General features: G+C 49.3%; 1 long non-coding RNA gene and 1 pseudogene across 2 annotated transcripts; one reads left to right on the forward strand and one right to left on the reverse strand.

The window, feature by feature from the left end:
* The first annotated feature begins 28885 nt into the window (after window positions 1-28885).
* LOC142485349 (uncharacterized) lies at window positions 28886-45703 on the forward strand. Of its 2 annotated transcripts, XR_012798394.1 has the most exons (5): window positions 28886-30345; window positions 30809-30862; window positions 32188-32299; window positions 41054-41336; window positions 43166-45703. It is a non-coding gene; the product is annotated as an uncharacterized LOC142485349 (long non-coding RNA). The 2 variants fall into 2 exon arrangements; XR_012798393.1 differs by lacking the exons at window positions 28886-30345; window positions 30809-30862; window positions 32188-32299 and adding an exon at window positions 39876-39949.
* A 5371-nt stretch (window positions 45704-51074) lies between these two features.
* Window positions 51075-51791, reverse strand: LOC142485350 (COMM domain-containing protein 3 pseudogene; annotated as a pseudogene).
* Window positions 51792-57656: the final 5865 nt, after the last annotated feature.

A 57656-nucleotide genomic window follows, 5' to 3' on the forward strand; every position in this document is an offset into this window, starting at 1 on the left:
GACACAGAGAGGGTGAGACACAGAGAGGGTGAGACACAGAGAGGGTGAGACACAGAGAGGGTGAGACACAGAGAGGGTGAGACACAGAGAGGGTGAGACACAGAGAGGGTGAGACACAGAGAGGGTGAGACAGAGAGTGGGTGAGACAGAGAGTGGGTGAGACAGAGAGAGGGTGAGACACAGAGAGGGTGAGACACAGAGAGGGTGAGACACAGAGAGGGTGAGACACAGAGAGGGTGAGACACAGAGAGGGTGAGACACAGAGAGGGTGAGACACAGAGAGGGTGAGACAGAGAGAGGGTGAGACAGGGAGAGGGTGAGACAGGGAGAGGGTGAGACAGGGAGAGGTTGAGACAGGGAGAGGGTGAGACAGGGAGAGGGTGAGACAGGGAGTGGGTGAGAGAGACGGAGAGAGAGACGGAGAGAGCGTGTGAGAGACGGAGAGAGAGGGTGAGAAAGACGGAGAGAGAGGGTGAGAGACGGAGAGAGACGGAGAGAGAGACGGAGAGAGAGATGGAGGGAGAGACGGAAAGAGGGTGAGAGAGACGGGAGAGAGGTGAGAGACGGAGAGAGGTGAGAGACGGAGAGAGGGTGAGAGACGGAGAGAGGGTGAGAAAGACGGAGAGAGAGGGTGAGAGACGGAGAGAGACGGAGAGAGAGACGGAGAGAGAGATGGAGGGAGAGACGGAAAGAGGGTGAGAGAGACGGGAGAGAGGGTGAGAGACAGAGAGAGGTGAGAGACGGAGAGAGGGTGAGAGACGGAGAGAGGGTGAGAGACGGAGAGAGGGTGAGACGGAGAGAGGATGAGAGACGGAGAGAGGATGAGAGACGGAGAGAGGGTTAGAGACAGAGAGAGGGTGACTTTGGGGGGATGGGTTGACTGGGTGGGGTGATTGGGGGTGTGGGGTGACTGACTGGGTGATTGGGTGGGGTGACGGGTGTCTGACTGGGTGGGGATTACTGACTGTCTGACTGGGTGGGGTGACTTGGCGATGGGGCAATGGGTGGGATGACTGACTTTTGACTGACTGGGTGGGGGAGGAGGGTATGACTGACTTTATGACTGACTGGGTGGGGAGGTGACTGACTGACAGGGTGGGTGGGTGACTTGGGTAGGTGACTGACTGGGTGGGTGGGTAGGTGACTGACTGGGTGGGTGGGTAGGTGACTGACAGGGTGGGTGGGTAGGTAGGTGACTGACTGACTGGGTGGGTGGGTGACTGACTGACTGGGTGGGTGGGTTGGGTGACTTTGGCTGACTGACTGACTGACTGACTGACTGGGTGGGTGGGTGACTGGCTGACTGGGTGGGTGGGTGACTAACTGACTGGGTGGGTGGATGGGTGACTGACTCACTGACTGGGTGGGTGGGTGACTGACTGACTGACTTGGGTGGGTGACTGACTGACTGACTGGGTGGGTGACTGACTGTGTGGGTGACTGACCTTGGGTGGGTGACTGACCTACTGACTGGGTGACTGACTGGGTGGGTGACTGACTGACTGGGTGACTGACTGACTGACTGGGTGACTGACTGACTGGGTGGGTGGATGGGTGACTGACTCACTGACTGGGTGGGTGGGTGACTGACTGACTGACTTGGGTGGGTGACTGACTGACTGACTGGGTGGGTGACTGACTGTGTGGGTGACTGACCTTGGGTGGGTGACTGACCTACTGACTGGGTGACTGACTGGGTGGGTGACTGGGTGACTGACTGACTGGGTGGGTGACTGGGTGGGTGACTGGGTGGGTGGGTGACTGGGTGACTGGGTGGGTGACTGGGTGGGTGACCTTGGGTGACTGGGTGGGTGGGTGACTTGGTGACTGGGTGGGTGACTTGGTGACTGGGTGGGTGACTGGGTGACTGGGTGGGTGACTGGGTGGGTGGGTGACTGACTGACTGACTTGGGTGGGTGACTGACTGACTGACTGGGTGGGTGACTGACTGTGTGGGTGACTGACCTTGGGTGGGTGACTGACCTACTGACTGGGTGACTGACTGGGTGGGTGACTGACTGACTGGGTGACTGACTGACTGACTGACTGGGTGACTGATTGACTGACTGGGTGGGTGACTGGGTGGGTGACACTTGACTGGGTGGGTGGGTGACTGGGTGACTGGGTGGGTGGGTGACTGGGTGACTGGGTGGGTGACCTTGGGTGACTGGGTGGGTGGGTGACTTGGTGACTGGGTGGGTGACTTGGTGACTGGGTGGGTGACTGGGTGACTGGGTGGGTGACTGGATGGGTGGGTGGGTGACTGACTGCCTGTGAGCATTCAGCCCCCCCAGCCTGTCTCTCTCCTCTCCCCCCCAGTCTCTCTCTCTCTGCTCTCTCCCCAGTCCAGCCTGTCTCCCCCTTGCATCTGTTCCCCCCCTACGTCCGTTCACCCCCCGCCTCCACCTCTGTTCACACCCCCCCTCCACCTCTGTTCACCCCCCCCACCTCTGTACACCCCCCCTCCATCTCTGTTCACCACCCCCCCTTACCTCCGTTCACTCTCCCTGCACGTCGACCGCCCCGCGGGGCCTAAACGGGAGGCCGCAGCAAGAGCGGAGCGAGGCGCCTGCTGCAGGGGGGAATAGATCTGGGACCCGGCAGCCCGACATGACGCTGGCGGCGCCGATCCACCGCAGCCTCCCGCTCCAGCTCTGCAGTGGGTAGTGTGAGTCCCCCACCCCCGGTACCTGTTCGGGCCCGGCCCACTGCAGCCTCCCGGAATAGCGGCCCCAGCTCTGCAGGGGATGGTGTGAGTGTGCGTGAGCGTCCCCCCTTCCCCCGGTACCTGATCAGCCTCCCGTGGAATTGCAGCCCCAGCTCACTAACACACACACATACACACACACATACACACACACACACACACACACACACACACACACACTACAAGGAACGAACACATACACACACACACACACACACACACACACACACACACACACTACAAGGAACGGAACGAACACACACACACACACACACACACACACACACACACACTACAAGGAACGGAACGAACACACACACACACACACACACACACACACACACACACACACACACACACACACACACACACTACAAGGAACGGAACGAACACACACACACACACACACACACACACAGACACTACAAGGAACGGAACGAACACACACACACACACACACACACACAGACACTACAAGAAGCGGAGCCGGGAGTCCCACTCACCAGAGGAAGGTGGGTATCTGGGGCCTGCGGGCGACATCGAGGTCTGCGGGTGACATTGGGGGGCCTGCGGGAACATCGAGGTCTGTGGGTGACATTGGGGGGCCTGCGGGGAACATCGAGGGGCCTGCGGGGGCATTGGGGGGGAAATTGAGTATGTGGGGGCATGCGGGGGACATCCTCCCCGATGGGAAACGTGGCCGGAAGGGGACGGGCTGGATCTAGCAGCTAAATTTGCTAGCGCGCGTGCCCCCACCGGCTGCATCCATGGGGACAGAAGTCAGAGCCCCTGGCAGCGATCGGGGGCAGGGGAGGGGGGAGAGAGAGGCTGACCCAGAGCTGCCAGCCGGCCCTCTTCCCCGCGTCAGACAAATCAGGGAGAGGCATTATTTATTTATTAAAAAAAAAAAATTGAAAATTTTGGCGCGAGCAGGGTAATTGATAGAGCTGCAGCACGGCTCGCCAGCGGCCTAAATCCACTCGCCATGGGCGAGTGGTTATTATTATTTGTCGAGCACTGTGTATATGTATATGTATATATATATATATATATATATATATATATATATATATATATATATATATTGGGGGTTTTATATATTTTGTTTGTTTTTTAATATGTATTGTTTTTTATATGGATTTTGTTTTTTTTATATGTATTTGGGGTGGGGTGGGTGTTTGTATATATTTGGGAGGGGTGAGGCTTTTTTTGTATGTATTTGTGGGGGTTTGGTATGTATTTTGTGGGGGGGGGATTGTGTGAGGGGAGAGAATGAGTGTGTGGAGGGGGGTTGAAAGAGTGGGGTAATTGACAGGGGGAGAGTGAGCAGAGTGAGGGAGGGAGTAAGGCCTCGGGCATGGTTAGCTCTTAGGTGCTGACCCATGCTAAGGCGCGCTTACGCTCGGCAGTGAGCCCCTGCAGGCGTAATGAGAGCGGGTTTAGCAGGGGCTCGCGCACGCTTCCGTAGGCGTGCAGAAGCGGTAGGTCTTATCAAATTTTTAGTTTGAGCGCTCACGGAAGCGCAGGGCCGGTCACGTGAGCGGTTCGCCCAATGAGGGCGAACCAACTCCGTGACGTCACTGGCCTGCGCCCCCGACACGCCCCCGGACAGCGCGAGAACTAAGGCCAGGGAAAGCACCCGCTTTCCCTCAGCCTCAGCGCGCCTCCGTACGGCTGCAGTCACCATGGACTCAGCCTAAGACTCAGGGGAGAGAAATATATGTGAAGAGGGAGGGAAATAGAGGGGAATCGCAAGGTGTGAAATGGGGGGCTCACAAGATGGCCGACACAGGGGAGGTGTTAGGGGGGGGGGGCAGTCATAACTCTAGTCCTGGGCCCCGGGAAATCTGCCCCTGGCCCTGGGTTGGGGTTCCACAGAATATCACAATATAATTGTAGGGTTCCTTAACCAAAAAAAAAGTTCAAGAACACTGAGCTAAACTGTGAATTTAATGGACATTACCATATTATTCCATTTTCTATCGTTGAAAATAATAATACCAAAGTTCTCATTTATTTTCTTGCTAAACAAAAGTCTAATGTAATGCTGATCTATACCACGAGAGGGCACTGCAACCACACCTTTTATGAAAAAGAATAACTGCTGTTTGTCCGAGTCTTGAGATTTTAAGAGCACTGTGATATAGTGAGATATATTTCAAGAAGGCTGCCTTAACCCCTTCATTGCCAGTGAGGCCTGCAAAGCATTTTTGAGACATTGTAGGCCCTCCTGGTAGCAAATTAACCACCCATAGTGACTGTGTATCAGTCTCACCCGCTGGGAATGGTGCAAAAAAAAAAAAAAGTTCTTAGAAGATTCACAATGGGGCTATTTTTAAAAGGACTAAAAAAAAGAGTATTTGACATCAGCACAGAAAGAATTATATTATATATATTTTTTTAAATATTAAATCTGCGTTGTTTTTTTAACGTAGTTAACAGAACACAGTTGGATTAATTTAGGGTCATGGATCTAACCCGGGCTTCCCCATTGCTCCGCCTTCCCCCATGGTGTAGAAAATATGTCCCTTTATGGACCATTCAAGGGAACGGGATGTTAATAATGTTTTGGCCTGCAGGGTGTCTCATGGAGTAACAGCGCTTTGTTAATATGGCCATTCACTTTAATAGAGCCATAAGGGGTCTTTCAGCTCAGAAATGTCTTATGGAGTAACACTCCCTAGTAAAGATTCCCCTTAATATGCCTCATGAGTAGGATCAGCTCAGCACAGTCCTGGCACAATACAACTCTTAGATACACACATGGGGGCTACAGTAAGAGGACATTCCTTGCCATGTATTTCTGTATTGCGTGCCCATCACACCCTTATTATAATGTCTGGCTCTGCAGTGCAGTATTGCCTCACAGTGCAAAAAAATGTTTTCCTTTCATGTATGCCAGGCCTAACATCGCAGGAACGGGTTAATGTTCCATGGACAGTGAAAGCTACAATATCTCTTTCCACAGCTTGAGTGCAGGGACTGCAGTTCCTCGGGAACTACAGTCCTCCAATTTCAGCACTCTCTTTTCTCATATATCAGTTGTTCTCTATCCCAGGAGGTTCTCAACTCCACTCCTCAAGATCCCCTAACAGGTCAGGCTTTGAGGATATCCCATCTTCAGCACAGCTGGCTCAGTCTTTGAGTTGAGAACTCCTACTCCAACTCATACACACTTCAATATACACAGTGTCCCACACAGGGGCGTAGCTATAGCCCGGGGACCCGCAATCTTGGGGGGCCCGTTCTCCCTCTATCGGTGGCAAATTGCGGCCTGAGATGCAGGAAGGAAGCATGGAGGGAATTCCCTTCCTCTGCAGGTGGGTGGGGCCCGAGTCGGGGGCAGGGCCCTGAGATGCAGGAAGGACAGAGGGGAAATCCCTTCCTCTGCAGGTGGGTGGGGCCTAGGTCAGGGGGCGGAACCTCCAGTAGTGCAATGTGGGACTGGAGCTGCAGCCTGAGAGACAGGCTGGGAAAGGTGAGAGGGAGGGGAAGGGATAAATCACCGGGGTAAAGACAGACATGAAAAGGAAAGGATACAGGAAGGAAGAGACACAAAGAGAAATGACGTACAAGAGAGAAATATATAAGAGGGAAAATAAAGACGAGAGAGAGAGAGAGCAGAGAGAGAGCAGAGAGAGATAGAGCAGAGAGCAGAGAGAGCATTAAATAGTTACATACAGTAGGGGATGAGGTTGAAATAAGACATACGTCCATCAAGTTCAACCTATGCTAAATTTAGACGACAGATACTTTATCTAACATATCTATACTTACTTATTAATCCAGAGGAAGGCAAACAAAAAAAACCTTAGTCATATCATCCAATGATATCTCATAAGGTGAAAAATAAATTCCTTCCTGACTCCAAGAATTGGCAATCAGATTTCTTCCTGGATCAACATTCTTCCCATGTTTTATTTTTTTGGTATATCCCTGTATACCTTTCTAAAAAGATGTCCAACTTTTTTTTTAACAAATTTATTGTATCTGTCATCACAGTCTCCATGGGTAATGCATTCCACATTTTAACTGCCCTTACTGTAAAGAACCCTTTCCTTTGTTGCTGGTGAAATCTCCTTTCCTCCAACCTTAAGGGATGCCTCCGAGTCCTTTGTACTGCCCGTGGGATGAATAGTTCTTTTGAAAGCTCTTTGTATTGTCCCCGAATATATTTGTATATAGTTATCATATCCCCTGAAAATAGAGAGAGCAAAGAGAGAGGGAGAGAGACATGAGGGGGAGAAAAGAGATAGAGAGAGACATGAGGGGCACTGAAACTTTTTTTCCCCAGGGGGCCCGCACATGTCTAGCTGCGCCACTGATCCCACATACGGTAGTTACAGTAGTATCACCCACTCATGTCAGGATTATTTGTTCATTATAGCCCTAAAAGGGGCCCCTAAAATCCATTTCCCCTGTGGACCTTCATTCCAACACTAGCTACAATTGGTTTTACCGCATCCAGTGTCACTACTATGGCTTGGTGTGTAAGCCCAATTAGTGTGTCTTTAGTATTGTAAGGTCTGGGGGAACACCTCTCTCTAAGGGGGTTCCTCCTGCGACTTTGCTTACCTTCGCTCCGGCTCTGCTTCCTCGCCGCCACGGGCAAGATCCTCCTTCCCCTCCGCTTCCCGCGGTGGCCACTGAACGCGCGCACGCCCGAGGACTTTTACGTCCTCCCTCAGGAGGAGTTCCCGCCCCCAGCTCAGGCTGCGCGTATCTCTCCCACGCGGTGCACACGCCTGATGCGCGTGCACCGCCCACAAGCCTCGCATCAAGTACAGCTGGGACTATCTTCTCCCCACCAATCCCTATCTTCCCTGGGGTCACTCCCCCTCTTCCTATTGGTCCTTCCTCCTATTTATACCTTGCTCAGCCATTCCTTTTTTGGCTGAGCATAGCTTTGTGTGACCTGTGTTTCCCACGGTCGTGCCTGTCTCAGTTCTTGTCTTTTTGTCTTCCCTAGTGATCCCTTGTGTACCGAACTGGCTTGGCTGTGGACCCGCTCTGGACTTCGACCCTTGGCTTGTACCCTGACCTCCTGAACTCTCCGACCCTTTACCTCGGCCTGCGGATTCCGACCTACCCCCCCGGCTCTGGGCCTCAGGCTCTCGGTACCAGCTATCTTCTGGAATCTCCCTTCTCGTCTGGCGAGTATCTTACTTTATCTTATACTCCCAGAAGGTTCCAGACGCCTATTTTCCACTTTCCAGGCGTGTCCCCGTAGCTGTGGGTGCAGTTGCTACCCATCTCACCTCAGTTTCGGGGTCCCTCCTTGTCCGTGGTGAGCACAGCGTAACTTTATGCTCAGCCCAATGGACATGGACCCCGAAGAGGTTGAGCGACCAAGCCCCATGCAGCGACTTCTCCAGCTAGAGGCGCAGCTTGCCTCCATGACGCAGGAGCTCTCTAGACTCTCCTCGTTGCAGCATTCCCCAGGCCCCTCTGCCATGGCAGCTGCGGCGTTTCCCTCTCCCAGTCTTCCCATGGCTGTGGATCCTCATCTCCCTGCTCCCAACCGCTATGCAGGGGACCCCCACGAGTGCAGAGGGTTTGTCAATCAGTGCGAGATTCAATTTGAATTATCTCCTTCGCGTTTTCCTACTGCACGTTCAGGGGTGGCCTATATTATGTCTCTCTTGAACGGAAAAGCCCTAGCCTGGGCATCCCCCATCTGGGAGCGGGAGCCTGCCATGACGCGTGACTATCCTCGCTTTCTTCGAGAATTTAGGCAAATATTCGATACGCCTGGTCGCCAAATTACGGCAGATTCTTCTCTTTTCCATATTTCCCAGGGTACTCGTTCTGTCGCCGAGTATGCTCTGGACTTCCGGACCATCGCGGCGGAGACCTCATGGAACGATGACTCACTCTCCGCAGCTTTTGGCAGGGTCTGTCTGACGCCATCAAGGACCAGCTGGCCACTATGGAGAGACCCACCAGATTGGAGGATCTCATTGCGGTCTGCATTCGCGTGGACCAGCGGCTACGAGAGAGAAGACTTGAACGCGCTCTTCCTCGTACCCCCTCCTCTTGGTCTACCAGCTGCAGTCTCGTCTCTTACGTTCCCCAACCCATGGATGAGCCCGAACCTATGCAGCTCGGAAGTCATCGGCTCTCTGCGTCTGAGAGACAGCGCCGACGAGATGGTGGACTTTGCCATTATTACGGTCATTCCGGTCACCTCCTGGTAAGCTGTCCTCTGCATCCGGGAAACGCCAAAATCCAATAAGGTATGAGAGGGTCTAGTTGGGTGTAATCTCTTCCTCTCTTTCTTCTTCAAAAAAATTCCCACTCGTATAATGCTGCCTATCTCCCTGATCCCCGCCTCCGCATTCATAGATTCCGGGTCTCAGGGAAACTTTATTGATCAGAGCTTTGCCTATAGGAATAAGATTCCCATCCGATCTAAAGCTGATCCAGTTGGTCTGGAGGCCATAGACGGGCGTCCTCTCCAACCAGCTTTTATTTCCCTGGAGACTTGTTCTCTATCCCTCTCCACGGAGGACGGTTACCAACAGAAGATTATCTTGGACGTGATCCACACTCCATCGGTAGATGTGATTCTGGGACTCCCCTGGTTGCAACTACACAACCCACATCTGGATTGGGTTAATAAAAATCCCATACGATGGAGCCCCCAGTGCCTCAAGACCTGTCTTCCCCCCAAACAGATGTTAGCTGGAGTGGATTTACCCGCGGAGTACAAAACTTCCCTCCCAACGGTCTACTGGGATCTGGCGGACGTTTTCGATAAGGTGCGTTCCGAAGTGTTACCTCCCCATAGAGACTTTGACTGTCCTATTGACCTTCTTCCCGGTGCTACTTTACCCAAGAGCCGTTCTTACCCCCTATCCATACCTGAGACCAAGGCCATGGCCGAGTATATCCAGGATAACTTGAGGAAGGGGTTCATCCGCAATTCTTCATCTCCAGCTGGAGCTGGATTTTTTTTTGTTAAGAAAAAGGATGGCTCCTTGCGCCCCTGTATTGACTACAGAGGTCTTAATAAGATTACGATCAAGAACCGTTATCCCCTGCCACTCATTTCCGAACTCTTCGATCGCCTACAGGGGGCAACAATTTTTTCCAAACTTGATCTCCGCGGAGCCTATAACCTTGTCCGCATCCGTCAGGGCGACGAGTGGAAGACCGCCTTTAACACCCGGGATGGGCATTATGAATACCTAGTCATGCCTTACGGTCTGTGCAATGCCCCGGCGGTCTTCCAGGAGTTTGTCAACGAGATCTTCAGCAATCTCCTCGACAGCTTCGTTATCGTATACCTTGACGATATCCTTATTTTTTCTAAGTCCCTCTCTGACCACATTCAGCACACCAAATTAGTCCTGTCTCACCTTCGGGAGAACCATCTCTACGCTAAGCTAGAGAAATGTTCTTTTCATCTTTCTTCCATTCCCTTTCTTGGATACATCATTTCTAGCACTGGCTTCTCTATGGACCCAGTCAAACTCAAAGCTGTCTTAGAATGGCCACAACCCACTTATCTGAAAGCCATACAGCGATTCTTGGGATTTGCGAATTACTATCGTAAATTCATCAAGAATTTTTCATCTACCGTGGCCCCCATTACTGCCCTTACAAAAAAGGGAGCTAACACAGCAGTTTGGTCTCCTGCAGCTCTCCAAGCTTTCGACTCCCTTAAAAAATCTTTCGCTTCTGCTCCTATTTTGCGTCATCCTGACCCCGGGCTTTCCTTTACCTTAGAGGTAGACGCATCCGACGTCGGTGCTGGCGCCATTCTCTCTCAGAGACAGTCCCCACAGGCCAAACTTCATCCCTGTGGGTTCTTTTCAAAAAAAAATTCTTCGGCAGAACGGAACTATGACGTCGGAAACAGAGAGCTCCTGGCTATTAAACTCGCCCTTCAGGAATGGAGACATCTTTTGGAGGGAACGGAGACCCCCATTTCAATCCTTACTGATCATAAAAATCTACTTTACATTGAGAGTGCACGTCGCCTTGTGGCACGTCAGGCTCGATGATCTCTTTTTTTTCGAGATTTAATTATCTCATATCTTACATTCCTGGCTCTAAGAATCAAAAGGCAGATGCACTTTCACGTCAATTCCTGTTCGAGGACAATTCCGAAGTTATCTCCGAAACAATCTTACCCTCCAAATATATAATTTCGGCCAACTCTTTTGATATCCTGGATCAGGTCATGGCAGCACAATCTAATCTCCCGAGGGGTCTTAAGGTGCCGGTCGGCCATCTGTATGCAGCTCCACGCTTCCTTAAGAAGATTCTTGGTGGGGTCATTCTTCTAGGTCAGCCGGTCATCCAGGCATTAGCAGAACTTCTGACCTCATTGGTCGTACCTTTTGGTGGCCAACCATGTTGCAGGACATTTCGGAGTATGTAAAAACCTGTCCAATCTGCGCCCAGGTTAAGACCATTCGTAAAAGGCCGTACGGCCTTCTACAACCCCTTCCTATACCAGAACGCCCATGGAGTCATCTGTCCATGGACTTTGTGGTGGAACTTCCAACCTCTAAAGGGATGAACACCATTTTGGTTGTCGTGGATCATTTTTCCAAGCAGGCCCATTTCATCCCTCTCAAAGGCCTACCTAATTCCGCCACCCTTGCAGACGTTTTTGTTAAAGAAATATTCCACATTCACGGAGTTCCTCTTTCCATCGTATCCGATCGAGGTACACAATTTGTCTCAAAATTTTGGCGGGCCTTCGCTCGCAGGATGGATATCACCCTCCACTTTTCTTCCGGGTATCATCCCCAAACTAATGGACAAACCGAGAGAACGAACCAGCCAGGACAATTGGGTAGATTTACTTCCGTGGGCAGAGTTCTCCCATAATTCTTTAAAGAACAGCTCCACGCTGAAATCCCCTTTTTTCATTAATTACGGTTATCACCCGGGTCAGCTGCCCATCACCTCAGTTCCTTCCGGGGTTCCAGCAGCCGATGACCGAATCAAGGATCTTCAGGAATCCTGGAAAAAGATCCAAGAGGCTTTAAGAAAGGCAACCCACAGACAAAAGGTACGGGCAGATCGTCACCGCCGTCAGGCACCAGTCTTCAAACCAGGGGATAAGGTCTGGCTCCAAGCTGGCTCCCAGGTACTTGGGCCCATTCTCAGTAGTGGAGCGGATCAATCCTGTGGCATATCGTCTGGAACTTCCTCCATCCATGAAGATACCCTCCGTGTTCCACGTGTCACTGCTGAAACCTGTGTCCCAGAGTCCGTGGTTCCATAGGACACCAATTGACCCTAAGCCAGTCATAGTTCAGGGGCAGGAGGAGTTTGAGATCCAGTCTATTCTGGATTCCAGGAGGACGAGGGGTTCGGTGCAGTACCTGGTTCACTGGAAGGGCTTTGGTCCAGAGGAAAGATCTTGGGTACCCAACCATCAAATACATGCTCCCAGACTGCTGAGACTCTTTCACTCGAAATTTCCCCAAAAGCCATATTGGAGTCGTCCTGAGGCCGCTCCTCAAGGGGGGGGGGGGGTACTGTAAGGTCCGGGGGAACACCTCTCTCAAAGGGGGTTCCTCCCGCGACTTTGCTTACCTCCGCTCCGGCTCTGCTTCCTCGCCGCCGCGGGCAGGGTCCTCCTTCCCCTCCGCTTCCCACGGTGGCCACTTAACGCGCGCACGCCCGAGGACTTTTACGTCCTCCCTCAGGAGGAGTTCCCACCCCCAGCTCAGGCCGCGCGTATCTCTCCCGTGCGGCGCACACGCCTGATGCGCGTGCACCGCCCACAAGCCTCGCATCAAGCACAGCTGTGGCTATCTTCTCCACACCAATCCCTATCTTCCCTGGGGCCGCTCCCTCATCACTCCCCCTCTTCCTATTGGTCCTTCCTCCTATTAATACCTTGCTCAGCCATTCCTTCTTTGGCTGAGCATAGCTTTGTGTGACCTGTGTTTCCCACGGTCGTGCCTGTCTCAGTTCTTGTCTTTTTGTCTTCCCTAGTGATCCCTTGTGTACCGAACCGGCTTGGCTATGGACCCGCTCTGGACTTCGACCCTTGGCTTGTACCCTGACCTCCTGAACTCTCCGACCCTTTACCTCGGCCTGCGGATTCCGACCTACCCCTCGGCTCTGGACCCCAGGCTCTCGGTACCAGCTATCTTCTGGAATCTCCCTTCTCGTCTGGCGAGTATCTTACTTTATCTTATACTCCCAGACAGTTCCAGACGCCTATTTTCCACTTTCCAGGCGTGTCTCCGTAGCTGTGGGTGCAGTTGTTACCCATCTCACCTCAGTTTCGGGGTCTCTCCGTGTCCGTGGTGAGCACAGCGTAACAAGTATCAGTTTAAACACTGACTGTTGCTGCTGAAACTAGAAAATGCTCAGGCACCCTGTGTGTAACAAAAAAGGAAAAAGCAGACTCCAAAAGACGGAGACCGCAGAAACTCCAAAAACGGGGCACTCAGGGAAGGTATTAAAAGGTACAAAGTTTAACTATTTATTAATGTATCAATGATCGGAAAAAAAGGAAAGACAATAATAAAAGCATTTAAAAAACATATACAAACTACTCCAGTTAAAAAATGTATATAAACCTGTGAGGTTGCAGCAAGCTAAAGCAGATAAAGAAACACACAAAGTATACAGTATAACAGTCGTCTGCAGTGTTAATGCTGAATTTATAAATGTGCACGTTGTGAGCAGCTATCACAGAAAGACAGGAGGGGTAAGGGTAAAACCTCTCCCGAATTAAAGGGATAGCTATCCAGCTGGAAAAATGGCTTTACAGATGTAACAAAGGCAAATGATGATGGAGCATACAGCAGCTAAGGACTGGATGTAATACTAACAAATGAATCAAACACATGTAGTAAGAGAATCATAATGAAAGCAGGGTTTGCATATGGTGTGAATTGCAAACTGGAAAAGGGGGCCAAGTAGTTGGGGCTAAAGATAATCACTCAGATACTACACAAAATAGTCCATGAGTCCTGCATGATAGAGGCAAGGTCAGGTGACCCACAAGGTTGAATAATGATCTTGATAAACCTTAATATTAGTAACTCTGGGGCAATAGTGAATGCATACTGAATGCTATATCCAGATTAATGACAAAAGGTAATACAATTGTAGCCAAACTTCATAGGCATGCAAAGGTGCTTGTTAAGCAAAAAATACCCTGTGCGCCAAATAAGGAGTACCCCTGTTTCCCATGATAATTAAACGTGGCAATAGGAGAGGCAAAACATAGTATGCTCAAGTTACAGACGAGAGATGTTCTGGATTTCCAGTATGGATTCTTTGCAACCGTCTGGCATCAATCAAGATTGGGAATTAATTTTTTTGTAAAATATATATTTCATATTCTTCTCCTTGGGAGATAGTTTAATCATGGGGTTTCATATTATTTATTTATGTAATCAATATATTTAGATATTTTAGATATTTTCAATTTTGGTTGATGTTGGTTCTTTAATAAGTTTATATATATTTTTCTATTTATTATTATTATTTGAGATCCTTGATTATTATGTACATTTCTTTCTCATTTTATATTTCTTTATTTTCCTTCATTATGTATTACTTTAATATTTGTGTTTAATATTATTATCTTATTACTAGAAAAATAGGGTGAAGGCGATCACAGCAATTGGAGTCCAGCCCAAGAAGGGATAAAGTTAAAATCAGCTTTAATAATACATGCTGCACATCACAGAAGGGGCACTCTGACGCGTTTCGTCCCTCTCCGGGACTTTATCAAAGAATAAAAAACCCTTTTTACACAGACTCTTTAAATAGTTGGGGTCTCATTATAATTGGTTGTTCTTAATCAAAGACCTGTTGAACATAATCAAACTAATGATCTAACAGTGTTTGAGTAGAACCCATTCAGTGAGTCTGCGTGAGACAAATTAATAAAAACAATTATATATAATGACATATAGCACAAACATAATTAAAAACAAATGGTACAATGTGATGTAAAGCATGAACTAATATGTAACATTTTGACAAAACACATATGGATATGAAGTCGAAAAGGTATATATAATATAATTTCATGTTTAAAAATATTAATGACAATAGATAAACAAACCAATCATTTTATGGTAATAAAGAAGATAATGAATTATAAACATTATATATGCTATCTGTAGACAACACGTATAAAAGATCATACAAAATATTAATATATAAAAATATAATTCTATAATATAATATTAATTTTTGTGCAAACCATATATAATGGAAAAAGAATAACGATGTGCGGGATAGATACAGTATGGATATACACTCTCTCTGCTCTTCCACTCCCTGGTTCAAAGGAAATGTTTTAACTCCCAATCTGTGTTTATTCCATGTGGGTGGAGAGTATTGAGAGTGTATATCCAATACATCTCTTGTTTATTTAGTGTGTTCTCTCTATTGCCACCCCTAGGGTGACACTGAATGTGTTCAATAGCAGAAAAGGTGAAATTTGCAATGCCTCCCTTAAGGCATTGTGTAAAGTGTCTTGATACTGGATGGAGTAAATCACCTTTCCTAATAAGGCGTACGTGTTCCGCTACTCTGACCTTAAGAGGTCTTGTTGTGCGACCCACATATCTTGATCCACACTTGCAATAAAGAACATATATAACATAACTAATATTGCAGTTTAGAAAGGTCTTGATTTTGTATTTACTTAGGTTGTTATTAAACATAATACTATTTGTTGGAAACGCATATTGACACATTGTACAGTTGCCACATTTGAAAAATCCTTTTGGAATGCCGCTGACATTTGGGAAACCGGACCTACTATCGTACATACTTGGTGACAGATGAAATGCCAATGTTTTGGCCTTACAGTAGGTGAACCTCAGCCCACCTTCAACAATTGGGCGAATGTCATTGTCCAGTAACAGGGTATGCCAATGCTTGTGGATAATATTACAAATCTGTTTAGATTGTTGACTATATGTCGTAATAAGATAAGGACTTTTCCCTTCGTCAAAATGCAAAGCATTGGCCCTCCCTCCGCTGGGCAGTGATCTTTTTCGTTTGCAAATAAGAGTTTTTCTATCTGTGACATTTGCCTTATCAAAGGCTGCTGAAATGTCTTTGGCAGAATACCCCCTGGCAAGAAATGTTTTAGACATCTCTCCTGATCGAGACAAGAAGACCTCATTGTCAGAGCACAGTCTTTTTAATCTCATAAATTGAGCCCCAGGAATGTTCCTAATTAATGACCGCGGATGACAGTTTTGTGCGCTTAGGAGTGTATTCCTGGAGTTCTCTTTCCGATAAATGTCTGATTGTATATGCATATTGTTGTCAATGTACAGGACCAAATCCAAATATTGTTTTTTGTTTGAGTAATATTTATGCCTTTATATTCATTTATTGAACATTGGGTCATTTAATGCATAATCTATTCACATCGATCTTTGAGATCATTTAAATACATTATGATTAGTTCATAATCTTTTGTTTTTTTATGTTCATGCTTACACATTCATTTATTGACTATTGGGTCATTTGATATATAATATATTCATTTTGATGTTTATAGAGGTGATGTTTTATGTCTTCATATATATATATATGTATATATTTATACACTTCCTTAGTTTTTCTTTTCTTAATAATATTTATTTCTTTTGGAGTTCACTCTATTATAGTATGCTTCATTTTTAGATATATTTTTTACATTTCTTCTTATTTTAGTTGTGTGTTTATGGATACATACACACACATATATATATATATATATATATATATATATACACAATTGGGGACTGCGCTTGGGTGTGGTATGATTGCAAAAAATAGAGAAAAATAAAATATGAAAATGAAACCCAATAAAAAACATATATCTCAATGCATAAACTCTTACTGATAAAAAAATCAATGAAAAAAATATATAAATAGTGCATGAATAATTACACACAGGTGTGCTGTGGACCCTCTTAAATACAAACTATATTGACAGTCCTTCAAAGTCCATGAATGTATCAAGTCCAATACAAGGGAAAAAACCCGGCACTACCAGGATAAAGGCAGCCTCTTTACAAGGGCACAACGACCTCCCTCTCCACCTGCATAGAAAAATGAAGGAAAAAACCCAGCCAATCCTAGTGCATTACTGTGCAAAAAATGATTTTATTTCCCAAAAAAGCTCATAAATTGAACTCACAAACATAAAAGATAAAAATGCATGTTATGAGGTAATACTCATGCTCCAAAGATCAGCAAACGCCCGCTCCTCTGCTACACTGCTCCGTAACTCCACCGGATCTGATATAGCCCTCGTGAGTAACCGCCAGCAGGAACGCACAACATCAGGCTCAGACTCAGACTCAGAAAGGAGTTCGTGGAGAACCAGCGGGGGGACGGCCGGCCGAAGGGGGGGGGCATGCACATACATAAATTATGACAATACATATGCCCACTGCTCTCCACCCCCTCCCCCACTCCCCTTTCCCCACCACTCCCCTTTCCCCCCCACTCCCCTTTCCCCCCCTCCCCTTTCCCCCCCACTCCCCTTTCCCCCACCACTCCCCTTTCCCCCCCACTCCCCTTTCCCCCCCTCCCCTTTCCCCCCCCTCCCCTTTCCCCCCCCACTCCCCTTTTCCCCCCCACTCCCCTTTCCCCCCCACTCCCCTTTCCCCCCCTCACTCCCCTTTCCCCCCCTCACTCCCCTTTCCCCCCCCCACTCCCCTTTCCCCCCCACTTTACCTGATCCGCAGTCCCTCAATGTCCAGGTACCTCATTCCCGCAATGTTTTACATTGAGGGGATGTGTTCCCTACCTGTCTTCTGGGTTAGGGAGGGTTCCGATGTCTTCCGTGTGAAGCTTGAGTCAGATCTGGAAGACAGCAGTATAGGTTATTTCGGTGTAGTATAGGGCAAGTAAGATATATAGGGTAAATAAGAGATCCAGAGTGTGGGGGGGTTAGAGAGAGAGAGGGAGAGAGAGTGGGGGGGAGAGAGAGAGTGTGTGGGGGGGGTGAGAGAGAAGAGAGAGAGAGAGTGGGGGGAGAGAGAGAGAGAGTGGGGGCAGAGAGAGAGATAGTGGGGGCAGAGAGAGAGAGAGTGGGGGGAGAGAGAGAGTGGGGGGAGAGAGAGTGGGGGGAGAGAGAGAGAGTGGGGGGAGAGAGAGAGAGTGGGGGGAGAGAGAGAGAGTGGGGGGAGAGATAGAGAGAGTGGGGGGGAGAGATAGAGAGAGTGGGGGGAGAGATAGAGAGAGTGGGGGAGAGAGAGAGTGGGGGGGAGAGAGAGGGTGTGGGGGAGAGAGAGGGTGTGGGGGAGAGAGAGGGTGTGGGGGAGAGAGAGGGTGTGGGGGAAAGAGAGAGTGTGGGGGGAGAGACACAGAGGGGAGAAACGGTGGGTGACACACACAGAGGGTGGGTGATACACAGAGAGAGGGTGACTGACTGACGGGGGGGTGACTGACGGGGGGGGTGACTGACGGGGGGTGACTGACGGGGGGGTGACTGATTGGGGGGGTGACTGATGGGGGGTGACTGATTGGGGGGGTGGTGACTGATTGGGGGGGGGTGGTGACTGATTGGGGGGGGTACCTCTGGTGTCACACACATACACATGCTCCCATACACACATACACTTGCTCCCATACACATGCTCCCATACACATACACACATACACTTGCTCCCATACACATACACACATACACTTGCTCCCATACACATACACACATACACTTGCTCCCATACACATACACACATACACTTGCTCCCATACACATACACACATACACTTGATCCCATACACATGCTCACACACACATGCTCACACACCACACACACGGGGGGGGGGGAGGGAAAGGCCGCGACCAGCACCACCACCACGCTCCTCCCTCACCCACCCGCGCCAATCACCCGCTCGTGGGGGGGGGGGCAGTCCGACACCCTCCCCCCATACCTCACGCGGGCATATTGGAAGCTTTGGGGAGGCAGGGTGGGGGGGGAGGCACGTGGCGAGGTATCCCCAGGGGACAGTCAGCCCCGCAGTGGCCGTCACTATCCTGCTCTCCTCGCCGGCATGTCTTCACAATGCGCGGCCAAGCAGCTTTGCAGACTGCTTCTTCCCCCCAGCCCGCGGCGGCATGAAGCTAGCTGGCGAGGAGGCGGCAGGGTAGGTGGGAGTCACGTGGTGAGGGCCGAGGGCCGAGGGCTAAGCCCCCCCCCGCACGCCAACCGGGCTGCCAGCAGTGGGGACCTCCCGCCCCGGGCAGCGATCGGTGGATCGAGGGGGAAGGGGACAGGAGCAGGGCACAGGAGGAGGGGATGGGGACAGGAGCAAGGGACAGGAGGAGGGGAAGGAAACAGGAGCAGGGGAATGGAGGAGGGGAAGGGGACAGGAGCAGGGGACAGGAGCAGGGGACAGGAGGAGGGGACAGGAGGAGGGGAAGGGGACAGGAGCAGGGGACGGGGACAGGAGGAGGGGACAGGAGAGCTGCCGCGGTGGGGAGTAGGGAGCCATGTAGGGACCAGGGGGATCGCAGGGAAGGAGCAGAGGGGCAGCAGCATGGCGAGTACTTACTCTTGATGTCCGGGCAGAAAGAATGGCCGCTCGTTGGGGGCGGCTCATATAGAGCCTGGCCGCGCGCCCACAAAGCCTGGAAGCGCGCGCCAATCAGCAGTCAGGTAGGGAGTTTTTTTTTTTTTTTTTTTTTTTACAGCGCGAGCAGGGAAAATTTGAGCGCGAAAGGGGGAAATTTAAAAAAAAAAACACGTGTGCTGCTTGGGCCATGAGTTACTCGCCCGGGGGTTAAATCTACCCGCCCCGGGCGAGTAAATGTATAGGATTGTTGAACACTGTATATTTCGCGCTCATATATATATGTATGTATGTATGTATGTATGTATGTATGTTATATATATATATATATATATATATATGTATATATATATGTATATATATATATATATATATATATATATATATATATATATATATATATATATATATATATATATATATATATATATATATGTATATATATATATGTATATATATATATATATATATATATATATACAGTGTTCGACAAACCTATACATTTGCTCGCCCCGGGCGAGTGGATTTAACATCGTGGCGAGCTCCTATTGGCCCAAGCAGCACACGTTTGGTTCTAGGTGGCGAGTAGATTTTTTTGTGTGGCGAGTAGATTTTTTGGTGATTTGTCGACCACTGTATATATATATATATATATATATATATATATGTATATGTATATATATATATATATATATATATATATATATATATATGTATATATATATATATATATATATATACATATATATATATATGTAATACAACACCAACCCCCAACAACCCCTATACCCCCTAACATACAGTACATATATTTATTTTTTGGGATGCACAGCAATGATACTATAGGCCGGCAGTGGCCCTCGGGAGGTCCCGCAGGTGTCCGAGGGTCCCCGCTTGCCTACAGTACCAATTCGGTGCCCCAAAAAAATAATTAAAAAACTTATCAATACTTAAAAATAAATACAGCCCCCCGCCCCCTAACACATACAGTATAGTAATGGGCAAAATTATTATTATCCACATATGGATAATAGTGCATTTGCCCATTTAAAATACATAAAGCAGAATAAATAAAATAAATACATACTGCACTCACCCTTGCCCGGCTGCCACGATGAAGGCCGTTCTCATCCTCATCCCATCCATGTCCCCCTCCGATGCTGCAAAACATACACAAGAATAAAAAGAGCCTATGTAATGTCCCCTAACCCCTTAATCACCTTAGCGGTTATTAACTGCTATAGTAATTAACGGGTTAACCACACTCACCCACTACTCACCCGGGAGGCCTAAACACCCTCCCCCACTACCCACCCGGGAGGCTTAACCACCCTCACCCACTACCCACCTGGGAGGTCTACCCACCCACCCTTGGGGACAATACCCCCTTCCCAACCCCCACTACCCACAAGAAAAACAATACACAGAATAGTCCCACAATAAACATTTCTATATTTAATAAGCAATACATAACGTACCCACTCCCTGAACCCCCCCATAAAACATGATTTATTATTTGACATACAGGCTTAATACCCCAGGCCGACGGGAGTCCCCGCTGGTCCCGACGGGTGTCTGCAGGCCCCACAGTGCACCAGTACCCTAGGGTCTGGAGGCTTCCGGGTGGTCCACGCCAGGTGCTGTGGGCCTCCAGGTGGTCCCCGCGTGTCACTGTGGTCCCCAAATGGTGTCCACGGGTGGACCCGCGGGTGTCTGGGGGTGTCAAGGAATCCTCCTTGATAAAGCACCGTGTTGTGTGAAACGCGTAGGAGGTTTATACCTCTTTTTGTTATGTCTTATAGTCAATAAATATTTCTTATTTTTATATCACCTGTCTCCTGGGGCAGTGTGCTGCTCTGTACATTTTTTTTTACATATCAGGACATAATAACAATCATCTGTTCCTTAGCAGGTCTTAAAATTAGGTAAATACAACCTCAGATGAACAACAACAGATGACATATTACACCGTGTCATGATTTATTTAACAAAAATAATGTTTTTTCAATAAAGTAGTCATTTTTGTCAGACCTGTCTCTCTGTTTTGCTGTGCGCTGCACACACATTGTTTTTGGCAGCTCAGGAGACCCCCTGATCCCACACAATATTCCAGATATACAGGTCCCGTTATTGCGTGCCGGTATCTCTCTGCTTTGTTTACATCCCGCGGTCACGTGATCGGGACTTCTCAAAGCAGAGGAATACCGGCACCCCATAACGGGGCCTGTATCTCAGGAAACAGGGGGTCTCCGGACCTGAAACCAACGCGGTTCAGCTACGGAGACCCCCTGCACATCTACACTACTAATAAAAAAATTTTTAACAGATATTTATTTTTTGCCGAGGTTGCCGCAGACAGAGACGAATCTCTCTCTGCCGCAGACAGATCTCAGCAGGGGAGGCCTTTTCGGCAGGCAGACCGCCTCGCCACCGGCAAACCGCAATGTTTTCAAATGTTGCTCTCGCAGGGTTTCGGGAGGGATTCGGGAGGGATTCGGCCATTACTGCATACTGCGAGGGCAACACACAGTTCAAACCCCTGTCGAGAGTGCCTTTTCGGCGCTTACTGCATTGAGCCCTATGGGTGGGTGGTTAGTGTTAGGAACAGGGTTTAGGGATGCGGTGAAAGCTGACCCCAGCTTGGAAGGTATGAGACTTCGGGCGTCTGAGTCTAGGGCAAGTGAAGGGTTAGACCACTTTCTGTGGCACTGCGGGCTTCTGTATAGGAAGCAAGGTTCTACCGGGTTAGATAGAGTCTGGACAGGCTAGTGGTACCCAGGGAATGTAGGCAGCAGTTAATGCAGGTAGTCCACTCCATTCCACTAGCGGGGCATCAGGGGGCCACTCAGACGAGAGCCCGGCTGTTGCAGCCTTACTCCTGTCCGGAGGCATCAGGGGCAGTGTAAGATTTCTGCCGCCCCGGTGATGCCTGCCAGCCAGTGGGTAAGGCGGGCGATTGTGTGAGGATACTTCTGGACTCGTTACCAGTAAGGGGGAACCTGTTTAAGAGAGTAGCTAAGGTAGTGTTAGGTATCTTTGCTAAGATAGGTTTTCCTAGAGGGGTGCTAGTTGAGTTAGGGTGCCGGGTAAGTAGGCAGCCAGGAGCAGTACAATCCAAACTTCCAGTGACAAAAGGCGCTTCCGCGCTGAATCCCTTCAGTGTGTAGATATAATAAACAGATAAGCAGGACTGGATAGGGGGGTAGATAGACTGATAAATGTGGTAAAGTCCCCAGATGGACCAATGATCCCTGAAGGGTAAGGTATGTGGCTTGAATAACCCAACCAAACCCTCATTGGAATGGTTCCTGAACTCACAATAGGTACTGTCAATAATAAGAAAAGTACTCACAGAAACCCCTTGATCCGAAGTCCTGACAGGCGTGCAGCCCAATGTAGAGATGCTGGTCTAGAAAAAACAAAAGGATATACTGGCGCACAGCCAAGAGTGGGTCCCAAACAAATTGAGTTAAAAAAATATCCTTTATTATTCCATCTAAAAGGTAGAGGTAAACACGAAATGCGTAGGAGGGTGTTTACCTCTACCTTTTTAGATGGATTAATAAAGGATATTTTTTAAACTCAATTTGTTTGGGACCCACTCTTGGCTGTGCGCCAGTATCTCCTTTTGTTTTTCTAGCCAGGAGCAGTAGCCAGGGCTAGGTTAGAACAGCATAGGGTTCTGTTCTCGGACCAGCTGGGCAGGACACATACAGTAGTACAGATCATCCTGTCCTCACAGGAGATCTGCGTCCTCTGTATAAGCATGCCTACCGGGTATCTGCAGAGGTGCAGGGCAGTATAGAGAGGGAGGTAGGAGAGATGCTGGCCCTAAGGGTAAGTGAACCGTCTCAGAGCCCTTGGGCTTGTCGGGTAGTCACCGTACCTAAGAAGGATGGGACCAACCGCTTCTGTGGGGACTACCGGCAGCTCAATTTAGGGGCGGTGTCAGATGCTTATCCCATTCTCCGCATGAATGAGCTAGATGAGCTCGCAGGGGCAAAGCATCTGACAACTAGGGATCAAAGTAAAGGGTACTGGCAGATCCCCCTGACCCAGGAGGCTAGGGAGAAGTCAGCCTTCATCACTCCGAGTGGCCTCTATGAGTTTTTAGTGATGCCATTCGGGATGAAGAATGCCGCGGCTACCTTCCAATGCTTGGTCAATAGGTTACTGGAGGGAGTGCAAAGTTATGCAAGGGCATACCTGGAAGAGTTAGCTGTATTTAGTCATTCATGGGATTCACATCTAGTGCATGTAGCAGCGGTGCCAGAATTAGGGAAGTGGGGCTCACATTGAAACCCACTAAGTGCTTAGTCGGAATGGCAGAGTTATTGTACCTAGGGCACCGGGTGGGCGGAGGGCATCTTACACCTGAGCCAGCTAAGGTTGAGGCAGTAGTGCAGTGGCCCGTCCCTAAGACTAAGAAGCAGGTTATAGCTTTTCTAGGCACCGCTGGCTACATCCGAAAGTTTGTCCCGGAGTACAGTGCTGTGGCTAAACCCCTGATTGACTTGTCCCAGAAGCGACTCTCAGTACGGGTTGTCTGGTCTCCCACCTGTGAAGTTGCTTTCCAGGCATTAAAAACCGCACTGTCCACTCAGTGTTCCTATACTATTCTAAAAAGTTTTTGGTGAAGACGGATTCCTCGGGCTTTGGCATCGGGGCTGTGTTCAGCCCAGTAGGGGAGGAGGGCAGCGGGCATGGCAATGCGGATTGACTATCCCGCAAGGACAGTCCCATGGACACATTAACCTCAAGAGCTGTGCAGCCAGTTAAACCGCCGGATGGGATGGTTGTAACAGCGCCTACACTTTGAGATGGGGAGGTGTGATGGTGAGGGGGTACCCAGGCCATTAATAAAGGTATTTGGCCTGGCTGGGTGCCCCTGAGCCATAATGGGGAACTGTAATTATCAGCTCTTCAACTCAATCATGGCATGTAACTGAATGCGTAATAAAGCTGTATGTGTATTTTTACTGTTCCAGGTGTGCCAACCAGCGGAGATGTGCAGGGCATGAGCTTCAGGGGTGATTTTACGGTAACATTTTGTCAGGGTGTGTTTGGGTAGAAAGGGGCCAGTGTTGCGTGTTACCCCGAAACATGTACTTAGGAATCCCCCCAGATTCCTGAGGACATTAGGTACACAGACCACTAGATAAAATCCTTCCTAGAAAGCAGTTGGCAGCTCACTGCCAAATCTCCCTGCTTCAGCACAGACCAAGAACAGTAAGACCTGGCAGGGAATGGAATTACCTTCAAAGGTCCCCGGTATATGCCCATGAACCCCATTACCAATGGGGGGGGGGGAGGGTTCAGTGTATCTCCCGCCAGGTATAAAGAGGCGAGAGTTATATGTTTTTAAGTTAAAGTGTATCATATGGCAACGTTTCCCTGTATAAGTGGAAAAGAAAATGGTTTTAAAAGTCCCCAAGGTTTAGATTTTTATTAAAGTAATGTTCAGAAGAAGTCATTCAGTATGGGAAAAAATCCATTTGCATGGGAGACACAAGGGCTACTCCGCCATCTAAGCTTCAAAGGCAATCCAGGATATGGAGGTGTTAACCATTTGTTAGCAAGGAGGGGGAAAGGACGAGAATTTCAATATGCCATCCTGGCAAGTGGCTGCTCTGCCGAGACTGAGCGGCGCCAGGTAGAGGGGACGGGCCTCATATGCTAAGCGGCCAAGGTGCAAAGTTGGCACATGCCCAGAGCAGACTGAGAAGCCCCTCTGCCAGGTTTGTAAAGTATTGGCAACTCTGTGATAGGGGGAAGGAATTATTCCCACGGAGTAGATTGGCTGCACGGGTTAAGTATAGGACTGTTTAGTGCATAAGATAGATACCCTGCAGCCCATCGGGAAGCAGATCCATCATGTAACAAGAGTCATCATGCTGTAACAGATTCGTCATGCTGTAAGAGTTTCATACCATCTAAGGATCCATGCAAGAAACATCTAAGTTTCAAGATTTTAACGTTTCATCACGAAAGAAGCAGCTCTGGTGGCGTAAACAGCAGCGGCAAGTTGCCCTGCTGGCCGAGGACTGTTTCAGGCTCTTTTTGCGAGATACTCCCGCTCCTGGTGAATTGCTCCTAGAGACTTTGTTTTGGCAACATTTCATTTTGGGAACATTTTATTTCGTTTGACACAGTTCCAGTAAGTGTATTTTTCGTTGTAATTTAAATCAAGCTGTGTATGTTCATTCTGTAAATAAATCATAATTTATGTTATCTCTTGTTTTGCTCAATCAAAAGATCTGGGTATTTTGGTGTTAAAAGTTCTGGTCTACCGTGACACCCACCACAACAGGGAATTAATTCAACCATTAACCAACAAAGCCCAAAAAATTAGAAATAATGCAGCAAAATGACAAACAATTACATCCACATAATAAACACACATAGAAAAAATCACCCTCAATACAAAGCAAGAAATCAAAAACAAATTATTGACCTAATAATGTATTGATCTGGACCCTAAAGTGGAACAGATTAATACATTATCAGTCAATGTGCAATTAAAAAATGACCAAAAAATAAATAAAATCGAAAACCCTGTCAAAAATACATTTACAGTACGTACATCCAACATTTTGACTTACCTTTAGAAGCGTTGGCCCTCCGAATCCCGGGAAATCAGGAAACTCACATACCGCGAAGGCCCGAAACTGCATCCGATGCCATCCGCAATGAAGATCCGGATCAGGTACCCCAACTCTTCTTCTTTCTTTTCTCTTTAATCCGCTTCTTTTATCTTCTTCTGTAATTATTTTTGTATTTTCTTTATCTTCTTTCTTCATCTGTCAATTCAAAAACCCAATGGTAGATCCACAGCATGATGTTGTCTCGTTGTCTTCTTAGGCTCAATGGGGCGTCATGGCCTTAAATATGGCTTGTGATGTCACATCTGGGCGGGAAATGGTTCAATAGCCATCTAATTAGCTGTTAAAACCATGTGCACTTTTTTTTATGATGTAATTTAAAGGGAATGATGCCAGCCAATCAGAATGGCTGCGCATCATTTCCCTTTAACATGACGTCACTAAAGCCAATATTGCCGGTGTCACATGGTAATTCAGCCAATCAGATCGTGGGAACTTATTCCCCAATGTGATCGGTTGTTGTACACCATGTGACAGTCATTTTAGGTCAAGTATGTGACGTCATCCAAAGACAGTCATATGCTGTACTACAACCAATCAGATTGAGGATTTAGTTCCCACGATCTGATTGGCTGAAATACCATGTGACGCGCCCGCTCCCTCCCCATGTCCTTCCACCACTGTTGCTGGAATAACCTCCTGCACCCTGGGTTGACTTGTGACCAGGTGGGAGGAGGGGGGTGGCGGACAGAGGGGAGAAGGGGGCGGAGAAAGGTGGGAAAAGGGCGAGGGAGAGAGGTGGGAAGGGGGCGGAGAGGGGTGGGAAGTGGGCGGAGAGAGGTGGGAAGCGGGCAAAGAGAGGTGGGAAGGGGGAGAGAGAGAGAGGTGGGAGGGGGGGGAGAGTAGGGTGACCAGTCGTCCCAATTTTGCCGGGACAGTCCCGTTTTTTTTGGCCTGTCCCGGGTGACAGCCCGTCCCGGAAATGTCACGGGTTTTGCCCCTGGTGACTGGTTCCCTGCGTGAGGCGGCGGCGGTGCGCGGGAGCAGCGAAAGAAGGATGCGGCGGCCGTGAGTATTTTTTTTTCTTTTCCAATAGCAGAATGCCGGGGGGCGGGGCTTTAGAGTAGAAGCAGGGGATTGGTTGGAGGTCAGAGTATGCCGGGGGCGGGGCTTAGTAACGGGGTGCGGATGCAGTGAGCTGAGGTACAGTATGTCCTGTGTGTCTTGTCTGTCCTGTCTGTGTATCTCCTGTATGTCATAGGAGATGAGGAGGGGAAGGCATGCTGAGGGGAAGGCATGGCATGATGAGGGGAAGGCATGGCACAATGAGGGGAAGGCATGGCATGAGGAGGGGAAGGCATGAGGAGGGGAAGGCATGGCATGAGGAGGGGAAGGCATGAGGAGGGGAAGGCATGGCATGAGGAGGGGAAGGCATGGCATGAGGAGGGGAAGGCATGGGGAGAGGAGGGGAAGATATGAGGAGGAATGGGGGAGATATTAGGAGATGAGGAGAGGGAGATATGCGGAGGGGAAGGTATGAGGAGGGGAAGGTATGAGGAGGGGAAGGTATGAGGTGAGGAGGGGGAGATATGAGGAGGAGAGGGGAAGGTATGAGTGGGAGATGAGGAGGGATGGGGGTGATATATGGAGGGGGAGATAGGAAGAGGGGAGGAGATATGAGGAGAGGAGTTATGAGGCTGTGAGGGGGAGATATGAGATGAGGAGATATGAGGAGGGGAGGGGGAGAGATGAGAAGAAGATATGAGGAGTGGAAGGGTAGTATGAGGAGGAGGTATGAGGAGGGATGGGGGAGATATTAGGATATATGAGGCGAGGAGGGGGAGATATGAGGGGGAGGTATGAGAAGAGATGGGGCTGTGTGTGTAGTTAAGTGACTGTGTGTGTGTGTGTGTGTGTGTGTGTCACTGTGTGTGTCACTGTGTGTGCATGTATATTGGGGAGGGAGGTTGAGTGTGGGTGTAAAATAGAGGAAGGGAAGGGTGACTGGGGAGTGTGAGGTGGGGTGAGAGTGAGGAGGTGTATGAGAAGGGTGGGGGTTCTCGCAAGGCCGCTGAAATGTGGGTGGGGGACCCCGGTGGAAACGTTGGTCCTGCACCCCGGGAAAGCTGTCTGCGGCCCTGCATGGCAGTGATGTCATTGACTGCCACAAGGAGAACAAGAGACCCTACATACAAGGTCAGGAATGTCACATTTTTAAAATGTCTTAATTTTAATTAATGCTTACATTTTTATAATTTAATTTTAATTTGTCAATTATTTATTTAATTTGTTAATTATTTTAATTACACATACACACATACAGCGAGGGACCACCCCCTCCGAACAGGGCATTCTTGGCCAATAATGCCCTGGCTGTAAGAGTTGAAGGGCCCAAGCAAAGCCCCCACCTCTATAAACACACACAATGCAGGCCCCACCTCTATACACACAAACACACTGTGTTTGTGTGTATAGAGGTGGGCCCTGCAGTGTGTGTTTGTGTGTATAGAGGTGGGCCCTGCAGTGTGTGTTTGTGTGTATAGAGGTGGGCCCTGCACACTGCAGCCCCCACCGCTATACACACCAACACACACTGCTGCCCCCACCTCTATATACACACACACACTCTGCATGGCCCACATCTTTATACAGAAACACACACTGCAGCCCCCACCTCTATATATATATATACACACACACACACACACACACACACACACACACACACACACACACACACACACACACACACACACACACACACACACACACACACACACACACACACACACACACACACACACACACACACACACACTTCATCCCTCCATTTGCTCACCCTCCTCCCCATATCCCTCCATTCTCTTTCCCCCCATAGCATGGGGAGAGAGGAGTGAGAGAGAGAGGAGTGACAGAGAGGGGGGAGAGAGGAGTGTGAGAGTGAGGGGGGATAGGGACACTGGAAGAGGTGAGATTGTGAGAGCGCCCCCATGAGGATTGAGGGGGCCTGTTTGAGGCCTGTGGAGGGGGCCTGCCGAGCTGACTGCTGATAGGTGGCCATGGAGGTGCCTGTCGGAAACTTCCCTTCTACCAGTCTGCAGCATGCTGCCTGGACAGGCATCTCAACGGACACCTTCCAACAGGCCACCTCTGCGGATCAGGACAGATTAGTTTTGCTGGCAGGGGTCTGGCATCTTTCCCATTACTCATTGGGCCCAGGACAAGAGGCCCTGCACACAGGACACACACAGGCAGCATACACACATCTCTATCCCCCCATGCTCTGTGTCTCTCCCCCCATGCTCTGTGTCTCTCCCCCCAAGCTTTCTCTCTGTCCCCCATGCTGTTCTCTGTCCCCCATGCTGTTCTCTCTCCCCCCATGCTGTGTGTCTCTCCCCCCAAGCTTTCTCTCTGTCCCCCATGCTGTTCTCTCTCTCTCTCCCCCCATGCTGTGTGCTCTCCCCCCATGCTGTGTGTCTCTCCCCCCATGCTGTTCTCTCTCTCTCTCCCCATGCTGTCTCTATTTCACTCCTTGCCTAGTATATAGTATAACGTTTAGTGTGTGGCATAATAACCTATATAGTTCTGCTACATGGTATATTAGGTCAGTAGGAGAGGGTTAAAATGAAACTAATAAAACTTTAATTCGTCCAATTATTAAACACTCAAAATGTTAAAACATGGATAGTCCTCTTAATGGAGTCAGAGGAACGCATAATCAGTACAAGTAACTATTCACAATTTATTAATGTGTATATGGTCCTCAAAGAGCTGCAGATATTACATGATCTTAGTATCATACATAACAGTAGCAGTAACTGTATGAAATAATAACCATCTGATAAGTATATCATACTGTATGTGGAAGTGCAGCTAAAGACAAACAGGGACAACACGGTGGGGTAATAATATGATACTGATAGCAAAAATAGAGTATGTCCAGACATAGGCACTAGTATACAGTATCAAGAGCCCCCCCGTGAAGAGTAATGGTCCGGAAAGAATCATACAGTATGTTGTTATCCCTCCCTGGAGTCTGTATCAGCTGGATATGACAGTGAATGGGAAATTCCTAGCACTGCTAGTTTTACGTAGCGCTTTACAGAGACATTTTGCAGGCACAAGTCCCTGCCCCGTGGAGCTTACAATCTATGTTTTTGGTGCCTGAGGCACAGGGAGATAATGTGACTTGCCTAAGGTCACAAGGAGCTGACACTGGAAATTGAACCAGGCGCCTCTGCTTCAAACTCTCATTGCCAGTCAGTATCTTTACTCACTGAGCCACTCCCTCTCCCATGTCTCTTATCACATCCCAGTATATGGAGATCTCCCATTATCACAAGCTGGAAACGTCTGACAGAGCTCAGGCTGAGCCCAGAATGGGACAGACATTTGCATTCTAATTTTTAAAAAATACATGTTTACCTGACTTCCATGGTTACAGCTAAACTGCTTGGTACCAGAGTTCTATGCCACCACTCTCTGCCATAACCATTGTGGATCTGTCAGGTAAGGTTTCTTCTGAGACGTAGCAGAGATTTCAGACACTTCACCGCTCATTTGGATCATATTTATAACCAGGAGGTTTATTTTTTATCTTCAGGACAAATTCACAACTTTTTGTCCCATTGGGAGAGGATTACAGCAGCCTCCCTGTGGAGGGCAATGGCCCATTCATTGGGTCTCCTCTGAGATTTTTTGGTCTAACATAAAAACTATTTTCTGCCACTTAATTGATATCAAATCTGTGGCTTTTTAGAAGTACAGTATCACTTTTCCATCTTTTTTGTGTTGTTGTTCAATAGATTATATTTATAAATATAATAGATTATATTTATTAGAATAATAGATTATATGTATTAGTATAAGAGATTATATTTATTAGAATAATAGATTATATTTACTAGTATAATAGATTATATTTATTAGTATTTAAGCACTACCTCACTGATCTCCCTTCCCCACCATCCAGATTGAGTTTTTACTGTCAGACAACAAATTTCCCAACAAGATGGAGACACGCAAGGTAAGATCTGATAAAAGGACAACCTTAGAATGCATCAAAACAAAGTCTGATGTCGCATGTAACAGAATTAAATAGGGATGAGATCGGACTACCTGGGGGTCCCTGTGTGTTGAGAGGCTCCTAAAAAGAGCCAAAGCGTTGATCAGTTCTATTCAATAGTATTGTAATTTTTTGGATTTTACAAAGCCCTGGTGTGCCTGCTTTTTCTCTATATATCTATATATACATAAACACACAAGTATGTGTGTGTGTGTATATATATTTATATTATTGGCACACTGTTTCGGTTTTATATACACACACACACACACACACACAGATTCCTGCTCCTAAAATACAAATGCACAATCAGTAATATTCTCACACAATCACACTAAAATAGCACTAACAGATTGATACACTTGTACAAACACAGCCACAATACGGCAGCTTAGCACAGACACACACTGTGATATAAGACAAAATCCATTTCTCATTATGATTTACAAACACACACACACAGTGACTATCAGACAGTAACACACACTCTGATACACACACACACTAATGATTACATACACACACAGTAATGATCAGACAGTAACACACACTCACTCCAATACACACACACTAATGGTTAATTACACACGCACACACAGTAACTATCAGACAGTATCACGCACGCACTCACTCCGACACACACACACTAATGGTTACACACACACAGTAACTATCAGACAGTAACATACACACTAATGGTTGAGCCGTGGGAGGGGGGTATTTGGGAGTACTGGGCCTGGGGAGGAGGGTGTTAGGGGGTATTGGGCCTGGGGAGGAGGGTGTTAGGGGGTATTGGGCCTGGGGGTGGGAGTATTAGGGGGTACTGGGGATGAGGGAATAGGGGGAGCCGGTCCTCAGGGGAGAGAAGATGAGGACCCCCAAGCTGTAGATGTAAGGAGTCAGAGGAAGAGGTGCAGAGCTTTCTCATCTTATAGCCGAGTGTAACTGTGTGTGACAGGGAGAGAGGATTATCATAGGGACACATCAGCTAATGTCCATCTGCAGCATCATTTTCCAAACTCTTCAGCGGGAACAGGACAGAAAAACGAGGGATCCGCTAATAACGGACAATACAATGACGTACAATGCACACAGTTTATCAATTGTTTTTCAAATGGTATAAATGGTTCTGTGATTTAACCCCTTCAGTGCCAGAGAGGCAAGCAATGGCTTTGCTGTGCGTGTTATATGGCTCGGCGATGCGTTTCCTGCCCCAAGTGGCACAGGAGCTCTTGCGATACAGAGTATCACTGCCGCTGGTTACAAACACTTTGTATATCTTGCAGGAAGTGGAGTACACGGAGGTGGAGGCGGTCATTCCCTCACCATCCGGATCCCGCCGCAGTACCCCAGGAGCCAAGTCATCTATGGAAGAGGAGGTGTTGGAGCAGCGGATGTGTGAGGAATGGGTGGTTGAGGGGGAGGTGTGTGAGAAGAGGGAGGTGAGTGAGGTGAGTGAGGCGAGGGAGGTGAGTGAGGCGAGGGAGGTGAGTGAGGGGAGTGAGGCGAGTGAGGCGAGGGAGGGGGAGGAGGAGGACGATGACTGGTTGAAAGTGGTGTATGTGTGTGAGGAGTGGAAGGAGTGTGGTGAGGTATGTGGAAAAATGCGCGAGGAGAAGGTATGGGAGAAAAAGGTACGTGGGGAGGGGGGGAAGAAGGTGGTACGTGGGGAGGGGGGGAAGAAGGTGGTACGTGGGGAGGGGGAGAAGAAGGTGGTACGGGGGGAGTGGGAGAAGAAGGTGGTACGGGGGGAGGGGGAGAAGAAGGTGGTACGTGGGGAGGGGAGGGGGAAGGTGGTACTTGGGGAGGGGGGGAAGAAGGTGGTACGTGGGGAGGGGGAGAAGAAGGTGGTACGTGGGGAGGGGGAGAAGAAGGTGGTACGTGGGGAGGGGGAGAAGAAGGTGGTACGTGGGGAGGGGGAGAAGAAGGTGGTACGTGGGGAGGGGGAGAAGAAGGTGGTACGTGGGGAGGGGGAGAAGAAGGTGGTACGTGGGGAGGGGGAGAAGAAGGTGGTACGTGGGGAGGTGGAGAAGAAGGTGGTACGTGGAGAGGGGGAGAAGAAGGTGGTACGTGGGGAGGGGGAGAAGAAGGTGGTACGTGGGGAGGGGGAGAAGAAGGTGGTACGTGGGGAGGGGGAGAAGAAGGTGGTACGTGGGGAGGGGGAGAAGAAGGTGGTACGTGGGGAGGGGGAGAAGAAGGTGGTACGTGGGGAGGGGGAGAAGAAGGTGGTACGTGGGGAGGGGGAGAAGAAGGTGGTACGTGAGGAGGGGGAGAAGAAGGTGGTACGTGGGGAGGGGGAGAAGAAGGTGGTACGTGGGGAGGGGGAGAAGAAGGTGGTATGTGGGGAGGGGGAGAAGAAGGTGGTACGTGGGGAGGGGGAGAAGGTGGTCTGTTGGGAGGGGGAGAAGAAAGTCTGTGGGGAGGGGGAGAAGAAGGTCTGTGGGGAGGGGGAGAAGAAAGTCTGTGGGGAGGGGGAGAAGAAGGTCTGTGGGGAGGGGGAGAAGAAGGTGGTACGTGAGGAGGGGGAGAAGAAGGTGGTATGTGGGGAGGGGGAGAAGAAGGTGGTACGTGGGGAGGGGGAGAAGAAGGTGGTACGTGGGGAGGGGGAGAAGAAGGTGGTACGTGGGGAGGGGGAGAAGAAGGTGGTACGTGGGGAGGGGGAGAAGAAGGTGGTACGTGGGGAGGGGGAGAAGAAGGTGGTACGTGGGGAGGGGGAGAAGAAGGTGGTACGTGGGGAGGTGGAGAAGAAGGTGGTACGTGGGGAGGTGGAGAAGAAGGTGGTACGTGGAGAGGGGGAGAAGAAGGTGGTACGTGGGGAGGGGGAGAAGAAGGTGGTACGTGGGGAGGGGGAGAAGAAGGTGGTACGTGGGGAGGGGGAGAAGAAGGTGGTACGTGGGGAGGGGGAGAAGAAGGTGGTACGTGGGGAGGGGGAGAAGAAGGTGGTACGTGGGGAGGGGGAGAAGAAGGTGGTACGTGGGGAGGGGGAGAAGAAGGTGGTACGTGAGGAGGGGGAGAAGAAGGTGGTACGTGGGGAGGGGGAGAAGAAGGTGGTACGTGGGGAGGGGGAGAAGAAGGTGGTACGTGGGGAGGGGGAGAAGAAGGTGGTATGTGGGGAGGGGGAGAAGAAGGTGGTACGTGGGGAGGGGGAGAAGGTGGTCTGTTGGGAGGGGGAGAAGAAAGTCTCTGGGGAGGGGGAGAAGAAGGTCTGTGGGGAGGGGGAGAAGAAAGTCTGTGGGGAGGGGGAGAAGAAGGTCTGTGGGGAGGGGGAGAAGAAGGTCTGTGGGGAGGGGGAGACGTTGGAGAAGGATTTGTATGAGAAGGAGGATGAGGTGTGTGAGGAGGAGAGGGATGCAGCAAAGTGCTGCTGCTGCTTCTCATGGCTGGGGAGAAGACCCCAGCCACGTACAGCAGAGGGGCCACCTAACAGAAACATTCTGGGTGCCCTGAGGAGATGGGTGAGGCGTTGGAGAGGGAGAGAGTAGCAGGCAGGCCTTTTTTTGCTTGCCTCCCTCTCCCCCATCCGCTCTCCTCTCAGTCCTGCATTCCTCCTCACTCTCCTACCAGCTACAGCGGTTCCAATCTATCGCCCCCACCGGCATCCTCTGTGTGTGTGTGTGTGTGTGTGTGTGTGTGTATATGTGTATATATATGTGATCGGCCTCCTCCTTGTGTGTGTGTATATGTGTATATATATGTGTGATTGGCCTCCTCCTCCACTGCCCCCCCCTCCGCTTCCAATGCCCCCTCTCCGCATCCACTGCCCCCTCTCCGCATCCACTGCCCCCTCTCCGCATCCACTGCCCCCCCCTCCGCATCCACTGCCACCCCTCCGCTCACCCCCTTCGCATCCGCTGCCCCCCTCCTTATCCATTGCCCCCCCCACATCCACTGCCCCACCTCCGCATCCACTGCCCCCCCTCTGCATGCACTGCCCCCTTCCTATCCACTGCCCCCCTCTCCTATCCACTGTCCCCCCCTCCGCATCCACTGCCCCCCCTCCGCATCCACTGCCCCCCTCCGCATCCACTGCCCATTCTGCATGCACTGCCCCTCTCTGCATGCACTGCCCCCTTCCGCATCCACTGCCCCGCCCCGCATCCACTGCCCCACCCCGCATCCACTGCCCCGCCCCCTACTTCTCCACCCCCTACTTCTCCGCCCCCTACTGCCCCCCCTCTACTGCCCCCCCCTCTACTACCCCCCCTCCGCATCCACTGCCCCCCTCTGCATCCACTGCCCCCATCCGCATCCACTGCCCCCCTCCGCTGTCCCCTCTCCGCATCCGCTGCCCCCCTCCTTATCCATTGCCCCCCTCCTTATCCATTGCCCCCCCGCATCCACTGCCCCGCATCCACTGCCCCCCCTCTACTGCCCCCTCCACATCCACTCCCCCCATCCGCTTCCACTGCCCCCCTCTTCCATCCACTGCCCCCCCTCCGCATTCACTGCCCCTCTCCGCATCCACTTCCCCCCCTCCGCATCCACTTCCCCCCCCTCCGCTTCCACTGCCGCCCCCCCTCCGCTGCCCCCCCTCTGCATTCGCTGCCCCCCTCCTTATCTATTGCCCCCCTCCTTATACATTGCCCCCCGCATCCACTGCCCCCCCTCCGCATCCACTGCCCCCCCTCCGCATCCACTGCATTCCCTCCGCATCCACTGCCCCCCCTCCGCATCCACTGCCCTCCCCTCCGCATCCACTGCCCTCCCCTCCGCATCCACTGCCCCCCATCCGCATCCACTGCCCCCCTCCACATCCACTGCCCCCCCGCATCCACTAACCCCCCCCGCATCCACTACCCCCCCTCCGAATCCACTGCCCCCCCTCCGCATCCACTGCCCCCTCTCCGCATCCACTGCCCCCCCTCCGCATCCACTGCCCCCCCTCCTCATCCACTGCCCCCCCTCCGCATCCACTGCCCCCCCTCCGCATCCACTGCCCCCTCTCCGCATCCACAGACCCCCCTCCGCATCCACTGCCCCTCCTCCGCATCCGCTGCCCCCCTCCTTATCCATTGCCCCCCCCGCATCCACTGCCCCCCTCCTTATCCATTGCCCCCCCGCATCCACTGCCCCCCCTCCGCATCCACTGCCCCCCCTCCGCATCCACTAACCCCTCTCCGCATCCACTGCCCCCTCTCCGCATCCACTGCCCCCCCTCCGCATCCACTGCCCCCCCTCCGCATCCACTGCCCCCCCTCCGCATCCACTGCCCCCCCTCCGCATCCACTGCCCCCTCTCCGCATCCACTGCCCCCTCTCCGCATCCACTGCCCCCTCTCCGCATCCACTGCCCGCCTTCCGCATCCACAGACCCCCCTCCGCATCCACTGCCACCCCTCCTCTGACCCCCTCCACATCAGCTGCCCCCCTCCTTATCCATTGCCCCCCCGCATCCACTGCCCCACCTCCGCATCCACTGCCCCCCCTCTGCATGCACTGCCCCCCTCCTATCCACTGCCCCCCTCTCCTATCCACTGCACCCCATCCGCATCCACTGTCCCCCCCCCTCCGCATCCACTGCCCATTCTGCATGCACTGCCCCCCTCTGCATGCACTGCCCCCCTCCGCATCCACTGCCCCGCCCCGCATCCACTGCCCCGCCCCCAACTTCTCCGCCCCCTACTTCTCTGCCCCCTACTGCCCCCCCTCTACTGCCCCCCCCTCTACTGCCCCCCCCCTCTACTACCCCCCCTCCGCATACACTGCCCCCATCCGCATCCACTGCCCCCCTCCGCTGTCCCCTCTCCGCATCCGCTGCCCCCCTCCTTATCCATTGCCCCCCTCCTTATCCATTGCCCCCCCGCATCCACTGCCCCGCATCCACTGCCCCCCCTCTACTGCCCCCCCCTCCACATCCACTCCCCCCCATCCGCTTCCACTGCCCCCCTCTTCCATCCACTGCCCCCCCTCCGCATTCACTGCCCCTCTCCGCAGCCACTGCCCCCCCTCCGCATCCACTTCCCCCCCTCCGCATCCACTTCCCCCCCCTCCGCTTCCACTGCCGCCCCCTCCGCATCCGCTGCCCCCCCTCCGCTGCCCCCCCTCCGCATCCGCTGCCCCCCTCCTTATCCATTGCCCCCCTCCTTATACATTGCCCCCCGCATCCACTGCCCCACCTCCGCATCCACTGCCCCCCCTCCGAATCCACTGCCCCCCCTCCGCATCCACTGCCCCCACTCCGCATCCACTGCCCCCCCTCCGCATCCACTGCCCCCCCTCCGCATCCACTGCCCCCCCTCCGCATCCACTGCCCCCCCTCCGCATCCACTGCCCCCCCTCCGCATCCACTGCCCCCTCCGCATCCACAGACCCCCCTCCTTATCCATTGCCCCCCCCGCATCCACTGCCCCCCTCCGCATCCATTGCCCCCCCGCATCCACTGCCCCGTCTCCGCATCCACTGCCCCGTCTCCGCATCCACTGCCCCGTCTCCGCATCCACTGCCCCCTCTCCGCAGCCACTGCCCCCTCTCCGCAGCCACTGCCCCCCCTCCGCATCCACTTCCCCCCCTCCGCATCCACTTCCCCCCCTCCGCTTCCACTGCCGCCCCCTCCGCATCCACTGCCCCCCCTCCGCTGCCCCCCCTCCGCATCCGCTGCCCCCCTCCTTATCCATTGCCCCCCTCCTTATACATTGCCCCCCGCATCCACTGCCCCACCTCCGCATCCACTGCCCCCCCTCCGCATCCACTGCCCCCCCTCCTTATCCATTGCCCCCCCGCATCCACTGCCCCCCCTCCGCATCCACTGCCCCCTCTCCGCATCCACTGCCCCCTCTCCGCATCCACTGCCCCCCCTCCGCATCCACTGCCCCCCCTCCGCATCCACTGCCCTCCCCTCCGCATCCACTGCCCCCCCTCCGCATCCACTGCCCTCCCCTCCGCATCCACTGCCCTCCCCTCCGCATCCACTGCCCCCCCTCCGCATCCACTGCCCCCTCCACATCCACTAACCCCCCCCATCCACTAACCCCCCCCGCATCCACTAACCCCCCCCGCATCCACTGCCCCCCCCTCCGCATCCACTGCCCCCCTCCGCATCCACTGCCCCCCCTCCGCATCCACTGCCCCCCTCCGCATCCACTGCCCCCCCTCCGCATCCACTGCCCCCCCTCCGCATCCACTGCCCCCCCTCCGCATCCACTGCCCCCCTCCGCATCCGCTGCCCCCCTCCTTATACATTGCCCCCCCCGCATCCACTGCCCCACCTCCGCATCCACTGCCCCCCCTCTGCATGCACTGCCCCCCCCTCCTATCCACTGCCCCCCTCCTATACACTGCACCCCATCCGCATCCACTGTCCCCCCCTCCGCATGCACTGCCCCCCCTCTGCATGCACTGCCCCCCTCTGCATGCACTGCCCCCCCTCCGCATCCACTGCCCCGCCCCCTACTTCTCCGCCCCCTACTGCCCCCCTCTACTGCCCCCCCCTCTACTACCCTCCCCTCCGCATCCACTGCCCCCCTCTGCATCCACTGCCCCCATCCGCATCCACTGCCCCCCTCCGCTGCCCCCCTCCTTATCCATTGCCCCCCTCCTTATCCATTGCCCCCCCGCATCCACTGCCCCGCATCCACTGCCCCCCCTCCACATCCACTCCCCCCCATCCGCTTCCACTGCCCCCTCTTCCATCCACTGCCCCCCCTCCGCATTCACTGCCCCCCTCCGCAGCCACTGCCCCCCCTCCGCATCCACTTCCCCCCCTCCGCATCCACTGCCGCCCCCTCCGCTTCCACTGCCGCCCCCTCTGCATCCGCTGCCCCCCCTCCGCATCCGCTGCCCCCCTCCTTATCCATTGCCCCCCTCCTTATACATTGCCCCCCGCATCCACTGCCCCACCTCCGCATCCACTGCCCCCCCTCCGCATCCACTGCCCCCCCTCCGCATCCACTGCCCTCCTCTCCGCATCCACTGCCCCCCTCTCCGCATCCACTGCCCCCCATCCGCATCCACTGCCCCCCTCTCCGCATCCACTGCTCCCCCTCCGCATCCACTGCCCCCCGCATCCACTAACCCCCCCCGCATCCACTAACCCCCCTCCGCATCCACTGCCCCCCCTCCGCATCCACAGACCCCCCTCCGCTGACCCCCTCCTATCCACTGCCCCCCCTCCTATCCACTGCCCCTCCGCATCCACTGCCCCCCCCCTCCGCATCCACTGCCCCCCCCTCCGCATCCACTGCCCCCCCTCTGCATGCACTGCCCCCTCTGCATGCACTGCCCCCCTCCGCATCCACTGCCCCGCCCCCTACTACTGCCCCCCCTCTACTGCCCCCCCTCTACTGCCCCCCTCTACTGCCCCCCCTCTACTACCCCCCTCCGCATCCACTGCCCCCCTCTGCATCCACTGCCCCCATCCGCATCCACTGCCCCCCCTCCGCTGTCCCCTCTCCGCATCTGCTGCCCCCCTCCTTATCCATTGCCCCCCTCCTTATCCATTGCCCCCCCGCATCCACTGCCCCGCATCCACTGCCCCCCCTCTACTGCCCCCCTCCACATCCACTCCCCCCCATCCGCTTCCACTGCCCCCCTCTTCCATCCACTGCCCCCCCTCGCATTCACTGCCCCCCTCCGCAGCCACTGCCCCCCTCTGCATCCACTGCCCCCATCCGCATCCACTGCCCCCCCTCCGCTGTCCCCTCTCCGCATCTGCTGCCCCCCTCCTTATCCATTGCCCCCCTCCTTATCCATTGCCCCCCCGCATCCACTGCCCCGCATCCACTGCCCCCCCTCTACTGCCCCCCCTCCACATCCACTCCCCCCCATCCGCTTCCACTGCCCCCCTCTTCCATCCACTGCCCCCCCTCGCATTCACTGCCCCCCTCCGCAGCCACTGCCCCCCCTCCGCATATACTGCCCCCCCTCCGCATACACTTCCCCCCCCTCCGCTTCCACTGCCGCCCCCTCCGCATCCACTGCCCCCCCTCCGCTGCCCCCCCTCCGCATCCGCTGCCCCCTCCTTATACATTGCCCCCCGCATCCACTGCCCCCCCTCCGCATCCACTGCCCCCCCTCCGCATCCACTGCCGTCCCTCCTGACACCATCTCCAAGGTAAGTCTGAATTTTATATGTATTGGGCTGACGGGTGTATTTTGAATATGTATTGGGGAGGTAAGGGTTCTTTTAAAATGTATTGGGGTCTTTTTAAAATGTATTGGGGCCAGTCACCCACACAGCAACCCACCTATCCAGCCAGCCACCCAGTCAGTCAGTGACCCACCCACTCAGTCAGTCACTGCCACGGGAGACCAATGCTTTTAACCCCTTAATTACATAGATTATGTGGTAAATTGGTGCATCACAGAGTAAGCTCACAGCGAGCAGCTTTCAGCTTTCTTCATTCTTTGTAAGATTATGATATGTCTTATGATGTGTTTTAAAATAATGATTAACATAATTTTTCACCATATTCATAAATACCTGTACAGAGGGATTCTTAACTGGTGGTATGAACTTAGAGTTCAACTTACAAATCACTCTTGTAGTGTCAGGTACCTGTACATCAGTTAGTGGCTGCTGCTGCTGCTGCTGCTGCTGCTGCTGCTGCTGCTGCTGCTGCTGCTGCTGCTGCTGCTGCTGCTGCTGCTGCTGCTGCTGCTGCTGCTGCCCATCCGCTCTGTTGAGAAAAAAGGATTTAAGGTTTAGTTTCCGTTCCAATTTAAATAACTCAACTTCTACCTCAAACCTCTTAGGGACGGTGGTAGGAACAAACGATGGGCCTTTAGCCAAAACACGTCATTCCATTTCTGAAATGGAATAGTCAGATAGGTTAATTACTATGTTATCAGTATTCATCGTGGGTGCGGCCTCAGCACCGGTGGTGTTCTTGGGATTACGTCCCCCCCTCCTGGTTTTTTGTCTCGCTTTTGTTGTTTTTGATCTTTGCCCCTTCCTAAAAAAGCCTTTTGTCCTGCAGTTTGGGGATTAACCCCATCCGTGGAGGTGCTTGCTTCTGAATCGCTCGTCTGTGCTTCCTCTCTCCTCTGATTAGATTTCCCTTTATTGGTGAATCTTGGGCGTCTGTCCTGTTTCGTCCAGTTATAAACTGAATTTTCTTTATAGTCTGATACAACTTTTTAAAATTTCTGCTTCTTAAAGTGGCTTTTCTTTCTCTCCTCCCTTATGTACCACTACATGCTTGCTGCCCACCTAAAGGGCATGGCTATGCAGCAAGACATCGTGGGACAGACGGATCGTATGGAGAACACGCCTCTGCAGGATGACGTCAGTAGCCAGAGGAGGGATGCCGGATATGCGCTCGCGCATGCGCCTGGATGGGATGCCGAGATCTCCAGTTTGAGGAACAGCTACTGAAGCCAGGACCTATCGGAGGGCAGGACTTCCCCCGGAAATGACGTCACGGACATGCGCGCGCATGCGCAGTACAACCAGCCATCAGTGAGGAAAACCGGACAATTTCGAAATGACTGCACCTGGGGTATGGGCTATAAGTAGTGGACTGTTAGTAATTCAGCGTTCGGCGTGGTGACGTCATCAGGGAGGGACTATTGGGAGCCGGGTATCGTTGGTACATTGTATTTCCTGTCTCTGCTACAGACTTATTTTATTAGCTATTTGCTTTGTCTCTGCTGTTGGCTTCCACACTGTGGGCTCTGTTTATGGCAATTGCAGTCTCAGTGCTACTATTATTAGGTATGCTAGACGGTTCAATGCTATGCACTGGATATATTGATTCATTAATACTGTTAATAGTGGCTTTCACACGGTGTGTTCTATACATGGCAAACTGCAGTCTCAGTGCTAATATTTATGTATGAAGGCTTAGTGTTGTGCACTGGATACATTGATCTACCAGCATTATATGATGCAGATAGCTGCACTGAAGACATTGATTCACTAGCATTGTCAGATCCAGACCGCATGTCCATACACCACAGTCATATTTATGTGCTGTTTTCATTTCTCTCAGCAAAGTGTTTAGCCACAGTTGATTTTGGTGACAACTATATTCTGCATTAGCTATATTTTATTGATCCATATGCTGTGCATGTTATCGTCATCTTGCGTAGAATCAATCCACGTACCACCAACCTGCGATTGTGTTGTACCTACAGTGTTAATATTATGTTTTCATTTATTTAGAACAGTAGTATATTAATCCAGGCATATCACTGTTTGGTGCTACATTTTACAATTACAGGTTGGCTTGATCGGTATGCTACGCTTGATGCCGCACAGCATATGTATGTCAAAATAGGTATTACAGTCCAAGTAGTGGTGGTCATTCAGAGATTCTATGTCCTAAAGTAATAGGTAACTCCAGGTGTTAATTAGCCTATTTTGCCTTGAACAAATTGAGGAAAATTTCATGTGTGCTATACACCTTGAGTCCAACCCTACCTTCCCAGCACCCTTCCTTTATAAGTACCTTGTGTGTATATACTGTAATAATTACTTTTTATGTAGATTTTATTTTAGCTAGATACTTATTAAATGTTAAGTTTTAACCGCCCAGGAGTGCATTTGACAAATGAGCTACTAGTTGGATAGCCGAGGTACTAATATGCTTCTGCTCTCCAATTTTCTGTCAATCTACTATTATTAGCTCATCAGCTGCACACAACGTCACACTAGGCGTTTATGGGCACACCCATTTAAACATTACACAATTACTCTAGTGAGCTGTATATCCAGTTTGTGGTTTTGAATTTTCTTTATAGGGGCCTATGCAGAGAGCAGCAAATTTTAAAAATGGCGAATTTAGTAAAAAGTAGCTTTTTTGGAGAGTTTTATTCTCCATATGCAGAAAAGTGCGAATTCTGCTATGTTTAACATGGATGCGTGTGGCGAGTTTAAATTGGCGAGATGCGCGCTTCAGAAACGTGTAAAAACAAATTTGCGCCTTTTTTTTCCCATTGCAATGGCCGCGAGCGGCAGCTTCTTGCCAATTTTTTCTGGCGAGGCAAAAAGGAGACAATCGCGCCATTTTATTGGCGCGAACAGCCGCTAGATGCCGTTCGCGGCTCTCTGCATTAGGATATTTTTAAAACTGGCGAGATTGAGGTTCTCGCCAGCCGCGAGGCGAGTTTTACAAATAGAAAAGAAAAATTGGCGCGTTTTTCGGAACTCGCCATTTTCTGCTGTTTTCTGCGCGATTTTCTCCAAAAAATGGCGAATTTCGAAATAGCGCTGCTCTCTGCATAGGCCCCATAGTCTGATACAACTTTTTTAAATTTCTGCTTCTTAAAGTGGCTTTTCTTTCTCTCCCCCCTTATGTACCACTACATGCTTGCTGCCCACCTAAAGGGCATGGCTATGCAGCAAGACATCGTGGGACAGACGGATCGTATGGAGAACACGCCTCTGCAGGATGACGTCAGTAGCCAGAGGAGGGATGTCGGATATGCGCTCGCGCATGCGCCTGGATGGGATGCCGAGATCTCCAGTTTGAGGAACAGCTACTGAAGACAGGACCTATCGGAGGGCAGGACTTCCCCCGGAAATGACGTCGCGGACATGTATTACCACATTGGAGGGGGGGAGATAGGGGATCAGAATTGCTCAAAAGGGAGACATTCTGGATCCATCGCCTTAACACACTTACCCCTAGAGGCCTAAATGCAGAAATAGACCTTGCACCTTTTGTGATATGAAAATGTGGCTGTATCTAATGATGTTCCTTTCTGTTTTTTCCTGTTTTCCTTTCGTCCCAGCAACTTGTGTGTTTTTTTAAATACATCCGTATAACTTTATCCGTATAGTTATATCTCCCAATAGATAATGTCACCATGTTTTGAATTAGTTTGATATTTCTATTTAATCTCAATGAATATTATGTGATATTTCCATTCAATCTTATTGTAGACTATTTGTTATGATTATTATGTACCAAGAATGTCCAGTAATGTTTGATGTCTATGTAAATGAAACGTCATTTTCTCCTAATAATTTATTATAACATTTATACACACACACATTTAAGCACTTATATAAATATCATTATACATTTTTTTGCACACATATAAATACACATTTGAGGGATTAAAGACAATTTTTTGTCTTGTCCTACCTGCAATACTTGGAAATATTTCCACTCTTCTCATATGAAAAAATCTTACATTTGTTGTAAATGAAAATTATATGGAAATCTCTTTTCATGACCAATTAAGATGATATACAATGGAAAAAAAAGAGAAAAAAGCGCAAGGCCCATAGGGTAGTATAGTCAAGTTTATGAGTTATCAAATACGGTTAAAAACACCTACAACAGTGTAGTTGGTACAGGCATATCGGTACTGGTATACAGACCGCAGGAACAGAGATGCTTTATTCGTCTGCTTGTCTGGGGTCTACGAGTCCTGGCCCTTCTCCTCCTCACGATCGGCGAACTTCACTTCCGTGTCAGCTGACGCTTGACGTCGGCGCGGGTCATCGATCAGTGGGAGAACTACGGGTGGATCTCAGCTCCCTCCTCAAACATGGCGGTTCAGGCACTCTGCAAACAGCAACCTGTACCTCTCAGCAACCTAGTGCCAGCTCCCAACCAGTACAGTACAGCAAAGCAACCAGAGCAATGTCAGCCCTACGCGTTTCGAGAACTATGTTCTCTTCGTCAGGGGCACTTTCATTGCTGGTTGCTTACAGAGGATATATATAGGGTGGTGCATTAATTAATTAAATAACACAATCAATAAATTTGATCAGTGCCATTTGGTGTATGCTTCCAGTAACCCCATACAAATAGATTTTGGATAAACTGGAGTTACTATTACTCGTATATTGATTAATTTATTACAATACTATATAATTAAAAATTAAATGATGGGGGGGATATTGATTAAAAATGGTTACCTAAAATTGCTATTTTTATTAGTCAATTATAAAACTTGGTGAAGGAAAAAAGGTTAAAAAAAACTCAGTGAATACTAAAAGCAAACACCATTACATCATTAAATAAGTTGCATTATACACATATAAAAACTTACATTAACTTTTGCTAAAATGTATCAATTTTTCACTTTGTCACATATTACTTAACTCACAGGAATGCCGCCACATCAATTTCTTCATTGAGCCCCATGGGGGACAGGGTATTGAGCTGATGTATCCAATACGTCTCTCTTTGTCTAAGTCTCAACACCCTGTCCCCTCCATGGTTAATAGGTCCTATGTGTTCTATGCCTGTGATTTTAAGTTTGGCAGGGTCTTTATTATGTTTAAAATAAAAATGTCTAGGAACACTGTGTGTCATCATCCCTTTAATAATGTTGTTCCTATGTTCCATGAAGCGATTTTTGAGACTCCTTTTGGTTCTACCTATGTACTGTAGGCCACACTCACATTCTAATAAATATACTATAAAACTTGTTTTACAATTTATTAAAGTTTTTATTGGATACATTTTCGATGAATGCTTGGATTTAAAAGAGATGGCCCCAGTATTAATGTGCTTGCAGGTGATACACCTACCACCGCAGCAATAATTGCCCACAATTTGAGATGATACCAAATTATTACCAAGAGGCTTGATTTTCCTTAATTTAGATGGTGCCAATATATTTTTAAAAGTCCGTGCTCGCCTATAGACTATTTTTGGTCGTTCTGATATGGATGGTGCTAAGAGAGGGTCACATTTTAAAATATCCCAATGTTTACTTAATATATTTTTAATCTGGACTGATGCACCATTAAATTGGGTAATAAATAGCACTTCTTGACTGTCTTTGTTAGTCTTTTTTACACTCTTTTGCAATGTGTTTGATCTTTCCATATTAAGTGCCCTCTCATACGCTTGTTGAATGTTATATTTATTGTGACCTTTATTTAGTAATTTAGTTCTTAATAATCCAGATTGTTTAATAAAATCTTCCCTTTTGTTACAATTGCGTCTGATTCTTAAAAACTGACTGTAGGCTATATTTGCAATCCATCCAGGATGGTGGTTGCTGGCAGCATCCAGAAATTTGTTACTATCCACCTTTTTATAATGTGTGGTACTGTAGTTATAATCTCATTGTCGGAATTACTAGTTAGCACCAAATCTAGAAACACTATATTAGTCGGACTGTGGTCATACGTGAATTTTAAATTAAAACAATTAGTATTAATATAACTTAAAAATCCTTCTAATTCTAATGGGCTGCCTCTCCAAATAATTAAAATATCATCTATAAAACGTTTGAATAAAACTAAATTTGCCAAATGGGGGTTGTTATTCCAAATACATAATTCCTCCCAGTAGCCCATCACAAGGTTCGCATAACTGGGAGCGAAGGATGTCCCCATGGCAGTTCCCTTAGTTTGAAGATAAAAAGAGTCACAAAATTTAAAATAATTCCTAGTCAATATAAATTGTATGCAGTCTAAAATAAATTCTCGCTGTGGGGCAGATATAGATGTATCCCTATTTAAAAAATGATCAATGGCTGACAATCCATCCTTATGTGATATGTTAGTGTATAAAGATTCCACATCACATGTGACCCAAATAAATCCTTGTTGCCATTGAATTACAGATATATGTATGTATTTGAAGTGATACATCTTTCAAGCTTCCCTTGATACCTGCAACTTCTGCCCTTTGAATCCTATCATAGCCATTTATAATTGCCCCTTTTTTCATTATAGATAAGCATATACTAACTAGTAATCAAATGTGTGTAGTTAAATGTCCGGCTATCCTGCTCATTAGGGATTACTGACATATATGTCTCCACCTGTTAAATAATTTAATAAGATCCTATTGAATTGCCCATTCCTCTTCTCTATATAATCTAATTACATCAAGTACATTTGTAAACTTCTAAATGACGGTTCATAACTTTCGTCCTATGTACAGTATGCTGCATTCCGTAAGCCATTAATGTTATTGCACGCTTTTTGGAGCCTGTTTGTATTTAATATATTGTCCACTGTTTGTTCACAATAAGTAGATTTAAACGCAATCAGAGCTGAGTACATCATCTTAGCAAATCGTTTAATTGCTTAATTGATATGTGAAGGGGTATATAGAGGATCCACCTATACCAGTACATACACTCCTGACGAAGCCGTATACAGTCTATTCAGCCTGGGCAAAACGCGTTGAGTGGTACCTTTCTGATCCTGAAGGCGATCCGTAGTTCACCAGCCCTGCAGCCGTGACGTCACACGCTCTGACGGGTGCAACAGAAAAAGCTCTGACAACAGACTGCGAGTGGGGGAAGCTTGGAGAATCCAGGGGAGGCGGTGAGCAGTGCGGTGACCCTTCGTTTTCACTTATTAGTGATAAATGCTTGTTTTTATCTTGCACATTGTAAGTGCGCATTTTATATTCTTTTTACATAAAGATTTTGTCTAACAGCCTGATCGCGCTATGTAGCATTTTCTCATCTCTCCTATATACCATCATACCGCTGAGTGTGCCTCTGAGGGGGGATCCTGACTGCATTCATTCCACACGGCTAGCAGCCCTAATTGCAAACTGCATTTTATTCATCTACATCTTGTGAGTAGGTTGGACATACGAGCCAAGACTATACTACATGCCACATTTTATTCTCCATACATCTGCACTTATATTGTGTGTTTTCTTTGTCTTCTTTCCCCTTATATGCTCCTCATGGATTGTTTGAACATTGGCTGGAAATAAACACATTGGAAAAAACTCATTGCAAGCTGCAAAACTTCCGGGCATTAGTAAATGAATAATGCATGGAATTTTAACCAATCAGAGAGCAGGGATTGCAATAATGCAGCTTTAGTCTGTAATTGTGTATAAACCGCTGTTCTGATGAGTGAGCGATCTCAAAAGACCTTTGGATGGATAGAAGTTTTTTTTATTAAAACAAAAAAAAACTTATAAAATGTTTAAAATATTCTTATTTATATTTTTGGTTATAGGGTGAGTTACTAAAGTCTTCTGGCTTGAGAACAGTAACAAAAGTCAAATAAAAAAATCACCATATTTATTAAGGAAAAGGAATCCTATCGCAAGCTACACAATTTGTCTAATTTATACTGTGCATCGGCTACAATGCTTTCATACAGGTTATCCCCAGATTTGCAGCTGTGAGAGTTTAGCAAATAACCGCATGCTGTCCTTAACCAAGATAGTGGGTATTTAAATCATGATAAGGGACATTTATGAAGCCATATATCAAAGTCGTCCAGCTGAAAAAAACAAGGCAAAACTGGAGAACTGTCACGCCTGTATGCCCACAGACCTGGCAAGACCCCAGTACTGAGGTGGGAACGGTGTTACACCACACACCCACAGCAGTGGGAGCAAGCCCGGAGTGTGGTACAGTATAGCGTTGCTGGGCCTGTTGAGAGAGTGGTTAAGGTACTTGCAACGTCTTGTAGGGTTAAGCTTAAGAATGGTTGTGTCCGTGTGCCAATGTTCAGGGGTCCAGAGAGTAGAGTAGTCAGGGTACAAAGCCAGGTCCAAGGATTCCAGAGGTCAGCAAGGTCGAGTTCGTAGCAAGGTTCAAGGGGTACAGAGAGCAGGGTAGTCCAGGACAAGCAGGGGTCAAAGCCAGGGAAATCCAAAGTAAACACAGGAGCAGGATACAGCAGGGACACAGAGGGAGCACAGCATAGGTCAGCACACACAGGGAAACAGGAACTATGCAGAGCGACGATAGAGAGGACAGACAGGGATTATAAAGGGAGACACAACAATAGGAGAGGGGAGGAGCAGAGAGAGAAGTGGGAGACAACAAGGATAGGTCAGGGAGAGAAGAGGAGGAGACAGAAGGGTAAGAGAGTGAGATCGCCTGCAAGGAATGGGGGGAGGAGTCAGGAGCGTGACAGGGCTTAGAGGAGCGTGTGCGCGTGCCCTCTGTAAGCCGAGAGTGCGCGCGCACAGGCTGCGTCACCAGCCGCGCTTAGCGCCATGCCGCGGGCATCCCAGTGAAGGGGAGCAGAGGACCGGACGGGACCGCCACCGGAGGTGAGGTACAGGCAGCGGGCACAGGGAGTGACTGGGAGCGGGGAGTGTTGCTGCAGGGGCTCAGGGACCGCGCGGGTGCGCGCGACCTGCGGGGCATGCGCTGAGGTAATGGGGCAGTGAGAGAGGTTGACGGAGCGGGACAGAAGTGGGTAAAAGCAGAGAGATTGGCCAGAGAGGGGACAGAGGGAGAGAAAGAAGGGGAAGGAATCCCCTGAACCGTCACAGTATCCCCCCCTTGAGGATCGATCTCCGAGCGATCCAACCAAGGTTTGAACGGAAACTTCTGATGGAATTGTCGGAGTAATCTTGGGGCATGAATATGACGTGCTGGTACCCATGAACGTTCTTCCGGACCATAGCCCTTCCAGTGGACCAGGAACTGGAGTTTGTTTTTTTACCAGCGGGAATCAATGAGGGATTGGACCTCGTACTCCTGTTGTCCCAGGGTGGAGACTGGATTGGGTTTCCGGGAGGGAACAGAAAAATGAGTACTTTGAATAAAAGGCTTAAGAAGGGAAGCGTGAAACACGGAAGGGATCCTCATGGTGGGAGGCAGGTCAAGACGGTAAGGTCCTGGGTTAATCTTTTCTAATATTTTGAATGGGCCCAGAAATCTCGGAGATCATTTGGGAGATGGCGTTTTAATAATATAATAATAATAATATATATATATATATATATATATATATATACATATGCACTTTTATGATTATATATATATATGAATTGGTGTTTGTTTAGGGTTTAGTTTTTAGTCAGTCACTGAGGGTTATTACTGTACAGAATGTGTTCTGCTTTATTTACTTTTTTTACTCATTAGTCACACATAATATATATGTTTCTTTTTTTTTTTTTTTGAAGGGGAAAAACAGCCCGGGATTTATTAAAGAAACGGAGCCAAGAAATGCCATTCCCAGCACTTGGGTTATTTGTGAGTGGTACAAACACGGCACATTTGTGTTGCCCTGATTTTTAGTGGAGAGACTGTCATACACAACCCTCCTTTATTACAGGACATGTACCTCAATATTAAAACAAAATCAATATACCACAGGGTTTTACTCATACATAGGAATCCAATGCGGGTTGCACGGGTATACTCGTCTCTGCGTGAGTTTGCTCGTCTATATTCGTATATAGTATAATATACTAATAGCATATAATAATAATAATAGAAACAGCAGGAAACAAATGAACGATAAGTCTCAGAAATAGTATCTCTGCAGCTTGTCCAGGGATATTTGTGGGAAGATGATTACTCGGCCAACTCATTCCACAATAGAAACACAAGCAAAGGAAAGAAGGGATCCCCCAACCCTCCTACAATATTATTCTTACAAGTCTCCTGCATACTAATTCGCCTCCTTATAATTGTATTTTACATACAAGAGCAGGAGTCCCCAAACCAACCCAATGAAAAGACACAAATCATCCTAACATCCATTGTATGAATTAAACTCCTTCAGACTTCAAACTCAGCCTCATTATATCTTCCTACAATTGTTTTTTAAGTAGTAATGTCTTTAGTGTATATTTTGATAGTCTTAAAACACATTAGGAAACGGCGTACAGAAATAAAAAAAAGAAAACAAAAAGATATCCAGTGTTAAAAATAAAAAAAAGTATGATGAAATTCACCTTTTGATTGGGTTTATAATATTGAATACCAAATACAGGGAGGGCTTTCTTTATATGAACAAGGAATCTTATTCCAGTCTGGCAGGAAAGTTTTGGGAACATACACATTTGCCTTTGCATATTTCCTACAGTGCAGGCTCATCTCTGCCTGATGAAGAATAAGTGGAACCCACTTTACACAGTGAGGTCTTTCGGGTACACGACTAAAACCCACATTTATACAGTAATACGCATGATGTCATACCAAAATAACAAAAGCCAACGATCTCTTGAACAAATCATGTAACTTGGTATCATCAAACCATTATTTGCCCTGCTAGACCGAAAAGAAATATACAGTCTTTACAGAAGTCTTTGTGTAAGTGAGGCGAAATGATTGCATTTTAGTAAAGCATAACAAGAAAGCCATTGTTTAAATTATTGTGAATAAGATTGTAGATTTTTTGTGATAAACATTTTTTTACAGTATTCTAATCAAATGTGTCACTTCAATACGCAGTTGAACAGCAGTAATATATGCATATAAATTTTTTATTGGCACCATTTAGTATTAACGTTTTGATCTTTGGAAATAAACAAATGTTAAACCTTATTAAAACGCATTCAATGCATGTGACCCTTTCAGAAAACATCAGACCATAGAGCAAGCGTTTATATTTTATTATCATGAAGGTTTTCAGGTAAGAAAATTAACAGATTTGACATGGAATGCAAAAATAACGATCTGCCTTTCAGAACAGGAAAACAAGAGGTTAAGCACAAGAAATGTCATTGCTTCAGGATCCTCTGATCCTCATCGCATTGCTGCACGTAATAGGGACACAAGGTCACATCTGAGTTGTCCTCTCTAGGCTTTTTGCGGCATCTTTAAGTTTCCCTACTAAATCCTGCATTTGTTCCATAGAACAATTAAAACTAATATCTGGGTTCTGGCTGGGATCGGAACTCTTTATTTGATATTCAAGACGCCAGGAAATATCAGTTACATGTGGAGGGCATCTACCTATGCTTTCAAGCAGGATTTCCAAAGAATCCTTGTTTTTCTGGTATTCTGTCCAGAATTGTTCTGTTCTTTCTTTGTCAAATTTACAGTCTTCAAGGAATGTGCTTAGGGTTGACCTGTCTGCATTGTGCTTCACTGCTTCCAGTATACACGTTGTGGCTGCAGCATGACAGTGTTTCATTTGCGCTGGATCAATATGCTGCAGCTCCACGTTATCTAAGGCTGCCTCTGCGGCCTGGCCCCCAGTCAAGCTCAGGAAAGCCGCCCGGATGAGAGCGGTGAAGGATTTGGGGCTAAACCGGGCGGGATCAGCTAAGCGGTGCAAACCCTTCTGCAAGTCCTCCGACAGCTCCATTGTGAGCAGCCATATGTTTCTTTTTTTATATATTTCTTTTTCATTGTTTATATATTCTCCATTTTTAACTCACAGGTTTTCGTTGTTTATTTTGTGTTTTCGTGTCATCTGTGTTCTGTTAGCATAGGTGTCATTTGGAATATGATTGAGCTGTTTTGTTTTTTTCATTCATTACATCTATGTATTTCCGGGCTTTGCTGCTTCTAAGGCAGAGGTGTTTTTTCCCTATGAGGCTTCCGTAGCTTGCTACGGGGACTCTACACCAGCTGACTTGATTGGCTGGTTTAGGCGCGAATTCAGCTCTTCATTGGAGCTGCTATTTAAAGGGACTATGGTTGGAACACAGGTTACTCTTTGATAAAGCGCCACTTAGGCATGAAACGCGTCAGAGGACCTTTTTTTGTAGCTGTTGCTATGATGCATCTTCAATAAAGCATTTTTATTTTTCTAACCAGCCTCCAGCCCTATTTTTCAGCAGTGCTACATCACTTTTTCTGTTGCTTCATTCATTTACCGGACGGATGCACGCCATTTTCAGGACCACCACAGACCGCAGCATCATTAGTTATTCATGCTTACTTTAACGAACTGATTCTCTTATGTTTATTGTGATCATAGTGGTATTTGCACGGCTCCAGCCTATGGACTGATGGACTACCACTCTCTAATGTGTGTGTGTAGGGCGAGTTCTTTTATTTATGAGCTCTCTCCTACAGTATGTAACACCTTTTGGCCCCCCTATCGCAGATGGGGACCATATGTAATAATACACGTGTATTACCGGTGTGGTGCGTTACCTGATAGGCTCACAGCAGGCCTGAACCTCCGCCACTGGGAGCCTGGGGTTACCTGGTTATTCGAACACAGCACCTCCACCTGTAAGGGTTCCCACCTGAGTGGGATGGTCCTCTTACAGGAACACAGTAATAGTAAGACACACACACAATATAGGTTAGCAACCGTTTTACTAAAACTAATAATAACTTTGGTACCCTGTACCACACAGCATAATGCATATAACCATATACATGGAACTTCACTTGGTGCATACATCAACATAGGTATTCCCTCCTCCAAAGTACATGGCTGCTGGGCACCAATTCCCTGATGTCCCTTATGTCCAAACCCACCCAATGTGTTGGAGATAGCGCTATCCCTTGAAGTGTTAGTGCACTACTAAAGGTACCTGCCTGGGGCTCCAGCCCACGGGGACCGCAGTATAGCTGGATTGGATCCGCCTGATCCGACGTGATGTCCTCCTACGTGTGGGGTGAATTCCGGCGTGGATAATATCACCATGCACCGTACCGTCTATACCTTGAGTGGATCCGTCTGCAGCCAGCAGGCCGCAGTCACTGCTTGGCGTGGCCTCCGTGAAGATAGCCTATATATATATATATATATATATATATATCCCATATTTTCCCCCCCCTAGACTCATCTGCTGTATCTAGGGTGCGTGAGGGTGGATTACATGCGTGTCGGTGGTGCATACCTGTGTGGAACAGGAGTGCCTGAGCTTCCCGCGATGTTATGGGGGAAACAGGACCAGGCTTCTGGGGTAGTAGCCTCCATTCTTTTCTAGTGGTGGTGCAGCGCCTCCATCTTCTATACTCCCAGGGATATGGGAGAGGACCCATACAGAAGAGTACCCCTGTTCCCAGGGTGGATGCTCCCAAAGTGACACACAGTCTTTGGTTATAAAAGCAGCAAGGGTCTTTATTGTACTCCCAGCAGATCTGTAGCAGCACAGAGAAACAGCTTTGCACAGCAACACGTTAGGCTAAGGCCCCGGTCTCTCCGCTGTAACGCGCGCCCGAGCTTTTGGCGGCGCGTTCAGCCGATTCCCCGGTCTGCAGCTCACTTGAGGAGGAGAGACCGGGGGGGCGTGGCGGAGGAGTGATGGGGGCGCGGCCATGACGTCACCCGGCAGGTTCGCCCTCATTGGCTGAACCGCCGGGGGGCGTGCCTAATCGCTCGACGCGAGTCCTGCTCTCAATTCTATTGAGAGCAGGAATAGCTCTCGCGCGAGCGCTGCGGCCCCCCCTCACAGCGGGCCCGGCGCCATTGCGGGGACGGCTCTCGTGCGCGCAGCGTCCGCCACAGCGGACGCTGTAGTAGGCAGCGGGGGCAAGGCCTTAGGCACAGTGTACAGGCTTTCCCTCCTTCTCCTTCTCCTCCAGAAGTGCACCTGCAGGATGGTCTGGTGATCATTGCTCCCTGCCTCCACCCTCAGCCCAGGGCGCTCAGGGTGGGGCTAGCTCTTCCCTCACCCTCTAAGCAGGGTGAAGGGCACTGGTCCACCTATTGCTAACTAGGCCCTACTCCACAGGAACCTAGCTGACTTACTGCTCTCACTGTCCAGTCAGGCACTCCAACACTCACAAACACACTGACTCACATGAAGACAGGAACTGACACTAAGTTTGGTCAGCCCCGCCCCTCCTGATGTCAGCAGGACCTCCCCTCTGTCTTATGCCGGCAGACGGAGTCAGGGACCTGCCTCTATCACGCAAGGCAGGGCTGGAAGCAGGGAAACACCCATGATTACTACTGGCGGCCTGCTATTAGCAGGACTTACACCAGTAGAAGAAGGATTAGTAGCCCGTGCTGTTTACAGGGGGCTACATATATATGGGGGTCTGAGCCCAGACCCAGGAATCAGGCTGCGCGCCACAGAGTGTTTCCTTACTTAACCATACACGCATTCATAGGGGTTTTTTATTTTTTATATGAGTATTTGCTACTCTATTTGCCAAATAAAGTACTTGTTTTAATTACAAACTACATACATGGCCGTCTACTGATTCCCCCCCACCCTCTACTCCCCTATGAATGCTTGTATACCGTGTGAGGAACACCACGTGTGGGAAAGAGAGTGAGGGACATCTTTGGAAAATAAACCATTGTGAGATTTTACTCACATCTGCCCGTGTGAGTAGCTGTGCTTCTGGACACTAGTTCATAACACCCTTTGATCCCAAGTGGCACTATATTCCTATTTGTGCATGAAAGTCTACTGATCGTCCTGTTTTCCCTTCTCCCTATGTGAGCATATGAGCTCGTGTGAAGAGTGAGGGGATTTTTTTACAAGGAACATGGCTAGAACTAAGAACGTTGCTCTAAAGACACTTCCAAAGATACCTTTTGGAGGACTGGTCTCACACTTGTCCATGTGAGTACATGTGCACTAGTTTCCCAATTTATTCCCCGTCCCTTATGTGTTGTGTTCAGTCTGACTGTTGTAAGTGCTAGCATATCTAGCCTTATTATATGTACATTGTTACTGATATATTCTTCTTCTTTGCGCTCGTCTCTATTTTGTTATCGTTTCTCTTACTTGGATGTAATACGTTTTGTCAAAGACAAAGTAATTGTGGGTTAAGATGAAAGTGAGAAGATGAATAATTAAATCACATTGGCTCTTTGTGTCAGGGTGCTGCATGCACAGGAAATGCTTCACTGCTGTTAGGCCATCTTCATGTGCAATATTTGAATACAGCGTCTCGACATCACATGTGAAAAGAAGAGTTCCTGGTTGGACCACGATATCCTGTAATCTTAACAAGACATCAGAGGTATCACGTACAAATGATGGTTGGTTTAGAACATGTGGCTGCAAAAAAAGAGTCATAAAGGTGCAGATCTTTTCGCTCAGGCCCCCTATCCCCGATACTATGGGCATCCTGGGGGCAATGTAGATCTTTATGAACCTTAGAGAGTAGGTTTAGTGTTGGGATGACCAGGTTGGTAACTGCCAAAAATGTTGACTCCTTTGAGGTAATAATACCTTCATTTAAAGCTTCCGAGATAATTACATATATTTTAGCTTTAAAGTTGATGGTAGGATCTTGATGAACTCTCTTATAGTTTAAAGACTGAGAGAGTTGCCGATTGACCTCTTTCAAATACATATCAATGGGCCAGATTACACAGTTGCCCCCCTTGTCAGAGGGCTTAAAGACGACATCTTCAAGGCTATTAAGCTGTCGTATTGACTCAAATTCCTTCTGTGTAAGATTACCATGCCTCGTGTTTTTTTGAGGAATATCCACGATCTTCTTTCTGGCTATTTTAAAGAAGGTTTCAATAGCCGGACTTATTTGGAATGGAGGAACAAACGTTGATTTTAGTCCAAACTTTATCTTGGATTCTGGAGAAGGCAATGAAGTGCCCTCATTTTCTTCTACCAAGGAGACCATATCTGGTAGAGTATGCCAATCATGGGACGTTAAATCATCCTCTTTAGTGTAGAATTTTTTGAGGAGCAGTTTTCTGCAAAATAAAAAAAGATCCATGATGCAAATAAATGGGTCAAACAAAGGCGTATGTACAAATGACAGTCCCCTGGCAAGGACATCCTCCTGAGATATTGAAAGGTGATGGCGGGATAAATTGATGACCTTGGGGCCCTGTGTGTAACATTGGGGTGCAGATTGGTGTTTTTAATCCTTATTCTTGGCTCTCCATTGTGAAGAGGAATCTTAATCAGGTCTCAAGTATCAGTAGGTTTCTTATTTTCCAAAACAATATTTCCTATTTTGAAGGGACAAACTCGTGTTCTGTAAAGAACAGGTCTTTCTTTTTCTTTTAGTAGCAGTAGGTAACAGAGCAGCCCACAGAAGCTTTTGGCCCATTACTAAAAAGAAGGAAAGGACCACACAAAACCCCACACATTCATCACACACACTGCAGACCCCACACATCCATCAGACACCCTTTAGACCCCAAACATCCATCCGACACCTTTCAGACACCACACATCCACCAGACACCCTGCAGACCCCACACATCCATCACACATCTTGCAGACCCCACACATCCACCAGACACCCTGGAAACCCCACACATCCACCAGACACCCTGCAGACCCCACACATCCATCAGACACCCTGCAGACCCCACACATCGATCAGACACCCTGCAGACCCCACACATCCATCAGACCCACTGCAGACCCCACATATCCATCAGTCACCCTGCAAACCCCACACATCCATCAGATCTCCTGCAGACCCCACACATCCAGACACCCTGCAGACCCCACATATCCATCAATCACCCTGCAAACCCCACACATCCATCAGACCCACTGCAGACCCCACATATCCATCAGTCACCCTGCAAACCCCACACATCCATCAGACCCTACACATCCATCAGATACCCTGCAGACCCCACACATCCATCAGACCCCCTGCAGATCCCTAACATCCATCAGATACCCTGCAAACCCCACACATCCATCAGACCCACTGCAGACCCCACATATCCATCAGTCACCCTGCAAACCCCACACATCCATCAGATACCCTGCAGACCCCACACATCCATCAGACCCCCTGCAGATCCCTAACATCCATCAGATACCCTGCAGACCCCACACATCCATCAGACCCCACACATCCATCAGACACCCTGCAGACCCCACACATCCATCAGACCCCCTGCAGATCCCTAACATCCATCAGATACCCTGCAGACCCCACACATCCACCAGACCCCGTGCAGACCCCACACATCCATCAGACCCACTGCAGACCCCACACATCCATCAGTCACCCTGCAAACCCCACACATCCATCAGACACCCTGCAGACCCCACACATCCATCAGTCACCCTTCAGACCCAAAACATCCATCAGACTCCCTGCAAACCCCACACATCCATCAGACACCCTGCAGACCCCACACATCCAGACACCCTACAGGCCCCACACATCCATCAGCCCTCTGCAGTCCCCATACATCCATCAGACACCCAGCAGATCCCACACATCCATCAGACACCCTGCAAACCCAACACATCCATCAGACACCCTGCAAACCCCATACATCCATCAGACACCCTGCAAACTCCATACATTCA

The sequence above is a fragment of the Ascaphus truei genome, unplaced genomic scaffold, assembly GCF_040206685.1.
Source record: "Ascaphus truei isolate aAscTru1 unplaced genomic scaffold, aAscTru1.hap1 HAP1_SCAFFOLD_561, whole genome shotgun sequence".
Taxonomy (NCBI): Eukaryota; Metazoa; Chordata; class Amphibia; order Anura; family Ascaphidae; genus Ascaphus; species Ascaphus truei.